General features: G+C 44.7%; 6 protein-coding genes and 1 pseudogene across 7 annotated transcripts; 3 read left to right on the top strand and 4 right to left on the bottom strand.

The window, feature by feature from the left end:
• Positions 1 to 189: 189 nt before the first annotated feature.
• On the bottom strand, positions 190 to 5,832 carry LOC140126039 (estradiol 17 beta-dehydrogenase 5-like). Its single transcript, XM_072145097.1, has 9 exons — positions 5,411 to 5,832; positions 4,738 to 4,905; positions 4,517 to 4,633; positions 4,281 to 4,358; positions 3,176 to 3,298; positions 2,909 to 3,018; positions 2,648 to 2,813; positions 1,091 to 1,173; positions 190 to 847 (listed from the first exon to the last, which is right to left on the bottom strand). The coding sequence occupies exons 1-9, from the start codon at positions 5,495 to 5,497 to the stop codon at positions 805 to 807; spliced, it is 975 nt and encodes a 324-aa protein (XP_072001198.1). The 5' UTR covers positions 5,498 to 5,832; the 3' UTR covers positions 190 to 804.
• A 1,616-nt stretch (positions 5,833 to 7,448) lies between these two features.
• On the bottom strand, positions 7,449 to 19,136 carry LOC140126043 (dihydrodiol dehydrogenase 3-like). The gene is made up of 10 exons (XM_072145103.1): positions 18,978 to 19,136; positions 18,310 to 18,477; positions 18,091 to 18,207; positions 16,257 to 16,334; positions 15,637 to 15,759; positions 15,004 to 15,113; positions 14,642 to 14,807; positions 13,650 to 13,732; positions 10,280 to 10,362; positions 7,449 to 7,553 (listed from the first exon to the last, which is right to left on the bottom strand). Exons 1-9 carry the CDS (start codon positions 19,062 to 19,064, stop codon positions 10,344 to 10,346), a joined length of 951 nt encoding a protein of 316 aa, XP_072001204.1. The 5' UTR covers positions 19,065 to 19,136; the 3' UTR covers positions 7,449 to 7,553; positions 10,280 to 10,343.
• Positions 19,137 to 21,698: 2,562 nt separating this feature from the next.
• Positions 21,699 to 32,868, bottom strand: LOC140126038 (dihydrodiol dehydrogenase 3-like). 2 transcript variants are annotated; one of them, XM_072145096.1, is made up of 9 exons: positions 32,719 to 32,868; positions 24,761 to 24,928; positions 24,542 to 24,658; positions 24,310 to 24,387; positions 23,752 to 23,874; positions 23,461 to 23,570; positions 23,170 to 23,335; positions 22,896 to 22,978; positions 21,699 to 21,834 (listed from the first exon to the last, which is right to left on the bottom strand). In XM_072145096.1, exons 1-9 carry the CDS (start codon positions 32,851 to 32,853, stop codon positions 21,792 to 21,794), a joined length of 1,023 nt encoding a protein of 340 aa, XP_072001197.1. In that variant the 5' UTR covers positions 32,854 to 32,868; the 3' UTR covers positions 21,699 to 21,791. The 2 variants fall into 2 exon arrangements, with proteins under 2 accessions (XP_072001197.1, XP_072001196.1); XM_072145095.1 differs by lacking the exon at positions 32,719 to 32,868 and adding an exon at positions 26,073 to 26,335.
• A 9,800-nt stretch (positions 32,869 to 42,668) lies between these two features.
• On the top strand, positions 42,669 to 48,105 carry LOC140125869 (E3 ubiquitin/ISG15 ligase TRIM25-like). The gene is made up of 2 exons (XM_072144745.1): positions 42,669 to 44,232; positions 47,897 to 48,105. Exons 1-2 carry the CDS (start codon positions 42,669 to 42,671, stop codon positions 48,103 to 48,105), a joined length of 1,773 nt encoding a protein of 590 aa, XP_072000846.1.
• Positions 48,106 to 51,395: 3,290 nt separating this feature from the next.
• Positions 51,396 to 53,513, top strand: LOC140125870 (E3 ubiquitin-protein ligase TRIM11-like). The gene is made up of 3 exons (XM_072144746.1): positions 51,396 to 52,275; positions 52,411 to 52,990; positions 53,414 to 53,513. The coding sequence occupies exons 1-3, from the start codon at positions 51,396 to 51,398 to the stop codon at positions 53,511 to 53,513; spliced, it is 1,560 nt and encodes a 519-aa protein (XP_072000847.1).
• A 1,958-nt stretch (positions 53,514 to 55,471) lies between these two features.
• Positions 55,472 to 57,598, top strand: LOC140125871 (zinc finger protein RFP-like; annotated as a pseudogene).
• Positions 57,599 to 62,787: 5,189 nt separating this feature from the next.
• Positions 62,788 to 67,357, bottom strand: LOC140126037 (aldo-keto reductase family 1 member C1-like). Its single transcript, XM_072145094.1, has 9 exons — positions 67,198 to 67,357; positions 65,982 to 66,149; positions 65,784 to 65,900; positions 64,789 to 64,866; positions 64,533 to 64,655; positions 64,288 to 64,397; positions 63,842 to 64,010; positions 63,675 to 63,757; positions 62,788 to 63,590 (listed from the first exon to the last, which is right to left on the bottom strand). The coding sequence occupies exons 1-9, from the start codon at positions 67,282 to 67,284 to the stop codon at positions 63,551 to 63,553; spliced, it is 975 nt and encodes a 324-aa protein (XP_072001195.1). The 5' UTR covers positions 67,285 to 67,357; the 3' UTR covers positions 62,788 to 63,550.
• Between the last annotated feature and the right edge of the window lie 2,747 nt (positions 67,358 to 70,104).

A 70,104-nucleotide genomic window follows, 5' to 3' on the forward strand; every position in this document is an offset into this window, starting at 1 on the left:
ACAGAGATGATCAGAGTCAGTCAATGACAGGGACGGTCAGTACCAGAGACAATCGGAGACGGAGACAGACAGAGACAGTCAGAGATACTCAGACACAAAATTGTTCAGAGACATTCAGAGAAAAAGATAGATACAACTTTTTTGAAAGAATTTGTTAACCCATTCTATTTTGTTATAGCTAAGAGCAGTTATTTACTAACCCGGGTAATGTTGGGAGCTCTGGTTAGTAGGGAAATAAAACATAAAAAGGCATGTAATAAAATACAAAGAAATAAAAACATGATGTGACACCACTCACATCACACCGGGTTTTAGAGATCTGTCCTCTTGCAGGCTTCCTCAGGAGGAGATCCCTGCAGATGCTACCCAGAGAGTTGTAAGCAAGTGGATGAGGTTTCATAAATGCTGTAGAAATTCTCTTGAATCCAACCAACAGGTTTTGAACTTCGTTTGGGGATTGCAAATTTTCTCGTTGACTTTAATGGCAACAAAAAAAATCGGCAATATAATCCACAATTTTTCTAGGTTAATCTAGAAATCTGGAGAGAGAAATCCATGGCAAAATCCAGATGATTCGACCCTGAATTTTTAGCAAATAAATTTAACCTGGGTGCTTTGTAGTATATATACCGAAAAAAAAAAAACTTATCTGTGCCATATTCAGGTAGGATTTATTCAGATTTTTTTGTATTTATTCTTACTTTATTGTGTTTGCAAGAAATCGAGGTGTTTAGTAACTTCTTCATACTTTGTGAGAACTTATCGGTGCCCAATGTTATGGTTGGGGCTCAGCAATAGATCGATTTAGTATTCTTCATGGAACGGATATTTCGGGTGATCTTTCCACCTGGAAAAAAAAAAATCAGAAAAAATTATGTTAAATTGGGGAAGTATTAGACTGGAGTTCATCCGTGCCAAGAATCAGCCGGTTTATGCTTCAAGTATTTTCATGGATCCCCTTTATGGGTCACTTTATTGGGTGAGTTGTCCCTGAAATTCTTAGATTTTTTTTATTGTGTATCGTAGGAGTTTATAGTTAATTCGTAATTCTGTAATATTTGCAAAGATTTGGGGAAAGTCCTTTACTTACTGAGAGTAATCTACAAAGCGCCTGTTCTGGTTCAGCCCATTCAGAGTTTCCATTTCGTCTTCACTCAACTCAAATTCAAAGACCTTCAATTTGGAATCAGATAAGAAAGAAGTCAAGTTTGGCAATTATTAATAGCCCATTGACACTGGCGAAACTCTCAAAACATGAAGTCATTTCGTACCTTATGTGAGGGAAACCGCAACGTTTCGGACCCCTGAAGGGTATGCAAGATCACTTAGTTATCCTTTTATAGACACTCCCAGAATGCACGGGTTCTGAGAGGCGCAGGAAGTGATTTAAAGTTGTCCACACAACTTCCGGATATGGCACAGCAATAAATCACAACCCTGAAGCCAAGGAGCTGCCACCAGTTCTCCTTTAATATAAACCCGATCTGCTCACACCTCTGCTCACCCAACAGGAGGAGTCATGGGTCCCTCCTACCTGGTACTACAACCAGAGCCCTGGAGAAGCCATAGCTTCTCAAGGGGAAGTCGTAGGGTCATGGTTCTGGTGTCATTGGATCTGGGTGAATCCCTGGATTGCATTGATACCAAACCTGACCCATTTGCTATGGTCCTATCCAGAGATATTGATATCTCTGGAACCAAGTGTGCTAGAGCCCCGGAAATTGGACTATTCTGATCTCCTGAAAATAACTTTCCAAAAATGTGTTCGTTCTTCTGGTGAGATGGACCATAACTCTATAACTGTTCCTATTCAACCTAATGGTTTAAGAGTTTTATGGCTTTGCCTGTTTGAGAGTAGGGGGGATGAATGTAGATGATGAGGCTGCAGAGGCCCTTTGAAGTTCGGAAACATGCTGTGTTCATAAACAACCTAGCTCAATTAGGCCAATTAAGCTGAGGCTGGAGGAAATTGGGGTAGGAAAAGACTCCCCTCCCCCTGGTCACATTTATCTAACCTTACTTGTAGATCACATTGTGAATTTTAATTATCATTGAAATGTATTGATGAGCCTTTAAACCAGACCTTCTTCATCTGCTCTCTCAGACTTATTCCCTGACTACACATAAACTCTGACTGCTTTGACCTTGGATTGCTCTCTGACCACTTCCTTACCTCTGCAACCATGCTCTAGTTCCATCAGTCCCAGCTAAGATAGCTATCGCTAGGAAAAATGAAAGAGGTAGCTACCTTGAGATCATGTCTAAGCAAACTAGTGATTGGCGCATGGGGATTAATGCATGAAAACCAATAGGGTCACATAGAGACTGGTGGCACATGGGGTCCACAACTGTCTACAGTTTGCTTCACAGCCTATACAGTTTTAGGTTTCTCAAAAATTGCTAACACAGACCAAGTTGGTTTCACCTGGAAAGGCCTAGAAAGAAGGTGGTGGAAACAATCACCAGGCTCCACTACAATGGCTCCTAACTTCATGCATTATTGGTTTACATGACGTAGACAATACTACAATGCTATGGAGAAGTGTGAGCCGGGACATAGTGGAGTCACAAGCACCAAGTAAACAGGGCATGTTGATGTTGTTCTTCACTGGACCTTCTTTTATGTAAATTGTTACCTTCCCATTACCTCAAGATTCTGCTTGATCCTCTCGGCTTTGAAACTCTTAGCAAGGACCACTATCCCCTTCTGTAGCATGTGTCTCATTGCCACTTGCGCAGGAGTTCGACCACGTTTCTTAGCAATGGCATTGAGCACAGGGTCTTCCAGTAGGATCGGAGCCGTCTGGTCATACCTAGAAGAATAAGGATACAACAGTAGACAATAGTAGACAATTGCTAGAGAGAGTGAGTGAAAGTTTCCACCTGGAAGTAATACACCATTTCATACCAGTTGACATCACGAGTAGAGCCCAGCACCCCATATGCCTCCAGTATTATGTCATGTGACTTGCAGAACTCCAAAAGTTTAGACTGATTCAAGAAGAGATGACACTCAACCTGAAGATGGACAAAACGTCTCACGTCTTATCATGGTTTGGGAAAAAAAACTTTATGTTATTGAGAAATATGGACAAATTTAGGGTCACCACCTGACAATGGTCAAGTTAGTATATTAAGTACCAAAATTTAAGCCACTATGGATATTTTGGGTTACCTGGTTGCACACAGGTTTGTATCTCAGTCCCGGCATGTTGAGGATGAGCTCCAGTTGTTTGTGGTTGAAGTTGGAGACACCTATAGATTTGACCAGCCCGGCTTCTTTACAGTCCTCCATGGCCTAAACAAAAATAATATTCTCAAAAATAAAACAATAAAAACTGAGCTATTTTGGTCATTTTCACTGATATACTTTCTGTAAATTAGGTAGGTAACATTTTCGTTACAAAATTTATTAGAAATAAGTACATTTCCCAACATTTGTTGGGAATTTGCAGTCAGGTGCCATCAGGTTCATATTTGAAAATACACTGATAGACCTTAGTGATATATGATATCCTTTAATTGATACCATCCCAGATTTTCTTGGCTAGGAAATATTAGGGATCCTATAAGAGAATGTATTCTGGGACTCTGAGTTCAAGGACAGCAACCTTGAACCGATGATCATGGACCTAATGGGCTTGGTCAGATAGTCTCCAAAGCTGCATCCTTGAACTTTCCATAGATCCGAAAATACAAGGGTCCCTGACTGGTGTCATAGTTTCAAGGGCCTGAATAGGAGGACTTGGACCTTGTACTGCTGGCCATTACTAGAAATCTTGGAGGGGTGAGAGGCGACATCCCATAGTCTTTTTGGGAAATCAGGGGTTCCACCAAGTCACAGTTCCGTGACCTTAACAGACTAGGCACACTAGCAAGCCCTCCAACTATCCCTCCAAAGTTCATGACCACAAGCTGAGCCTTATACAGGCTCTGTGGTCAGTGTCCAACTGGAGTTCCTTGAGCCCACCAGATAAATTATGCATGAACTTCTCGAAAACAGACTCTAGAATCCTCCTCCAAATTGGGTTGTCTTCTGCAGTCTCTCCCTGGGTCCCGTACTGGGTTACAGCCTGGGATCACCGGAGGATCCTCTGGTACTCTGGTGGGCCAGCCCAACATTGTGGTCCTATTTTTTTTCTGGTCTATGGTGACTATGTAGGACAAATCATTGAAATTAGATGCCCTGAGGTATACACAGCAGGAGAACCAGGCAGCTTTAAATATTAGTAAATACGTCTAGAGGGTCCCTGTACAGCTTTTGGTGTTATCCTTCATACCTTCCAGGTGTCTCGAATATCAGTATTATGATAAATCTCTTTTCCATTTTCATCTGTTGCTGGTAGATCCTGACCGGGCTTAAAAACACAAGAGGAAACCATCAGCATACAAACTAAAAATTACATTTAAAAAAAGGGAGACCATGGGACAAGCTGGACCTGTCCAAGAGCCTCTATTTTAACTTAAGTTTTGAGTTATTTATAAAAGCTAAAACAAAATTGTGTATTTTCCTGACCTTAAACTCAATGGGAATGTGAATTAGATAGAGATCGACGTAATCCAGCTGTAAATTCTTCAAGGACTTCACAAGACAGGAATGGACCAACTCAGGAGTATGATAAGTGCTCCACAGCTAGAGAGGGAAAAGCAAATGTAAAATTTTTTGACATACCAAGGTCTCCATTTAAGAGGACAAGCAATAGCTGCCTAGTCAGATTTGCCCCCACCAAGATGTACCTTGCTGGTGTAGAACACATCTTCTCTCTTGACCGTTCCATCAGTGATCTTGGCGTTGATAGCTCGGCCAACCTCAACTTCATTGCCATATATGAATGCCGAGTCAATATGTTGATAACCAACCTCAAGAGCAACTTTCACGGCCTCTTCCGCTTGAGACTTGGGAACCTATTAGTAATAATAAGAGATAATTGATGCCAGTACCACATTACCTTTCCACTCATAAATTCACTCAAAAAACTCAAAATCCTCCATGAAATGTCTACTTTCAGCAAGAGGTCTTTTCACATTGTCTCATGTCAGGACACATAACCCAGGAGCTGCACACAATACATAGGCAAAAGGCCAACAACAGTTTTGTGTCAACATCTGATATGATCCTGCCCACTTAACCCTTTTAGGCAATGTTCCTGTATCTCCATATTCCTAGATGTCATGGCACTGGTCTTCAAAGCGTTGGACCTGCCACACAAAGAACTATCAGAGGAATGGAGATCCGGTTCTGTTAAACATAGTAGAATATCCATTGCCCGGGTAATCTCTTTGCCAATGGCTTCAATGCCGAACTGACTCGCCACCTTGACCACCTTGACCAACTCGTCACCTTGACCAACGTCACCTTGACCAAGTTCTTGCTACACTTATTGTGCCTTTGAAAGCAATGACAACTCACCTCGTCGGGGGCGTAGGTGCCCAGTCCCACCACCGGAATCTTGTGTCCATCATTCAGGGTAATTCGGGAGTGTTTTGTCAGTGCCATACTCCTGCTGATAGCTCAAGCCTCCAATTTCTTTCAGAAACCTCAAGGCCCCAGAAGAACTGCTACACCTTTAGGCTACTTTATGGGCCACTGACCAAACTCTTAATGTCTAGATTACACTGGGTCACTATTAGTTCTTAGCTGAGACCACTATGACATGTTGTAATGCAATTCCAAACATTAAGTCACAGAGCAGGCCCTGGAAAAGCTGGGAAGATGCCCAAGTCCCCTTTCCTGTATGGAGGGAGGAGGGAGGAGGACTTTGCTCTTAGCAGAGTTACTGAGACTCTTCAGCGTGTGCAAAACATGATCCTACGTACAGGGCCGGCCTCACTCACACAGGAAACAATCAGCAGAGGAGGCAGTCACAACCGGAGACAACAGCTGACATCACAAGCCTCCTGAATATGTGAGATCAGGGTCTTCGTCCACTGCACTGTATTATATATTGATCTATCATGAGGGACATAGCATTGGATATGGAAAGATGTCATATTCTGTGAGGAGGTTAAGATCTGCAATATACCAATAGTCTTCACATGATATTTGGGAAGGAAGAACTTGCGTAGATGGAACACGTTAGCAGAACAATGTAGAGTTTAAGTCCTTCTTACAATTTTGCCAAGAAGAAGCTTGAGAAGATATTGTTTCAGGCATTGTCAGGTTTTAAGTCAAGATAAGTCCTTGATGTCACGAAAGTCCATGAGACAGCTATGACTAGATTAACTGGAAAGGCCATGGTGTAAAAGAAAAGTTTACACTGATCAATGGATCTCAGTTAAAGTAGACCTTTAAGCTTCACCACTACAATTTCCCTATAGTGTGTTTGCTTGAAGGACCTGAAGGAGATGGTTCTGAGTGACATCTCTAGACGGGAAGATCATGTGTCATTGTCAATCTCACATCTGATCCAGACACTGGAGATAAAGAAGGACGAGTTGTCCAGGGACATGAGGCACATTGAGGAGCTGTGTAACATGGCCTATATCAGTGATGGCGAACCTATGGCACTGGTGCCAGAGGTGGCACTCAGAGCCCTTTCTGTGGGCACTCAGGCCATCAGCCCAGGACAGAGTTCACCAAATTGGAACAAATCCATGAAATCTTCCTGCAGTCCCAGGCAACTTATATGATGCTGCGCACAGCACTATTTTACAGCAACACTTCATTGACTGTTTGGAACTGCTTGAAAAGTGAGAAGGTGTTGAAAGAAGTGCATCATCTTTGGAGGTCCTCATGCTGGACCCACCATTCTTTCTAAACAGAGAGATCCTGGAGAGAAGCTACAATGATAGTCTGAATTTGCCCTCCTTCTTTCAACTGTATTGGTGTCCTCAGGCGGCTGTTACAATTAAAGAAGTGGAAGAACAGGTAGCAATAAGTTACTGCTTAAAATGGCACGTTGGCACATCAGGTTAAATAAGTGGGTTTTGGTTGTAGTTTGGGCACTCGTTCTCTAAAAGGTTCGCCATCACTGGCCTATATGATCCAGACAAAGGAAAGATCCCTACTGAGATATTATCTGAAGTCCTAGTGAACTGAATAAATCACGTAAACTGATTCCCACCAGGGATCTGGAGGGTTCCTCATTGAAAAAACTGGGGGTGGTTCTAGGGGAAGGACCTGCATTTGGAGAAAGGGAAATATTGAGGGAAATATTTTTCCAATTAGAGGGGGTTGACCAGAATTTAGCATTGATGGTCTATCCTAGGGAACCCAATAAAAACGGGATATGTGAGGTAGGACGCCGATCTGCTATTTCACATCCTTTAGCACCTGCTGTGGTCACAGGGGCAAACAGTTGATCGTTGCGGTACTAAGCAACTGAGGGCCTCTTCAGAAAAGCTGGCCAAGCCCTTTAAAGGAGGTCTATCCCCCCCGACCCCCAATGAAGACAATGATTTATATTCTCAGACTTCTGTATTGACTGTCATCATACTTTATTGCATTTGTACAGTAATAAAAAATATTCAGTGATGTCATGTAGACCAGTTCCGACTCAGCGTGGCACATTCAATATTCTTCATGGAACGGAGATTTCGGGTGATCGTTAAATCTAAAGAAGCAAAAAAAATTGTGTTAAAATTGTGGAATACTGGAGAAGTGTTACTCTAGGCTACATTAGACTCGCCGGAGAAGACTGGAGAAGTGTTACTCTAGGCTACATTAGACTCGCCGGAGAAGACTGGAGAAGTGTTACTCTAGGCTACATTAGACTCGCCGGAGAAGACTGGAGAAGTGTTACTCTAGGCTACATTAGACTCGCCGGAGAAGACTGGAGAAGTGTTACTCTAGGCTACATTAGACTCGCCGGAGAAGACTGGAGAAGTGTTACTCTAGGCTACATTAGACTCGCCGGAGAAGACTGGAGAAGTGTTACTCTAGGCTACATTAGACTCGCCGGAGAAGACTGGAGAAGTGTTACTCTAGGGTACATTAGACTCGCCAGAGAAGACTGGAGAAGTGTTACTCTAGGCTACATTAGACTCGCCGGAGAAGACTGGAGAAGTGTTACTCTAGGCTACATTAGACTCGCCGGAGAAGACTGGAGAAGTGTTACTCTAGGCTACATTAGACTCGCCGGAGAAGACTGGAGAAGTGTTACTCTAGGCTACATTAGACTCGCCGGAGAAGACTGGAGAAGTGTTACTCTAGGCTACATTAGACTCGCCGGAGAAGACTGGAGAAGTGTTACTCTAGGCTTCATTAGACTCGCCGGAGAAGACTGGAGAAGTGTTACTCTAGGGTACATTAGACTCGCCAGAGAAGACTGGAGAAGTGTTACTCTAGGCTACATTAGACTCGCCGGAGAAGACTGGAGAAGTGTTACTCTAGGCTACATTAGACTCGCCGGAGAAGACTGGAGAAGTGTTACTCTAGGCTACATTAGACTCGCCGGAGAAGACTGGAGAAGTGTTACTCTAGGCTACATTAGACTCGCCGGAGAAGACTGGAGAAGTGTTACTCTAGGCTACATTAGACTCGCCGGAGAAGACTGGAGAAGTGTTACTCTAGGCTACATTAGACTCGCCGGAGAAGACTGGAGAAGTGTTACTCTAGGCTACATTAGACTCGCCAGAGAAGACTGGAGAAGTGTTACTCTAGGCTACATTAGACTCGCCGGAGAAGACTGGAGAAGTGTTACTCTAGGCTACATTAGACTCGCCGGAGAAGACTGGAGAAGTGTTACTCTAGGCTACATTAGACTCGCCGGAGAAGACTCGAGAAGTGTTACTCTAGGCTACATTAGACTCGCCGGAGAAGACTGGAGAAGTGTTACTCTAGGCTACATTAGACTCGCCGGAGAAGACTGGAGAAGTATTACTCTAGGCTACATTAGACTCGCCGGAGAAGACTGGAGAAGTGTTACTCTAGGCTACATTAGACTCGCCGGAGAAGACTGGAGAAGTGTTACTCTAGGCTACATTAGACTCGCCGGAGAAGACTGGAGAAGTGTTACTCTAGGCTACATTAGACTCGCCGGAGAAGACTGGAGAAGTGATTTATCCTTCATTTTTTAATTTCCATATGATATCAATTATGTTTTAATAATTTAAACACATTAAACACACACACATTACACACTTATACCTACACATTACACACATATACCTACACATCGGACACATACACACACAGATACACATTACACACATATACCCACACAGATACACACAGATACACATTACACACATATACCCACACAGATACCCACAGATACACATTACACACAGATACATATTACACACATATACCTACACAGATACACACAGATACACATTACACACATATAGCCACACAGATACACATTACACACATATACCCACACAGATATACACAGATACACATTACACACATATACCCACACAGATACACATTACACACATATACCCACACAGATACACATTACACACATATAGCCACACAGATACACACAGATACACATTACACATTTACCTACACATTTCACATCTATGTAAATATATATTACATACATAACACATATGTACATATTGTACACACATGCACATTACACGCACAGACCTACACCTTACATAAGGTAAAATACACAAATACACATTGCACTCATGAAATTATACATGAGACACATTCACAAACACATACACATTACACACATACATAGAATGGTGGAGACATCATTAGAGCAGCTCCTTGGGACATTAATGCGGCTTTGGCCCTTTAATAAAAGTTCTTATGGTCTACCTTCAGTCTGGGATTTTTTTTTTTCAAAAAGTCCCGGAAACGTCTCAAAATGCATAAAAAGTTCTAAAACATAGACCAACAGGGGACTGGAGCAATTTTTTTTCAAATATCCCAAGTCATGAATGTGGCTTTGCACAGTGTTGCACTAGCAGTAGTTCTAGGTTTACTCCAGATTAACGAAGAGGTAGAAATAGTCCTGTGAGACTTTTTGAACAGTGAAAAGTCCCAAAAAACTTCAATGCATCTTTTTGGAGACTTTTTTTACGCCCAGGAAAACCAATAATAAATAACCCCCAGAAGAAAGCAGGTATGGGCCTACTGATTCCCAAATATCCCTTATGTCCCGGTCCAAACCTTAGTAGAGGAGCAGGGACGACTTTCCATAATTACTCGTGAGCGGAATCATGGAACTAGAATCCAGCTCTGGAGCTTCATCACAAACTAACCTTCTTTGGCCCACATATACATGTGTGTGCACCACGTACATGAATGGTTCATGTCTACCGTACACTTTGATATAGGATATATCTTTGGTTTTCTAAAAAGAGTTTTCCTTACTTAGAGGTATCTACAAAACGTCTGTTCTGGTTCAGTCCATTTAGGGCCTTCATTTCCCCCTCACTCAACTCAAATTCGAAAACCTGAAATTGGAAAAAAACAAACAGTAGTAACATCAGCACTTCTGAAAGAACCGTCGAGTAAACCTTGAGTCATGGAATTTAGACCAAATGGGTATTTGACCACTCTATGATCTCTGTATAGTGATATCTTTCGTTTAGTGATAGTTTGTGGTTGGTCCACTTTGGTGGTCATAGTGTAGAGATATGATTTCACTCTCGAGGGCCACACTTATCTCTTGAGGCTTATGCCCCTTATGTTTTAAGACCTGAGCAATGGCCATGTGGGAACTGCCTTCCTTTGGTTTTCATTTTGTTGGCCCCATGGAATGATAATCAAGAAGAACTGAGAACGTTGGGTTGAGATGTTCTTTGAGGTTCTCAGAGAGTCTTACGCTATGGGGTTCATTTACTAAGGACCCGATTCACGTTTTCCCGACGTGTTACCCGAATATTTTCGATTTTCCCTGTATTGCCCCTGGTTTTTGGCACACGCCATCAGATTGTGGTGCATCAGCGGCGGCATGCACGCGATGGAAATCGGGGGGCGTGGCTGAACGAAAACCCGACAGATTCGGAGAAACCGCCGCATTTTTTTAAAAAAGTGTCGCGGGACACCCAGGATGGCTCGGTGAACTCCATGCGTACTGATGCTCTTCAGCGCAGCTGCAACACCTGGTGGACGTTGGAGGAACTGACTGGAGAAGTGTTACTCTAGGCTACATTAGACTCGCCGGAGAAGACTGGAGAAGTGTTACTCTAGGGTACATTAGACTCGCCAGAGAAGACTGGAGAAGTGTTACTCTAGGCTACATTAGACTCGCCGGAGAAGACTGGAGAAGTGTTACTCTAGGCTACATTAGACTCGCCGGAGAAGACTGGAGAAGTGTTACTCTAGGCTACATTAGACTCGCCGGAGAAGACTGGAGAAGTGTTACTCTAGGCTACATTAGACTCGCCGGAGAAGACTGGAGAAGTGTTACTCTAGGCTACATTAGACTCGCCGGAGAAGACTGGAGAAGTGTTACTCTAGGCTACATTAGACTCGCCGGAGAAGACTGGAGAAGTGTTACTCTAGGCTACATTAGACTCGCCAGAGAAGACTGGAGAAGTGTTACTCTAGGCTACATTAGACTCGCCGGAGAAGACTGGAGAAGTGTTACTCTAGGCTACATTAGACTCGCCGGAGAAGACTGGAGAAGTGTTACTCTAGGCTACATTAGACTCGCCGGAGAAGACTGGAGAAGGGTTACTCTAGGCTACATTAGACTCGCCGGAGAAGACTGGAGAAGTGTTACTCTAGGCTACATTAGACTCGCCGGAGAAGACTGGAGAAGTATTACTCTAGGCTACATTAGACTCGCCGGAGAAGACTGGAGAAGTGTTACTCTAGGCTACATTAGACTCGCCGGAGAAGACTGGAGAAGTGTTACTCTAGGCTACATTAGACTCGCCGGAGAAGACTGGAGAAGTGTTACTCTAGGCTACATTAGACTCGCCGGAGAAGACTGGAGAAGTGATTTATCCTTCATTTTTTAATTTCCATATGATATCAATTATGTTTTAATAATTTAAACACATTAAACACACACACATTACACACTTATACCTACACATTACACACATATACCTACACATCGGACACATACACACACAGATACACATTACACACATATACCCACACAGATACACACAGATACACATTACACACATATACCCACACAGATACCCACAGATACACATTACACACAGATACACATTACACACATATACCTACACAGATACACATTACACACATATAGCCACACAGATACACATTACACACATATACCCACACAGATACCCACAGATACACATTACACACATATACCCACACAGATACACACTGATACACATTACACACATATACCCACACAGATACCCACAGATACACATTACACACAGATACATATTACACACATATACCTACACAGATACACACAGATACACATTACACACATATAGCCACACAGATACACATTACACACATATACCCACACAGATGCACACAGATACACATTACACACATATAGCCACACAGATACACATTACACACATATACCCACACAGATACACACAGATACCCACAGATACACATTACACACATATACCCACACAGATACACACAGATACACATTACACACATATACCCACACAGATACCCACAGATACACATTACACACATATACCCACACAGATACCCACAGATACACATTACACACAGATACATATTACACACATATACCTACACAGATACACACAGATACACATTACACACATATAGCCACACAGATACACATTACACACATATACCCACACAGATATACACAGATACACATTACACACATATACCCACACAGATACACATTACACACATATACCCACACAGATACACATTACACACATATAGCCACACAGATACACACAGATACACATTACACATTTACCTACACATTTCACATCTATGTAAATATATATTACATACATAACACATATGTACATATTGTACACACATGCACATTACACGCACAGACCTACACCTTACATAAGGTAAAATACACAAATACACATTGCACTCATGAAATTATACATGAGACACATTCACAAACACATACACATTACACACATACATAGAATGGTGGAGACATCATTAGAGCAGCTCCTTGGGACATTAATGCGGCTTTGGCCCTTTAATAAAAGTTCTTATGGTCTACCTTCAGTCTGGGATTTTTTTTTTTCAAAAAGTCCCGGAAACGTCTCAAAATGCATAAAAAGTTCTAAAACATAGACCAACAGGGGACTGGAGCAATTTTTTTTCAAATATCCCAAGTCATGAATGTGGCTTTGCACAGTGTTGCACTAGCAGTAGTTCTAGGTTTACTCCAGATTAACGAAGAGGTAGAAATAGTCCTGTGAGACTTTTTGAACAGTGAAAAGTCCCAAAAAACTTCAATGCATCTTTTTGGAGACTTTTTTTACGCCCAGGAAAACCAATAATAAATAACCCCCAGAAGAAAGCAGGTATGGGCCTACTGATTCCCAAATATCCCTTATGTCCCGGTCCAAACCTTAGTAGAGGAGCAGGGACGACTTTCCATAATTACTCGTGAGCGGAATCATGGAACTAGAATCCAGCTCTGGAGCTTCATCACAAACTAACCTTCTTTGGCCCACATATACATGTGTGTGCACCACGTACATGAATGGTTCATGTCTACCGTACACTTTGATATAGGATATATCTTTGGTTTTCTAAAAAGAGTTTTCCTTACTTAGAGGTATCTACAAAACGTCTGTTCTGGTTCAGTCCATTTAGGGCCTTCATTTCCCCCTCACTCAACTCAAATTCGAAAACCTGAAATTGGAAAAAAACAAACAGTAGTAACATCAGCACTTCTGAAAGAACCGTCGAGTAAACCTTGAGTCATGGAATTTAGACCAAATGGGTATTTGACCACTCTATGATCTCTGTATAGTGATATCTTTCGTTTAGTGATAGTTTGTGGTTGGTCCACTTTGGTGGTCATAGTGTAGAGATATGATTTCACTCTCGAGGGCCACACTTATCTCTTGAGGCTTATGCCCCTTATGTTTTAAGACCTGAGCAATGGCCATGTGGGAACTGCCTTCCTTTGGTTTTCATTTTGTTGGCCCCATGGAATGATAATCAAGAAGAACTGAGAACGTTGGGTTGAGATGTTCTTTGAGGTTCTCAGAGAGTCTTACGCTATGGGGTTCATTTACTAAGGACCCGATTCACGTTTTCCCGACGTGTTACCCGAATATTTTCGATTTTCCCTGTATTGCCCCTGGTTTTTGGCACACGCCATCAGATTGTGGTGCATCAGCGGCGGCATGCACGCGATGGAAATCGGGGGGCGTGGCTGAACGAAAACCCGACAGATTCGGAGAAACCGCCGCATTTTTTTTAAAAAGTGTCGCGGGACACCCAGGATGGCTCGGTGAACTCCATGCGTACTGATGCTCTTCAGCGCAGCTGCAACACCTGGTGGACGTTGGAGGAACTGCCTTAGTGAATCGCCGGAAGACCTGAATCCACCGCAGAGAACGCGCCGCTGGATCGCGAATGGGCCGGGTAAGTAAATCTGCCCCTATGTGTTTTTGTTGGCTAAACAATTGTTTTGAGTGTGAAGGTCCTGATTACAAATGAGTCACCCAGAAATTAAAGAAAAGAATGAAGGTAAAAAAACGATGATATAATGGAAACAACTTAATTCAAGGTGTGACCTTCTCAGCCACCTACCTCAAGATTCTGCTTAATTCTCTCCGGCTTGTAACTCTTGGCAATAACCACTGTTCCCCTCTGTAGCATGTGTCTCATCGCCACTTGGGCAGGAGTTCGGCCATGTTTTTTAGCGATTGTGTTGAGGACAGGGTCCTCTAGCAGGATCGGAGCACTTGGGTCATACCTAGAAGAGTAAGTTGTGGTTACTAAGATTTACTAATTAAGACAAGACAAAATAAAAGAACACCAACAGGTTAAAGTAAAGGCAACATGGCTCCACCTGGTTCTACACTTGGAGACAAGGATCATATTTTGGTATGTAGTATAAGTTTTTACAGTTTTTTTGGATAGAATGGTCTTGAATGGCTTTCAATACTTACCAGTTGACATCACGAGTAGAGCCCAGCACCCCATACGCTTCCAGAACAATGTTGTGTGATTTGCAGAACTCCAGTAGCTTAGACTGATTCAAGTAGAGGTGGCACTCCACCTGAAGAGGGACAAAATGTATCACACCTAAAGGAATCACCATCAGGGCACAAAAACCTAGTGCACATGACGTTTTGGTTCCTGTAGGTCCTCAATCAGGAGGCCAACGACAATAAAAAGCATCTGGTCTAGTTGAACATGTAAGACAGTGGGGCACATTTACTAGGGGTCCGCAGAAGCCAATCCGTCGGGGTTTTCCTGAATATTTCCGATTTGCACCGATTTGCCTGGGTTTTTCAGGGGTGTGGCCATCGGACAACCCGATGGATTCAGAAAAAAAACGCTGAATTTAAAAAAAGAAAAGTGTCGCAGAATCCGGCGTACCTCGGCGCACCAGCGACACCTGCAGGAAGTTGGACGCACGAGCTTCATGAAAGACCCGAATTCTCATCGGACAACGCACCGCGGGATCGCAATGGGACCGGGTAAGTAAATCAGCCCCAATATCTTTTTTTTCTCATAAAACTAATCAAAAATGCTAAATAGACAATAAATTATCACTAGACAATATATTTCAGTGTTACCTGGTTGCACACGGGTTTGTATCTCAGTCCCGGCATGTTGAGAATGAGCTCCAGTTGTTTGTGGTTGAAATTGGAGACGCCTATAGATTTGACCAGCCCGGCTTCTTTACAGTCCTCCATGCCCTAAAGTTCAACAATGTAAATAGAATCGAGTAAATTTGGTTTACATAATAAAAGTCCTGATCGTCCTGAAAAGATACTGTATAGGGTTGAGCCTTTCAAGGTTTTTTTTTTATATTGATCGTAGGATGGCAACTATGATGGGATATGTTTGGCCAATGACTTAGGTGTGGGGGTTGGAACGTAGTACCAATGGACAAGAGAGGAATAGATAGGTGGCCTCGTAGAGTTCTCCTACTGAGCCACTCAAAGGCAAAAGAAACCAAGGTCCTTGTCTGGGTCATACTTCCCAGAACCCGAATAAAGGAACCGTAACATGATACCACATGCCAAGCCAGACCTCGCAGAAGTAGACATAGACTTTCCCTTTAGACACCGACCCAGCCTGGAGATCCACATTTTCTAGCTCTATTCATGTGGGAGAAATCCCCAATGTTTTGCACCAAAATCTGAAAAGTTGGGGACTCTTCAACAACTGTTTCTTGGTTCAGTCTTCATACCTTCCATGTGTCTCGGATGTCAGTATTGTGATATATCGGTTTTCCGTTTTCATCCATTGGTAATAGATCATCACCGGGCTTGAAAGAAAGAGAGAAGGCCAATGAAATACGAGCAATGAGCTTACCCGAACCCTACAGCTACTGCCAGGTTAACCTCCTCAATAAATCGGCAACCCTACTAGCTCTTGCACAGGACAATCTCTATTTCTCCTTAGAGAGAGCCCTCTTCCCACTACCTGATATCCTGGACCGGTGCGAAATTGAAATCCCCCCCCCCAAAAGACTCGCAAAGCTCAAAGTTTACTTATTAAGGGAATAATATATAATTGGTGCTCTCTACATCTGAAAAATGTCCTGATCACACAACCTCCCCCTTGACTCCAGTTAGTCTCTTCCTATACATTTTATACCCCAACAAAAACCCTTAAAAATCCTATTCAGGACAAGTTCAGCAATAACAATTCCTATGACCTCTTCGACTGCCTCGAGACCACAACATCCCCATCTGCTCAATTACTGTCTCCATGTGGCAGCACAAATTTCCTCCGCCCACTATCTATTGAGTAAGCCCACTTCTCTGTGCTCCCCAATGTCACCTCTATCAACCTTTTACCAAACTAGAAACACTATTATCCTCACCTTGTTCCTCAAAAAGAGCTCTGTTCAGGATGTACCGCTCACTTAACTCAGATGCATCCTTGATCAAACGCTTGTACCTTCTCCATTGGGAAGAGGACCTAGAGGAAACACTGTCCGACTCAGATACTCTTACCAAACTATCTATTGAGAAAGCCTGCTCCTCTGTATGAACTCTATCAACCTCTTACCAAACTAGAAACACTATTGTCTTCACCATCCCTGGCAAAGTGAGCTCTGTCCAGGATGTACCACTCACTTATCTCTGATGCTTCCTTGAACAAACCCTTGTACCTCCTCCGTTGGGAAGAGGACATAGGTGAAACACTCTCTGACTCAGTACTGTGTGACACCATGGGCTTCTCCTTAATAATCATTATATAGGAGAATTATATAGGAGAATTAATGTGGTATAGAAATCCCTCTTTCCTTCACCTATTTGACCCTGGTATCTCTGGTGCAAGCTGGAGGTGCTCAACTGGCGACGGCACTATCCTCCATATATGGTGAACATGCCCTCTAATTAAGTCCATCTGGGAACCAGAATTACCAGAGTTTAATAAAGTCTGCTCTAGCAACGTCACCTAATACCCCCTGGTATTACCCTCTAATACCCCTCTTATGAAGAGCTACACCTGTCTTCTCCCCCAAAAACAATGACCCACCAACCCAACTTCTAATGGCATCTAGATCTTCTCCTTTGGAAACAATCTTGTACCCCATCACTTGTAAGATTGTCAATTTTTGACTATCTATGCCGCTTAGAAGAAGCAGTACAGGAGGGGTGCGCTCTTAAAGATTTGAGGAACCAGGAAGGAGCACTCTAAGAAGTCCAGTCAGTAATTGGGTGCTTTCTAGTCATTAACATCATCCTACTGCCATCGCTCTCTCTACTACCTCGGGGAGCATTCACCTATTCATCACCCACCAATGCGCCCCTCCAAGCCCCCAATTTATCTTTGCATATTCGCTGTCCTAATCATGCATTATCATCCCTGCTTCTATAGGCACTTGTTCTTACTATAGCCCTGCACGACTGTGACCACTGTAAATGCAGTGTTTTTCAAGAAAACAATAAAAACAAGCAATGACGTTTCATATTATAAGAAGGAGACCATTGGACAAGCAGGACTTGTCCTACAGCCTCTTCTCCAATCCAAGCCTTGCGTAATATTGGGCAAATTTTAGGTGTCCAGACCTTAAACTCAATGGGATTGTGAATAAGATAGAGGTCAACGTAATCCAACTGTAGATCCTTCAAGGACTTCTCAAGACAAGAACGGACCAACTGCTGGGGATGATAGGTGCTCCAGAGCTAGGGGGTGGGAAAAGCAAAAGCAAAACGTGTCTGAGATATTAAGATAACCATGAAGGAGGACAAGTAATAGCTGACTAGGTAGATATGTCCCCGCGTTACCTTACTGGTGTAGAAGACGTCTTCTCTCTTGACCGTTCCATCAGAGATCTTCTCTCTTATAGCTTGACCGACCTCAACCTCATTGCCGTATATTAATGCACAGTCAATGTGTCGATACCCGACCTCAAGAGCGACTTTCACAGCCTCTGCCGCCATAGACTTGGGGAACTGCATGCAATGGTAGGAAATAATATTCACCAGTAAAGATAACTATAGGTCTTCATTTTATTAAGGGCCACTAATATTCTAGTCATTTCCTCTACCACTAGACCCTATGGCACAACCATACTCCAAGACGCCATCACACTGGGCTCCAAAGTAAAGGACCTACACTCTTATCGAACTAATAGCCAGGCCTGTAGTTCCCTCTTGCCTCCTATCTGTGCCCTCAACTGTTTCCCAGGTAAACCCTTAGCCCATGGCCAACTTAGCACTGACAACATGGGGTCACGCTACTGTAAAATAAAAAAATAGTTGCATGCAACATTTTTGTCATTTGGAACAGTGAGAAATCTGGTATCACATCCAATGTCACATAGGATCATGATCAGGATCGGTTCTGGCATCTGTTCTCCAATACATTAGTACCTAACCTAACCTTTTACCCTCTTCTTGAGCTTAGTGGATCATAAGACTTGTCACTATTGCTAATAGCTGTGTTGACCTACCTCCTGAGGGGCGTAGGTGCCCAGTCCCACCACTGGTATCTTGTGACCGTCATTCAGGGTAATTCGGGAATGTTTCGTCAGTGCCATTATACTGCTGGTAGCTCCGATCTGTCCTCCAGTTCCTTCAGTGAGCCTGTGTGTTCTTGGCAGGTTCTCGATGGCATGGCTCCACCTCTTAACTACTTCGTGGCTCTTCCTCAAACATTAAACTGGGTTATTACGAGGTCTGTGTCAGTTCATACCAAGATCACATTCTGCTATATGGTTTAAGAGTTTCATAACTGGCTGGGAGGGTGCCTGATGTCGGGGAAGCTTGGCAGATGCCCAAGTCTAAGTCAATAGACTCAGTACAATAGACCTTCCTGTCGATGCCCTTTTTAATTTTTGTTTCTCCATTTTTTTGCTCCCCACCTTCTTAGATCCATAACTATTTTTCTGTTTACAGGGATGTAGGGATGAGGGATTATTACCTGAGGGACAAATTGTACTTCCTACCGTCTATGTACCATGCTATGTCCCGGGAAAACTGGTAAAAAATGCAGACAGCCACAGTGTACGGAAAGACATCAGCCCATGATTAGTGTTCAGTGGACCCGATCTACAAAGTTCAGGTTCATAGAAACGTCTGTAAGTTTGGGTCCTCCGTACCCGAACTTCATTAAAAGATCAACTGCTCAAGTCCCGTGATGGGAACTGGCACAACCTTCCCAAACATCTTCACACACACAGTAATAGGAAGAAGAGGATAATAGTAGAGACCACATCGTAGAGGTTCTCTACCGGATCCTACATACATTTTCTTTGAGTAATGTACATAAAGCTTCTCCGCTACTAGGTTCAGAAGAAACCCATATGAGCAGCCACCAGTAGAAACTTGAGTAGAAAAATGGATCCATGTAGTATTGGGGCATTTTATACATAGTGGGGGTCATTTACTAAGGGCCCGATTCGCGTTTTCCCGACGTGTTACCCGAATATTTCCGATTTGCGCCGATTTTCCCTGAATTGCCCCGGGATTTTGGCGCACGCGATCGGATTGTGGCGCATCGGCGCCGGCATGCACGCGACAGAAATCGGGGGGCGTGGCCGAACAAAAACCAGACGGATTCGGAAAATCCGCTGCATTTAAAACAAAAAATGTGTCGCGAAAATTACACTTACCTTCACCAGGTATAGGCCGGTGAATTTCAGGGCATTCCAGCGCGCCTCCGGGGAACTTCAGCGCAGCAGCACCACCTGGTGGACGGCGGAGGAACTGCCTTAGTGAATCCCGGCCGGACCCGAATCCACCGCAGAGAACGCGCCACTGGATCGCGAATGGACCGGGTAAGTAAATCTGCCCCGATGTCTCAGATCTTCTGATGTGTGGAGCTCGCAGAGAGGTGACCATAGGAAACTTCTCCAGATATCAACACTTGAGGCAGAGTTCACACATTGCATTTGAATTGCGTTAAAATACCCAACTGAAACTAGCTGGACCAATTGTAGCTAGTATTCAGACTTGCCCACCAGTGACACCGACGATCGATGCAAGGAATGAACATGGGAGTTAACTGTATAACTCATTCTGCCTGGGTGGGCACTAACATGCCGGCAGCACTGTGGGCCACCATTTTGAAGAGGATCAGGGCTCCCGATGACATCATGGGGGAGCAAACATTAAAGGCGGGGGGGATTCAGCCGCACCCATAGCCGATCCCGAGCTTTTAACTTTGCGACTTAGGTCCGCTCATCACTACTAGCTAGTGGTGTTCTTTTTTTGTCTGCCACAGTGGTCTACCTGGAAACCTTTGGGTCAATCTCCTGTACCTCTGGGGTTCGCAAGGCAGATTCTTGCACGGGAAGGTTCCCAGTTTGATTAATCTCATGAAGGTATGTAGTCATCAATGACCACGGCTTGTTCTTAACTGCGATCATGTTCTTGATGTCCTGACCAGTAGCCATGATTGCTGACTTTGCACAGACTTTACCTGATATGTACTCAGCCATGCACTGGCCTTAAAGGGGTTTTCCAACAAACTAAAGTTAGGCCCTAAAGTTAGGCCCTGATCAGTGGGGGTCTCCATCAGATTAATGGAGCAGATGGACGCATGACCATTGTGCTCCATTAATCTCTGGAGATTAATGGAGCAGAAAGGTCATACGCGGCAATCTGCTCCATTAATCTGACGGAGCGACGAGGGGTCCCACGGAACCCTTGTTCTTGCGAGTAGCAGTTCGTGGGAAAACCACTTTAAAGGTACAACAATGGGGGTCATTTACTAAGGGCCCGATTCGCGTTTTCCCGACGTGTTACCCGAATATTTCCGATTTCCGCCGATTTCCCCTGAATTGCACCGGGATTTTGGCGCACGCGATCGGATTGTGGCGCATCGGCCCTGGCATGCACGCAATGGAAATCAGGGGGCGTGGCCGAACGAAAACCCGACGGATTCGGAAAAACCGCCGCATTTAAAACAAAAAATGTGTCGCGGAGCTTGCACTTACCTTCACTCAGCCCAGCTCGGTGTATTCCAGTGCGTTCCAGGGAACTTCAGCGCAGCAGCGACATCTGGTGGACATCGGAGGAACTGCCTTAATAAATCCCGGCCGGACCCGAATCCACCGCAGAGAACGCGCCGCTGGATCGCGAATGGACCGGGTAAGTAAATCTGCCCCAATGTCTCCCCTATTATCAGGGAGATTAGATATATATACTCAGACTCTTATGTATTTACATTCATTATACTTTATTGTTTTTGCACAGAAATAGAAAATGTTGTGATGTCATGTGAACTGGAGAGCGACTCTTGTGGCTTTGGGTAAATGGAGAATTTAATATTCTTCATGCAACGGATATTTTGGGTGATCTTTCCATCTTAAAAATAAGGAAAAATGAGGTTACAGTTGTGAAAGTATTAGACTCATCTACATTAGACTCACCAGACGAGTCAATTTGTGTGGAGCCACCTACTGTACAATCCCAAATCCCATAGATTTTTAAAGTTTTTTTTTTTCCCTCAATAATATCAAATACCTACACATTGCAAACATGTAAAAATACAATTACACATAATTTCCTATACATGCCACAGATATACATATTGGGGGGAATTTATCATGACACTAGTGTAGAAGACCTGTAATAATTGCAAATCCTAGCTTATTGCTAGCCCTTGTGGTTATATTCTCCTTTACGTGCTCCCTACGCTCCCTATGCTTGATCTCCCCATGGGGCTACATGGAGGACTGTCGCCTAGCAGGGGTATAACTACAGGTGTAACAGCCACTATGGGGCCCGCAGTGTGAGGGGGCGATGGCATCTGGGGTATTGGGTGTGTACAGTGTCGGACTGGGATACCTTGGGCCCACCAGTAAAATCTGATCTTGTGGCCCACCACAGCTATAAGTTTGTTACATAATCTATTAATATAATAATATAATACATAGTTGAGATGCTCTATGCTAAATATATGTATAAATTTCAGAGAGGGTTCCTTGTTCAGCACTACTTATGCTGGGCCTGGGGGCCCACTGGTGGATCCACCTGTTCACCTGTGGGCCAGTCCGAGCCTGGGTGTGTTTATGCTCTATGTCCATATATGTGTGTGTGTGTGTGTGTGTGTGTGTGTGTGTATAGGAGTGTATAAATGTTTGTGATTGTTACTCACGAGTACACAAATATATATGTATATTTTTTTAAGGGGGAAGGGGGCCCCATTAAAAAACCTGCTATGGGGTGGTGCTTTGCCTAGTTCCGCCCTATGTCCCCAGACTACCCCCAGCTATGACCGGAGTCATATGGATGCCTGCCCAACAGGCTTTTCTAAGGAAAATGAGTCTACGAGCATGTACGTGTATATAGTATAGTATATAATATAGACACTATAACATTTGCTATAATTTTGGAAAAAAAATCTAAAAAGTTGCTTAGCTTACCTAGAGATATCCACAAAACGTTGGTCCAGGTTCTGTCCATTTAGTATTTTCATTTCCTCCTCACTCAACTCAAATTTGAAAACCTGAAATTGGGATCCACAAAGAGAAACATCAACTTTCTCAATCCCTGAAGAACCCTTAATACATTTATGAATCCACCAGAAGCAATTTTTTGGGTTGGTTGAAGGATTGTTTTGAGCTATGGATTTCCATCTTAAAACGGAGGTAGCAGATATCGTAAGTTGTGACCTTCTTAGGACTCTCCGTCACCTACCTCAAGATTCTGCTTGATTCTTTCCGGCTTGAAACTCTTAGCAAGAACCACTATCCCCCTCTGGAGCATTTGTCTCATTGCCACTTGGGCAGGCGTTCGGCCATGTTTTTTAGCAATGGCGTTGAGCACAGGGTCATCGAGCAGGATCGGTAAACTCTGGTCAACCCTGAAAGAGTGAAGTCATTGGTACTAAGATTTACTCATGAAGAGACAACATTGGGAACATAAGGTACATCATCAGAAGGTTAAAGTAGAGACGAGATGGTCCCATTTGGTGGAGTTGGTAATTACCACTTGACATCACGAGTAGATCCCAGCACCCCATACGCTTCCAGGACAATGTCATGTGACTTGCAGAACTCCAGTAGCTTTGACTGATTCAAGTAGAGATGACACTCCACCTGAGGATGGACAAAATGTACAATAATCACCTTTAGGGCACAGATTTCTCGGAATCAGAAGAAAGAAGTATCTGGTGAAGTTGAGCTTTTACAACCATCTTTTTTTCTATTACAAAACTCCCACCATCAAAGGCTAAATATATACCATAAATTATCACCGGACAAGATATTACTGCATTACCTGGTTACACACGGGTTTGTATCTCAGTCCCGGCATGTTTAGGATGAGCTCCAGTTGTTTGTGGTTGAAGTTGGAGACCCCTATGGATTTGACCAGCCCGGCTTCTTTAAGGTCCTCCATAGCCTCATGTACAAAAAAAAAATTCAAGTTAATTTGGTCTGAATCGAAACTGACGTGATTGCCTTGAAAATTTGTTGAAAGAGGTCAACCTCTCTCCAGATTTTTTTATACCAAGGTAGCATGTTGTATGACCAGACGTCTATACTTCTGACCAAAAGCACCTGAACATGTTAAAGTTGAACCTCAGAAGAGTGGAAGGATGGCTTCCCAAAGTGGTCCCGATGAGCACCTCCAATGAAAGTAAAAACAAAGTCCCTGTCTTGGTCATAGTTCCCGTAACCCAAGTAGACAACCCATAACATGATACCAAAGGTCATGCCCAGACCTCCCACTCTGGCCTAGCCTATGCCCATGTCAATTTGTTTAGTTTTGCACCAAAATCTGAAAAGTTGGGGAGTTTACAATTATTTTTAACAGTTTTAGGTGTAGTCTTTATACCTTCCATGTGTCTCGAATGTCAGTATTGTGATAGATCGGTTTTCCGCTTTCATCCGTTGGGAAAAGATCGTCACCGGGCTTAACAGAAAGAGAGAAGGCCAATGAGATCCAACCAGTGAGATGCCATATTATAATACAGGAGACCATTGGACAAGCAGGACTTGTCCTACAGCCTCTTCACCAATTCAAGCTTAGATTAACATTGGGAAAATTTTAATTGTAATGTTCAGACCTTAAATTCAATTGGAATGTGAATAAGATAGAGATCAATGTAATCCAACTGTAGATCCTTCAAGGACTTCTCAAGACATGTACGGACCAACTGTGGGGTATGATAGGTGCTCCAGAGCTAGGGGGTGGGAAAGCAAACACAAAAATTGTCTGAGATATTAAGATAACCATGAAGGAGGACAAGTAATAGCTGACTAGTTAGATGTGTCCCCACCGTTACCTTACTGGTGTAGAAGACGTCTTCTCTCTTGACCGTTCCATCAGCGATCTTCTCTCTGATAGCTTGACCGACCTCAACCTCATTGCCGTATATAAATGCAGAGTCAATGTGTCGATACCCGACCTCAAGAGCAACTTTTACAGCTTCTCCTGCCAGAGACTTGGGGCACTACATGAAATGATTGGAAATATTAGTTATTAGTAACAAATAAATATAGGTTTCCGTTTCAACTTCATGGTGGGTTTCTTTCCAAATTCCATATTTTACCTCTACATCTTGACCCTCATAAGAACTTTATCTACAAATCAACAGCTACTATATCTGATATTATCCTGCTCTGTTATCTCAGTGGTCCCTCTTGGAACAGCTTTAATTTATGATCATGGTCTCCAAAAGTATGGAGGTCAAGCAACTATCCTCGTTTTCTTGGTAGTGGAATGCTGTTCCTCTAGTAACGTCATAGAACATCAAAGTGCTTGTCCCAGTGGTCGTTCTCATGGGAGATCCTACCTCCAACCACACTGAGCGAGTAGGACACTTACTGTGATTGCACTCTCTCCCCATAGCTCTTGGTCCTTAATGCCCCTTCAGAGCCCAGAATAAACTTACTTTCTTCTAGAGTCTACAATAGACATCACGTCCCTTAGATATTCACCTCCAGGAACTAAACTTCTAACTCTACATCATGCAAGAAGACCTGACCTGGTAGGTGCACACAATATACAAGCAAAAGACTCAAACTTTTTGGTGGCTTCCTAAACCCAATGGCTCAACGTCCATCCCTAAGTGAAGAACCTGGACATGATGAAATTACAGTAGAATGGTGGTCAGGACTGTAATCCCCACTGACCTTCTATATAACAGAACGAGAAGGTCTGTGCCTTCACCCACTTCTTAGGTAAACCCTTAACCGATGGGTCAAATGCCATACTAAACATTGACAAGATGGGGGTCCAGTATTAGGATGGGGTCAAATATATCACTTGTGTCCAGTGTCCTGTAGTTCTATGTGGGCTTGACCCATCTGATGAAATTTTTGAACACTCGTCTGAACTGAACATAGTTTCCCATTCTTTGATATGATAAGTTCCCCGCTCCCATATTGACTATTAAAAGTTACAGCGCTAACTTTATCCCATGACATAATCCAAAAATCTCTTCATATATCACCCTGATGACCTTGTGGGGTCATATTGTGATACTATTATTGACATGATTCTCATATTTGAGATTTTATCAAACATAAAAGGTTGTAGGACCATGCATAGCAATCCTAGACTTGTCACTATTGCTAAAAGCTAGGACAACCTACCTCCTGGGGGGCGTAGGTGCCCAGTCCCACCACTGGTATCTTGTGTCCGTCATTCAGGGTAATTCGGGAATGTTTTGTCAGTGCCATTATACTGCTGGTAGTTTAGATTTGTCCTCCAGTTCCTTCGGTGAAGCTTTGTTTACTTGGCTGGAGACCAGTGGGACGGCTCCACCTCTCAGCTACTTCATAGATCAAAGATTAAACTGGGTCAATGCGAAGTCTTTGCCAGTTTAACCCTAGATAACATTCTGCTATACGACCGCAATAATCCTGAGCTACAAGAGTAAAAGTTCCATAAAAACAAGTACGATCATGGCCCGATGCCAGCTGCCGGGAAAGCTTGGCAGATGCCCAGGACTACAGTATTGAGTGAAGACTCTTTCACATGGACGTGGACTTCCCTCTCCTCCCTTCTCTATAGCAAGGCACGACATATTGCAGCAAACACCCACCGGCAACACCCGTGATTGGTGCTGTGGCAGTCTGGTGGTGCATGGGCACTGCCTTTGTTCGTCCACCCCTGCGAGGTCATCGGGAAGCAATGACCAGTTTATATGACAGCTTGGAGTCTTTATAAGACTCCGGGGCCTGTCATTGCTGCAGATTTGTAACAGTGTGCTAGTGGAACACTGTAGTATGGCAGTATATGTCAGGATCGATCAGGCAACCTAGGGTTAAAGTACCATATACTCATAATTACATATACACACATCTACTACACATAAATACTCCCACATACCGGACAGTACACTCCTCTTTAGATGATAGTAGTGTGGATCGGCTACTAGTGCTGGATTTTCTGCACTGCTCCCTGACAGCAGCACGGTCACATTACACAGCGCGGAGCTGGTGAATGGAAACCCTTCCTCCATTAGGTCTCCATTGCTGCTCGGAATAACATGGACGATTCGGGGCTGGGAGAGGGGCCTCTGTTTTGAGCAGAGGGAAAAGCTTCCTGTTTAACAGTAAGGTGCACTGAGTGTTAGACAGGAGCCCGTGGCTGCCACAGCGCGTGTGCGTGTAAATTGTGTACTACACTTTCTTTTTGAGGGGTGGAGCACATGGAGGAACTACGGACCCTCCTCCACCACTGGGCCCGGTTGGAGTCGCACCCTGTGATTGTTACGCCCCTAGCTGTCATGACAACTGATCAATGCTTCCCGATGACTTCATGGGTAGCAATGACCAAACATGGCGGGGCTCGCGTGTTGGTGTCACTTGAGGGTTAACACCTTCAATTGGTGTCAGCATTAACTGTGGGTGTTGCTAGTGGGTGTTTTCTGCATGCAAACACCAGGCTTCTTTGGAGAGGGATCAGCATATATACATAAAACAATGCTCTACTGTATCAAATCCTTTATTTGAAAAGTATTGTGTAGCTGCTCATATGGCTTTCTTCTGAGTGTAGTAGCAGAGAAACTTGAGAAGTTGTTCTTCTTCTTGACATTTACCACAATCTACCCACAAGTATAGATGCTCGCCGTAGCTCCATCTGGTAGTAGCCATTATTGTCCTTCTGCACTCTTCTTCCAGGCAATGGCCACTTGTGTCAGCACCTTGCAGTCTACTACCAGTCAATTTTTTGCACCTCAAGGTTTTTTAATTCATCTTCTCTCCAAGGAAGGTTTCGAAAGATTCTCATCTTCCTTGATCCCTTGAAAATGCGTCCATATCTTTGACCCTGGCATGTTCTTGACTCTGATCCTGTTTTGGATGTCATGACCTGTAGCCTCCACTATTGACATTGTACAAACTCCACCTAATGTGGCCTTGGTCTTCCACTTGATGTGGCATGGTCTTCCACTTGATGTGGCCTTGGGCTTCCACTTGATGTGGCCTTGGGCTTCCACTTGATGTGGCCTTGGTCTTCCACTTGATGTGGCCTTGGTCTTCCACTTGATGTGGCCTTGGTCTTCCACTTGATGTGGCCTTGGTCTTCCACTTGATGTGGCCTTGGTCTTCCACTTGATGTGGCTTTGGTCTTCAACTTAATGTGGCCTTGTTCTTCCATTTGATGTGGCTTTGGTTTTCCACTTGATGTGGCCTTGGTCTTCCACTTGATGTGGCTTTGGTCTTCAACTTGATGTGGCCTTGTTCTTCCATTTGATGTGGCTTTGGTTTTCCACTTGATGTGGCCTTGGGCTTCCACTTGATGTGGCCTTGATCTTCCACTTGATGTGGCCTTGGGCTTCCACTTGATGTGGCCTTGATCTTCCACTTGATGTGGCCTTGGTCTTCCACTTGATGTGGCCTTGGGCTTCCACTTGATGTGTACTTGGGCTTCCACCTGGTGTGTCCTTGGGCTTCCACCTGATGTGGCATTGTCTTTCATCTGATGTGGCCTTGGCTTGTACCTTTGACTATACTTCTGTCTGTTCCTGCTATTCCACTCATTGGTTTCTTTTGACCACTCATTGGTTTTGCTGGGTCACCTGTCAACTCTTGAAATACTACAAGAAGTAGTGACCTGGGGGTTTCCCTATGATTATATTATTAAAGGAACGAACACCAAGGAGCCACAGGCGAGACAAGGCTCTTCACGCTGTTTTACATGTGGTGTAATTGTGTTTAGATACACAAGCCAACTCTATGGGGCACATTTACTAAGGGTCTGAACGCCGCACTTTCATCAGGTTTCCTGAATATTTCTCTTTTGCCCTGAATTGTCCCGGGTTTTTGGCGCACGGGATCAGATTTTAGCACATTGGCGCCGGCTTGCACGTGACAGAAATGGGGGGGGGGGCGTCGGACAACCAGACGGATTCGGACAAACCTCGGAATTTTACAAAGGATTTGTGTCACAAGATCAAGCACTTACATGCACCGGGAAGAAGCAGGTGAACTCCAGCGGACCTCGGCACAGAAGCGACACATGCAGGAACTCGGACGCAAGATGTTAGTGAATCTCGCCGGTAAGTAAATCTGCCCCAATATGTCAGGATATGGCTGTAGTAACAAATGTTCCTCTTTGCCAATTGTATCTATTTTATGCTGCGATATTACAAGTCTGATCTCATCTGATTTGGTCAGGCTCAAGAAGTTTAGGGGACAGTGAGATCTCTTTAGGGGTAGAACCTAAATATCCAAAGCAAGAAGAGCAGATTTCAATGTAAGCCTCATATTCTAATCCAGAAGCTGGAAATACACTGAAGATGAGGAGCTCTGTAACGTGACTGACCCACTTGTGAGAGTCGATGAGACAACTCCCTCATGAGACAACTTCCTTATTCATAGTGTAAGTGGACACTTGAGAACTATGGACACAGCACTTAAAATGCAAATCCACCTGGAACTTTGTCTAGCCAAAGACAGACTGAATAAAGAATTAGACAGAACGTTATCCATGCAGAAGATCTGGATCTGGATCTTGACTTATCAGAAATCGTAAAAGTGTCATATATTTTACATTTTGGAGTCACTTTATTGTGTCTACATAGTAATAGTATGTCAAAGAAATTTTCCTGGAACCCTGAAAAATCCCTGGGAGCCCTGTTCTGTCTGCTGGTTCAAGGATCTCTGGCTCTTCGCCATTGTTGACTCAACCAGAATTGACAATTGGTCACAAGACCTGCCCCAGCACTTCTGACCATTGCCCACTACCATGAGAAACAGAGACCATCGCAAGGCTTAAACCACCAGTCAGAGCAGGGTAGGTACAAATTTTTATTTTTGTGCCACCCGCCCCAGTTGCTAGGGGCTTTACCACGATTCCTGGAAAGTCCTTAAAGGAATTTCTCCATACCTCACGTACACAGGTCATCCACCAATCTTACGATTGTGGGTCAGTAAATCAAGGGCTGTTAATATTCTTCATGGAATTGATATTTGGGGTGGTCTTACCATCTGCAAAATCATGTAGATATGGAGAAATTATGTTAAAATTGTAGACTTTCGAGAACATAAGGGATTCAGTTATTATAATCTAAACCCAATTGCAGTTGTTGTTGTCAATTACCAAAAACAATACAGAGCACTTTAGATTTTGGTCTCTGCTAGCCTCCTCCTTCCTTCCTTTCTCCACCTCATACTAAAACTCTATGGTTGCTGAAAAGGTGTAAAAAAACAAAATAAGCCACATCCACCGACTCCTGTAACCCCCCCCCCCCTCCATTAGCATTGTAGGCCCCATTCTCTCCACTTTCAGTCCTAGACACATCAGTAGGGTGGGACTATGACCACGGTGGGCCAATTACAGACCACTGCAGTGACATTGTGACCATGTGACAGCTGACGTCAACGGTTGACCACAAGTGGACAAGAGAGCATCACCCCCTTCGGAGTAGGTAGGTGTGGAATGGGAAGGAACATGGGTAACATTCTTAGGGGTAGATGCAAATGCCTTACTTTTCATCTTTCACCTACCATGGCCAGCAGTGGCTTTTCCAGTTGATGCCAACGAACACTTGAATTGATCTATTGTCAAAGGCCAACATTGGATATTAGACCATTTTGAATCTAGTTTTTCACTTACTTTGTCACAATGATGAAGTGTCTGTTCTGGTTCAGTGCATTCAGACTTTTTATTTCCTCCTCGGTCAGCTCAAGTTCAAAAACCTAAAGCTGCAAACAACATAAATAGTAGAGAACTTTTTTTAGTGTCATAAGACCTATTTACATGTCACAATTGTCAAAATACCATGGCGAACCCCTGAGTGCTTTCATTTTTCGACGCCTAATATCAGAGGGGAAAGATACCTGAACCTTACACGAAACTGTTCAGCCTGGTGTATATGCAGGACATGGAGCCACCAGCAGTTACATACATGTTCTTGGCTATGTTCTGGGATTTCCCATGTAACATATACCACACCATAACTATGGAGTGGCCAGGGGGGTGTCGGCTCATCTCTAGGCATTTCACTTGAAGGCTATAAGCTACTTTTTAGCTGTTGACTGGGAAACTAGACTGGAGCCCGTTGAAGGTGATCTAAGAGCCTAGATTTATGAACGCTGGAAAGTGATTGGCTTTGGGATTGTACAATCTGTAACTTTACATGTTGGGTACAGTTTCGGTTGAATGACATGATTGTTTTAGACCATGAAGGTACCAAAAAAACATATGACATGGAATTGTGTTATGGACAATTGTCTACGAGGAAGGTGGCTAAAGGCAGAAGAAGTCATATGATGAAATGGTTTGGCCAGATAATGTTCCTGTTAAGGTTTCTTTGAGTCTCCTACCTCAAGATTCTCCTTGATTTTATCCAGTCTAAAACCAGTTAGTACCACTATCCCCCTCTGTAGCATGCGTCTCATTGCTACTTGGGCAGGTGTTTGTTTTGCGCTGAATTGCCCCGGGAATTTGGACTGTGGTGCATGGGCGTGCAAAAATCGCGGGGGCGTAGCCATCGGGCAACCAAACTGATTCGGAAAAAACGCACTTACATGCATCAGGAGGAAGAAGGTGAACTCCGGCGGACCTCGGCGCAGCAGTGCCACCTGCAGGAACTCAGGCGCGGGATCTTAGTGAATCCCGGCAGTCCCAAATCCTCGTTGGACAATGCACCGCGGGATCGCGAGGGGACCAGGTAAGTAGATGTGCCCCACTATGTTAACACTTTTTTAATGCTATGTAAATGCAATGCAATCAGGCTAAGCTCCACCCCAGCCTTTTAATTACATGCTAAAACACAACTCAAACACGCCAGGGGAACGTCTGGAAACGTGTGTCTAGTTTTTGGGTGTTTTGTAAGGTTTTAGTCTTGCCTGATTCGTGGTTGATAAAAAAAAAACATGCAAGTTTTATGGTTTTTGAGACTTTTGACTGGAAAGTCACACAAAAGTCTCAAATGTTTAAGCAACCTCTTGCCTACGCCTGCTCTGGACCAGAGGTAATTTGCATTTAAAAAATTGCTACTTTATATGACAATTGCGACAAAATTTGAGATTATTTCTAAAGTCCATATCTGGACTGTATAACAAATCAGGTGCTCCACTGAAAAACCCAACGTGAAGAACTGTGTGAAAACCGAAAAAAAAAAAATTAAAAAGTTTGATAAATTGAGATTAAGATAATTTGGGCAAATGTATCCTTCCTTGGACTGTATTCAAGTGAACAAATAAAGATCCATGATCTTTATTTCGGGAAGTTTTGGTGCGGAATAAATTTAGTAGACTAACAAAACCCTGACCCCTTCCCCATTAAACATATTTCAGATGAACTACAAAAGAAATCGAAAGCCAAACCCTCTAAGTGTCTACATAGTAATTAGTAAAGAGATATGAAAAGTTGGAAACGCTCACCCGGTATGAAATATCTTTAGGGGACTCCCAGGCAGGCAGCTCAGATCTCCACGTGACCAGCGTTCTTGATATGGTACAATCCAAAGAGACAACGATCCAGCGCATATGATTGGGAATCCTCCGTATTGTATTGACTCCAAACCACTGCGTCCATACTGTAGACTCCAAGTTTTAGTTCTTTGGATTTTGTGATTTTGCACACTACACTCTGGAGTCAATAAAATATGGAGGATTCCCAATCATATGCGCTGGATCATTGTCTTTTTGGATTGTACCACTTCTAAATGATTAGTCTGACAATGAATTAGCTCCTTGTGAATAAATCGGTCAACATGCACCACATAGAACTCCAAAATTTCGTAATTTGTAGCAAGAAAGCTCCTGTAGTTGTAGGACAAATCACCTCCTCTGGGGCATAGGTGCCCAGTCCCACCACTGGTATCTTGTGCCCATCATTTAGCGTAATTTGGGAGTTTTTCATCAGAGCCATAATGCTGTTCCCAGCTCGGATCTCTTCTGAAGGACTTTCCGCAGACATCCCCTTATTTCAGTTCTGCATCACGACTCCACCTCTTGGCTCCCTTATAGGTTACCAAACAGATTGCACTTTCAGCGTAGCTGAGACCTGGTCTCGGGATACGGTGCCAACCACTGCCACGATAAAAGTCCAAAGTTGACCAAAGTTCAACAAACTAAAGTATAATGTTTATTTTCTTAAGTCTCTCACGTTCATTGCTGGAAAGGTTCATGGTTTTGATGTAGTGACGTTAATCTTTTTAAAGATTGTGAATAATATGAGAACCAGAAATCTGACTCTCTACCGGTAAGCCAATTTTGCAGGTCACTTTCGTATGAAGAGAGTGATAGGCACCTAGGTGACATTTATGACCAGGGGTGTGGACTAGAGATGAGCGAACACTAAAATGCTCGGGTACTCGTTATTCGAGACGAACTTTTCCCGATGCTCGAGTGCTCGTCTCGAATAACGAACCCCATTGAAGTCAATGGGAGACTCGAGCATTTTTCAAGGGGACCAAGGCTCTGCACAGGGAAGCTTGGCCAAACACCTGGGAACCTCAGAAAAGGATGGAAACACCACGGAAATGGACAGGAAACAGCAGGGGCAGCATGCATGGATGCCTCTGAGGCTGCATAATCGCACCATTATGCCAAAATTATGGGCAACAGCATGGCCATGACAGAGTGACAGAATGAAGCTAGATAGCATCTAAAACATCCAATAATTGACCCTGACACTATAGGGGACGGCATGCAGAGGCAGCGGCAGCAGGCTAGAGAGTGTCATGGCGACATACCCTAAATGGACTCAGGCTTCAAACCAATGGGTGGCAGAGAGGAACCAAAGGAGGTGAGCAAGAAGCGCTCAAATAATATCGGTACATGATAAAAGTTTGCCAGTATATTTTGTGGATTACACAGCAGGGTGGCGACAAAGTTAACATGGAAGCCATGAAAACAACCCAAAATTCTGCCTGACACAGCTCGTTTGATAAGGGGACCATGTATGGAGGCAGTGAACTAGTAGTAGATTAAAGGTGCTGCAGTTAAAACTATGTTAGTTGGATCTTGGCATGGAGCTGGCGCTCCGCTGCCAGGCGAGCTTTCGCCAATCCAAGCCCCTGTCTATAGGCTACTCCCCAAACAGCACTTCTAAGAACCTTTTGTATAAGATCAAGTGTAGTAGCGTTCTTATAAGTTTAGGATATGGCGGGTGAGGGGAATGTAAACAGATGCGCAAGAAGCGCTGAAATAATATCCCTAAATGGTAAAAGTTTGCAAGTATATTTTGGGGATTACACAGCAGGGTGGCGACAAAGTTAACAACTTTGATGTGGAATGCCCTGTAATAGCTCTTGGGCGGTGTGCCTTTTATCGCCTAGGCTCAGCAGTTTCAGCACCGCCTGCTGTCGCTTAGCGACGGCACTGCTGCTGTGCCTAGAGCTACCGACTGATGGCGCCATGCCCACGGATGGTAATTCGGAGGAGGAGGAGGTGGAGGAGGGGTGGGAGGAGGTATAGTAGGCCTTTGAGACCTGGACCGAGGTAGGCCCCGCAATTCTCTGCGTCGGCAGTATATGACCAGCCCCAGGGTCAGACTCGGTCCCAGCCTGCACCAAGTTAAGTGTAGTAGCGTTCTTATAAGTTTGGGATATGGCGGGTGAGGGGAATGTAAACAGATGCGCAAGAAGCGCATGATGCGCATGGAGCTGGCGTTCCGCTGCCAGGCGAGCTTTCGCCAATCCAAGCCCCTGTCTCTAGGCTACTCCCCAAACAGCACTTCTAAGAACCTTTTGTATAAGATCAAGTGTAGTAGCGTTCTTATAAGTTTAGGATATGCCGGGTGAGGGGAATGTAAACAGATGCGCAAGAAGCGCTGAAATAATATCCCTAAATGGTAAAAGTTTGCCAGTATATTTTGTGGATAACACAGCAGGGTGGCGACAAAGTTAACAACTTTGATGTGGAATCCATGAAAACAACCCAAATTTCGGCCTGACACACCTCGTTTGATAAAGGGACGATGTATGGAGGCAGCTATATGGACGACTTTTGGAGGTAGCAATGGAGACAACGTGTGGAGGCTGCTATGGAGACAATTTAATTTGGATAGTGCCTGTATGTGGCAGTCCCAAACATTTTTCAAACCAGAGGAGCAGGTAGGTGGCCCTCCAGTAAAATGGGATAGATTGAGTGCCTGTATGTGGCAGTCCCAAAAATGTTTCAAACCAGAGGAGCAGGTAGGTGGCCCTCCAGTAAAATGGAATAGATTGAGTGCCTGTATGTGGCAGTCCCAAAAATTGTTCAAACCAGAGGAGCAGGTAGGTGGCCCTGCAGTAAAATGGAATAGATTGAGTGCCTGTATGTGGCAGTCCCAAAAATTGTTCAAACCAGAGGAGCAGGTAGGTGGCCCTGCAGTAAAATGGAATAGATTGAGTGCCTGTATGTGGCAGTCCCAAAAATGTTTCAAACCAGAGGAGCAGGTAGGTGGCCCTCCAGTAAAATGGAATAGATTGAGTGCCTGTATGTGGCAGTCCCAAAAATTGTTCAAACCAGAGGAGCAGGTAGGTGGCCCTGCAGTAAAATGGAATAGATTGAGTGCCTGTATGTGGCAGTCCCAAAAATTGTTCAAACCAGAGGAGCAGGTAGGTGGCCCTCCAGTAAAATGGAATAGATTGAGTGCCTGTATGTGGCAGTCCCAAAAATTTTTTAAAACAGAGGACCGGGTAGGTGGCCCTCCAGAAAAATGGAATAGATTGAGTGCCTGTATGTGGCACTCACAAAAATTGTTTCAAACAGAGGACCGGGTAGGTGGCCCTCCAGAAAAATTAAATGCATGAAGTACTATAGCAAGAGCCAGTGGGCCCTGTCAAAAAATAGCCATTTTCCTCTGCTTTACTGTACAAAGAGGAGGAGAAGGAGGAAAATGAGGAGGAGGAGGAGGAGTGGATCAATTATTCAGGTTGAGCTTCCTTCACCTGGTGGAGATTGGAAATTCTGAGAAATCCAGCCTTTATTCATTTTAATAAGCGTCAGCCTGTCAGCGCTGTCAGTCGACAGGCGTGTACGCTTATCGGTGATGATGCCACCAGCTGCACTGAAAACCCGCTCGGACAAGACGCTAGCGGCAGGGCAGGCAAGAACCTCCAAGGCGTACAGCGCCAGTTCGTGCCACATGTCCAGCTTTGAAACCCAGTAGTTGTAGGGAGCTGTGTGATCATTTAGGACGATGGTATGGTCAGCTACGTACTCCCTCACCATCTTTCTGTAAAGATCAGCCCTACTCTGCCGAGACTGGGGACAGGTGACAGTGTCTTGCTGGGGTGACATAAAGCTGGCAAAAGCCTTGTAAAGCGTACCCTTGCCAGTGCTGGACAAGCTGCCTGCTCGCCTACTCTCCCTCGCTACTTGTCCCGCAGAACTACGCACTCTGCCGCTAGCGCTGTCAGAAGGGAAATACTGTTTCAGCTTGTGCACCAGGGCCTGCTGGTATTCATGCATTCTCACACTCCTTTCCTCTCCAGGGATGAGAGTGGGAAGATTTTGCTTGTACCGTGGGTCCAGGAGAGTGAACACCCAGTAATCGGTGCTGGAATAAATTCTTTGAACGCGAGGGTCATGGGATAGGCAGCCTAGCATGAAATCTGCCATATGCGCCAGAGTACCAACGCGTAAGAATTCACTCCCCTCACTGGCCTGACTGTCCATTTCCTCCTCCTCCAACTCCTCCAACTCCTCTTCTTCTGCCCATACACGCTGAACAGTGAAGGACTCAACAATGGTCCCCTCTTGTGTCTCGCCAACATTCTCCTCCTCTTCCTCCTCATCCTCCTCCACCTCCACCTCCTCCGATATGCGCTGAGAAACAGACCTCAGGGTGCTTTGGCTATCAACAAGGGAATCTTCTTCCCCCGTCTCTTGTGACGAGCGCAAAGCTTCCGACTTCATGCTGACCAGAGAGTTTTTCAACAGGCCAAGCAGCGGGATGGTGAGGCTGATGATGGCGGCATCGCCACTGACCATCTGTGTTGACTCCTCAAAGTTACTCAGCACCTGACAGATATCAGACATCCACGTCCACTCCTCATTGTAGACTTGAGGAAGCTGACTGACCTGACTACCAGTTCTGGTGGAAGTTGACATCTGGCAGTCTACAATCGCTCTGCGCTGCTGGTAAACTCTGGATAACATGGTCAGTGTTGAATTCCACCTCGTGGGCACGTCGCACAACAGTCGGTGAGCGGGCAGTTGGAGGCGGCGCTGCGCTGCCCTGAGAGTGGCAGCATCTGGGCTGGACTTCCTGAAATGCGCACAGATGCGGCGCACCTTCGTGAGCAAATCAGACAGATTGGGGTATGTCTTGAGGAAACGCTGCACTATCAGATTTAACACATGGGCCAGGCATGGCACATGTGTCAGTCTGCCGAGTTGCAGAGCCGCCACCAGGTTACGGCCGTTGTCACACACAACCATTCCCGGCTTGAGGTTCAGCGGTGCCAGCCACAGATCAGTCTGCGCCGTGATGCCCTGTAATAGCTCTTGGGCGGTGTGCCTTTTGTCGCCTAGGCTCAGCAGTTTGAGCACCGCCTGCTGTCGCTTAGCGACGGCACTGCTGCTGTGCCTAGAGCTACCGACTGATGGCGCCGTGCCCACGGATGGTAGTTCGGAGGAGGAGGTGGAGGAGGGGTGGGAGGAGGAGGAGGCATAGTAGGCCTGAAACACCTGGACCGAGGTAGGCCCCGCAATCCTCGGCGTCGGCAGTATATGAGCAGCCCCAGGGTCAGACTCGGTCCCAGCCTCCACCAAGTTAACCCAATGTGCCGTCAGCGATATATAGTGGCCCTGCCCGGCAGCACTCGTCCACGTGTCCGTGGTCAGGTGGACCTTGTCAGAAACGGCGTTGGTCAGGGCACGGATGATGTTGTCTGACACGTGCTGGTGCAGGGCTGGGACGGCACATCGGGAAAAGTAGTGGCGGCTGGGGACCGAATACCGAGGGGCGGCCGCCGCCATGAGGTTGCGAAAGGCCTCGGTCTCTACTAGCCTATAGGGCAGCATCTCCAGGCTAAGCAATCTGGAGATGTGCACATTAAGGGCTTGGGCGTGCGGGTGGGTTGCACTATATTTGCGTTTCCGCTCCAGCGTCTGGGGTATGGAGAGCTGAACGCTGGTGGATGCTGTGGAGGATCGTGGAGGCGACGATGGGGTTTTTGTGCCAGGGTCCTGGGCAGGGGGCTGACTAGCAGCTGACACAGGGGAAGGAGCAGTGGTGTGCACGGCCGGAGGTGAACGGGCTTGTTGCCACTGAGTGGGGTGCTTAGCATTCATATGCCTGCGCATACTGGTGGTAGTTAAGCTAGTAGTGGTGGAACCCCTGCTGAGCCTGGTTTGGCAAATGTTGCACACCACAGTCCGTCGGTCATCCGGTGTTTCCTTAAAGAACCTCCACACTTCTGAAGATCTAGCCCTCGCCGCAAGAGCCCTCGCCACGGGAGCTTCACTAGTTGACAGTGGCGCTGATGCACCAGCTCTGGCCCTGCCTCTCCGTCTGGCCCCACCACTGCCTCTTCCAACCTGTTCAGGTCGAGGACTCTCCTCCGTCTCAGAAGCACTGTGTTCACCCGGCCTCTCAACCCAGCTTGGGTCTGTCACCTCATCATCCTCCGATCCCTCAGTCTGCTCCCCCCTCGGACTTCCTGCCCTGACAACAACTTCCCCACTGTCTGACAACCGTGTCTCCTCATCGTCGGACACCTCTTTACACACTTCCACTACGTCAAGAAGGTCATCATCACCCACAGACTGTGACTGGTGGAAAACCTGGGCATCGGAAAATTGCTCAGCAGCAACCGGACAAGTGGTTTGTGACTGTGGGAAGGGTCCAGAAAACAGTTCCTCAGAGTATGCCGGTTCAAATGCCAAATTTTCCTGGGAGGGGGCAGACTGGGGGGGAGGAGGCTGAGGTGCAGGAGCTGGAGGAGTGGGGATTTCGGTGACATGGGTGGACTGCGTGGAAGACTGACTGGTGGTGGACAAATTGCTCGAAGCATTGTCAGCAATCCACGACATCACCTGTTCGCACTGTTCTGGCCTCAACAGTGCTCTACCACGAGTCCCAGTAACTTCAGACATGAACCTAGGGAGTGTAGCTCTGCGGCGTTCCCCTGCTCCCTCATCAGCAGGTGGTGTCTCACCCCGCCCAGGACCACGGCCTCTGACCCCTGCAGTAGTTGGACGCCCACGTCCCCGCCCTCGTCCTCTACCCCTAGCCCTCGGGTTAAACATTTTTAAAATGAGAGTTATAACTTTTTTTTTTTTTTTACTTCTTTTTGTTTTTTTTGGTGTTTTTTTGTGTTTTTTTTTTTTTTGTGTTTTTTGTTTTTTTTTGAGTTTTTAAAACCAAACAATCCTATCCTATTGCTATGGCTATTTTCTAGCCAAGTATCAAAGGAAGCACACTACTATGCCAGATGAGATGACACTGAGTTATTGCCTAATAGAAATCCAACCCCTACTGAATTTTCCCACTTCGGCCTTTGCTATGGATATGTGCGCCACTAAGCGCAGAACACAGCGGTCGCAAGTCTCACTACAAATTGCTCAGAATTGGCAAGTACATGCACTGCAGAAACTACAGCCACCAGCAGATCAACCAGAAATCAAATATATAGAACGCTACTGTAGGCTTCAAGAAGCTGTTTGTATTCTCCTATGGCTATTTTCTAGCCAAGTATCAAAGGAAGCACACTACTATGCCAGATGAGATGACACTGAGTTATTGCCTAATAGAAATCCAACCCCTACTGAATTTTCCCACTTCGGCCTTTGCTATGGATATGTGCGCCACTAAGCGCAGAACACAGCGGTCGCAAGTCTCACTACAAATTGCTCAGAATTGGCAAGTACATGCACTGCAGAAACTACAGCCACCAGCAGATCAACCAGAAATCAAATATATAGAACGCTACTGTAGGCTTCAAGAAGCTGTTTGTATTCTCCTATGGCTATTTTCTAGCCAAGTATCAAAGGAAGCACACTACTATGCCAGATGAGATGACACTGAGTTATTGCCTAATAGAAATCCAACCCCTACTGAATTTTCCCACTTCGGTCTTTGCTATGGATATGTGTGCCACTAAGAGCTAAACACAACGGTAGCAAGTCCCCCTGCTAATTCCTCACAAAATGGTAAAAGATGCAAATTAAAATAAAAAAAGTAGAACGTTATTGTAGCCCTAAGAAGGGCTGTTGGGTTCTTGTAGAATCACTCCTGCCTAACAGTAAGCTAATAGAACACCCTAACGCTTTCCCTGACCAGCAGCAGCTCTCTCCCTAGCGGCATCCAGACACAGAATGATCCGAGCAGCGCGGCCAGCGGCTAGTCTATCCCAGGGTCACCTGATCTGGCCAGCCAACCACTGCTATCGACGTGTAAGGGTACCACGTCATGCTGGGTGGAGTGCAGAGTCTCCTGGCTTGTGATTGGCTCTGTTTCTGGCCGCCAAAAAGCAAAACGGCGGGAGCTGCCATTTTCTCGAGCGGGCGAAGTATTCGTCCGAGTAACGAGCAGTTTCGAGTACCCTAATGCTCGACCGAGCATCAAGCTCGGACGAGCATGTTCGCTCATCTCTAGTGTGGACTATTCAGAAGGAGACACATTAGATCCAGAAGCATAACATTTGTGAATTGTATACATGTGACAGTAAATACGGGCAGAAGGAACCTGCTACTAGGAAACTGGGAGTCATGGAACGGTAACGCTAATATTGCGCTATTTTCATACGTAGGTCAAAAGAAAGTTGTAGCACTGCTGGAGGCTTAAAACTGGGTGAGGGACTGTCAGACTTTGCTACAAATGGGACAATATCAAAGAGAATTGCACGTGACAGATTATATACCACGGTAAAATGGATCGGTAGATGTTCTGCATCAGCAAGGCTTCATCTGAGCAAAGATTTTTAAAGCAGATTGGGGTTGTCAGATACCTGTCCAGCAAGCAGCATATCCATGCATGAGGCTTGGGTAAGTAGTGGCAAACTCACCCTGTGATGGCCCAGATGAACTGCCCTGGTAGGGGCAAAATTAAGAACCTGCTACCACACCCTTAGAGACCTGCAAGTGAATAGGGATAACTTACCTCGTCTGGCAACTGCAGGATGGTGGAGTGGATGGGTAAGATGAAGCCAGAAACACACAAGTGGAGTCAGAAGGAATCGGGTCAAAACCAAGATGACAAAGCACCAAATTAAATTACTAGAGAGAAGTTGAGTAAATGTAGCAGAGGTCAGATACACAGAATGACAAAGTAATAACTAGCAGTAATAGGGAAAGGTATAAGGAGACTAGTTGAACCAGCAATGTGTAATGGAACTGGGCAGGTATATATAAAGGAGTTCCTTGATGCCTCCCCCAACAGCTGACTGAACCAGCCATCCATCACATAAGTTAGCTTTGCTGGACAGGCCTGGGTTGCAGAAGAGCTGGGTGTAGTTCAATCAGTCCATCAGTTCATACAGCAGCAACCTATCCACAGTTCACACGCAAAACACTGAGGAGAATCATTATCTTCTAAGCCACCTTCTGCAGATAGAAGACAATGCTGGTATGGATGCTACAGGGGTTGTATGATGTGCAATTTTGAAGAAGCCTAAGCATCATGCAGAAGCATAGACACAGTAATCTACCAAGGCAACAGAAGGAGAGAAAACACAAATCGTACTTATTCCCCTTCAAATTATAAGAAGTCCAGCAGTTTTTCAGCTCAGAACTGGGAGACATTAGTGGAACCCAAGTACTTTCATCTACTGTTCAGATAAGTCTAGACAGAAGTGGTCTTATAGGAAGAACTGCCAAAAGTTGAGGAAACAAAACTAAGGACACTAAGAGCATAGGTCCCATAATACTACAGGGGCAAAATCACCACCCAAAAAAGTCCAGGTCCAGCTTTAACTAGTAGTGTAAAAAGGCTTTATCAAGTCACCGTGGTGGCATCCAAATTTACAACCACATAGTCAAAGAGGTCAACGTGCTTCTGGCACTTCGCATTGCCACCATGATTGAAAAAAGCCTTGTCACACTTCCACTTGGAGTTGATCAAGGACTTTTTTGAAAAAACGGGGACTATACATAAAGACATATGGACCAGGGTGCCAAAACAGCTAGAGTATGGTGCAATAGGTAGTTTCGGCAGCCTACCAGCCTACCGGTGGTTGGACTGAAGGTCCGTGAAAGTTTGCGTCTATATTTCAGTAATTGGAGTTGAAGATTTGGTAAGGATTAATGGTGTCCACTTGCACAATGCTATATATGAGTATTTGGATATCCTTCTTGATGTAACTATCATCAGAGGATTTCATCCTTCATCCTCCCATTCTAGCCAACACTACAGAAGAATCCAGGATTTTGCCAATTTTTTTTTCTCAACATTTTCAAGTGCCCATTCTAAAAGTCTATGCTACCTTTCTCATTGATAATGGTAAAAGTTGTAGAAAACTTTGGAGAAACTAAATATGTATTTATTAGAAGGTCCTACGACAGCATGGGATTTCAATGGGGACTTCAATGTCATTACTACAATAAGTTGACTGTTTTCTGTTGATGAATTTATGATGATTACTCTCTTCACCGATAAGTCAAAGATAAATGACCCCGTTGTACCAGGAAAGAAAATACGGGAACATGCCAAAAGTTACGACACTGGCCATAACGCCCTACAAAGCAGGAAGACATAAATAAAATGCTTATCTTAGTTGAAGACCAAAGATCATGTCTTAACTTCACGGACAGAAACACATAGCTCACATTTGGCTTCTCTGCTTCTCAGTTGGGTCGGCCATGGCGTCTGCTGATCTGAGAGACGAGCTGCTCTGCTCCATCTGTCTAAGCGTCTACACAGATCCGGTAACCATGAGATGTGGACACAACTTCTGCCGGGATTGTATAGATCAACACCTGACTTCACAGGGCGGGTCTGGAGGTTACTCCTGTCCTGAATGTAGAGAAAGGTTTCGTGATCGTCCTGTATTGAAGAGGAATATAGCTCTACATAATGTAGTACAACGCCTCACGTCTACTACTCAAAAGGAGGAGGTCGATGGGATCTGCTGCACTTATTGTATTGACTCCGCTGTACTCGCCGTTAAATCCTGTCTACTATGTGAGGCTTTTCTTTGTGATAAACACCTGAAGGTCCACAGCAAGTCACCAGAACACGTCCTGACCGAAATGACCACTTTTCTGGAGAACAACAAATGCTCTGTCCATGAGGAACCTTTACAGTTCTATTGTAACGAGGATGCCATGTGTATCTGCGTGTCCTGCCTTGTTACTGGACAACATCGGGGACACCAAGCGGAGATGCTGGATGAGGCCTTTGAGAAGAAGAAGACGGAGCTTAAAAAGGTTTTTTCCAAACTGAAAAACCAAATAATGGAAACTGAAGAAAGAGAACAAAATCTGGAGGAGCAATTGAGAAAAGTTCAAGCAGAAGCATCCGGACAAGCCTCGAGAACCTCTGCCCTTCTCACACAATTCAGAGGAGGCCTGGAGGATCAGGAGAAGAAAAGACGTCTGGAGAACCTAGAGAAGAGGGTCGTCAATGAGATCTCCAGGCAGGAGAGGCAGGTATCCCTCTCACTGTCTGCTCTGATCCAGAACCTGGGAATAAGAAAAGATGAACTGTCCAGGAAGATGAAGGACATTGAGGAGCTGTGTAACATGACCGATCCACTGACTCTATTACAGGAACCAGAGACAGGTGACTTGTGTGATCCTGAGGGAGGTGAGGAAGACACAGGGGGACATGATAAGAAATATGATTTAGATATTGATGTAATCAAAGAGATGTTACGCGCAGGTGTCAGTGATATCATATCGTATCTACAGACCATTTCACTCACAACACCTGAAGAAGTTAGGCCACAACCTCTCAGCCCCACATCTCCATCCAGTAACACACAAGGGTCAGGTACAAAACATGGGGGTGACGATGTCAAGACTGGGGCAGTACGAGAAAAGGTAACAGCGGCAGGAAGAGGAGAAATGTATGGGAAGGGTCCTGCAGACATATTACTGGATGAAAACACTGCCCATAGAGATGTCCAAATACTTGACAGGAATAAAGTTGCCGCTTGGCATGGTGGAATACCACCAAAACGTCCACACACAGCGTTTCAGTGTCTTCAGGTGAGAAGTAGGGAGAGCTTTTCCTCAGGGCGACATTACTGGTGTGTGGAGGTCAGTAAAACTGGGGAATGGAGGGTGGGAATTTGTTATCCCAGTATGGAGAGGGCGGGAGAACAGTCAATCATTGGAAATAACAACAAGTCCTGGAGTTTGGGGAGATGGTTCTATAAAGATTGTTTAGCGAGACATGACAATAATAAGATCCAGTTAACTGGTAAGATCTCCAGTGATATAATCAGGATCTGTCTAGATTACGAGGCGGGGGAGTTGTCCTTCTATGAGATGTGTGACCCCATCAGACACTTACACACCTTCACCACCACCTTCACCGAGCCGGTCTATGCTGCGTTCTATGTAAACAGAGCTCGGGTGAGGATAGTAAAATATTAGCAGTCGTGGGAAGGACGGTGGAGCTGCTCAGCCAAAGTTCTGACTCTTTGGCCGACACCAAATTGTCGTGGTTTGGGGGCTTGGTTTCGGTCAACCACCAATCAAGTATTGATGTCTTAGGAAGTTGACCACAAATGAAACTAAATCCCAGTCCACAAGTCCAACTCAACAGTTGGTGGTGGAAAACATTGTCATAGAAGATATCTCCACAGACGTCGGAAGGAATAGAGTCTTCTGACTGATGGAGCATTCTTAATTTTCTCTTCAAAATGGCTTTTTACTGGATAGAAAGATGGAACGTTCTACGGGTGATCACGTAGATTCTTCTTCACAATGATATTTTTGAATGGTTGTTCCAAAGATTTTCTTAACGTTATATAAAATGTATGTAAAAATTGCAGATCAAATTCACTTTACATAGAAGGTTGTTCCCGAGTTTTGACTCCATAAGACTCTGAAATAAAAAAAAATCATCTCATATCAATCCAATGTTTTAGGTTTTTTTTTACCACATTGACGCCCCCCCCCCCCCTCTACATCACCAAGTACAACCCCATTCCTCACCCGATTGCTGTTGTCTCCCTTATTGCTTGTGTTTTTGTAAAATCTCTCCATGTCCTTGTCCTCTGTATAAGAATTAGAGGTTACGGTCCCTTTAAAATTTTTGAATTTCTGCTCACAATAGTCCAACATGAGAACTTTTCATACAGTAAATTTATGAACGTCATTCGGGCAAGAATAATAAGATGTCGAAAGAAAAATGTTATGGAAATGAATTCACTTGGCATTCTCTACCAGTCTTATAATAACGGAACGGGACCAGCCTTCCATCAGGAAGAGGAATCCTTTACGATTTCTTCCAGCCATGGATTTCCTCTTCTGAATTCGCAATCAAATGTCTTCAACTGCAGCACAAATCCACACTGTGCCCCTAAAAATACCATAGTGTTTCCAATACATATTATACTCACAACATGACTGCACAAACTATTCTCAGCATAAAACATCCTTTATATAGTCACCCAAATTATAGTATACACACAATTCACAACACACAATTTATTAGGTGCCCTAATTTAGCCTTTCCCAGCAGCACACAGCCTCCTCCAGTAATGAACAGCCCCCCCCCCATATTCACAGCCTCCCCCCCCCTCTGTATGCATAGCCACTCCTCTACCCCCCAGATACACAGCCTCTCCCCCCCCCCACAGATACACAGCCTCCCTCCGTATACACAGCCTCCCTGAAAGATACACAGCCTCTCCCCCCAGATACACCCTACCCCTAAATACGCAGCCCCCCCCCCAAAGATACCAAGCTTCCGGCCCGATACACAGCCTCTCTGCCCCCAGATACACAGCCTCTCCTCCCTTTATTGCCTCCAAATATAGATTTCTCAAAATCAGTTTTATTATATTAAATTTATTTAATATACAGAGGCCCCCCAGTATAAATAGTATACGTCCCCCATATGTATACACAGTGTAAAATATATATATATTCCTCTCTTTTTTCATCAATAGTTGACCAGCAAAAATAATAAAACTTATACTTACATACAGTCTCGTCAGCGGTGGTCCTCTTCTCCTTCCGGCTCGTCAGCGGCGGCTCTCTACTCTTCCCGGCTCTCCAGCGGCGGCTCTCTTCTCCTCCCGACTCCTCAGCACGCGGCTCTCTTCTCCGCCCGGCTCATCAGTGGTGGCTCTCTTCTCCTCCCGAACTCATCAGCGGTGGCTCTCTTCTTCTCCCGACACCTATGCGGCGGCTCTCTTCTCTTCCCGGCTCGTCAGCGGTGGCTCTCTTCTCCTCCCGAACTCATCAGCGGTGGCTCTCTTCTTCTCCCGACACCTATGCGGCGGCTCTCTTCTCTTCCCGGCTCGTCAGCGGTGGCTCTCTTCTCCTCCCAACTCATCAGCGGCGACTCTCTTCTACTTCCGGCTCGTCAGCGGCGGCTCTCTTCTCCTCCCGGCTCGTCAGCAGTGGCTCTCTTCAGAGACACCGGCGGTGTGACGTCATCACATGCCGTCTGTGACCCTACATAGTACAGAGCGATGCAGGCAGCCGGATAGGTGCTGCATCGCTCCATATATGAATAGCACCTGTGTCTTAAAGAGACAGGTGCGATTTATTTATCTGATGGGCGATTCGGGCTACAATAGGAGCTTGAATTGTCCGCATTAGTAGCACACTCTGCCGCTCCTCAAAGGGCTCTGGATTCTGCTGCCTGAGGTGAGATTTTCATGGCAGATGTGACCCTGTTTATATAGCACCATCATATTCCATAGCTTTACAGATCATATGGGACATATAAAAATACAATATTACATTACTGAGTACAAACAGTCATATGGAACATTAGGAGTGAGGGCCCTGATCACAAGAGCTTACAGTCTATGAGAATGAGGGGGTGACACAAGAGCTTTCAGTCTATGGGGATGAGGGGGGACACAAGAGCTTACAGTCTATGAGGATGAGGGGGACACAAGAGCTTACAGTCTATGAGGATGAGGGGGACACAAGAGCTTACAGTCTATGAGGATGAGGGGGACACAAGAGCTTACAATCTATGAGGATGAGGGGTGACACAATAGCTTACAGTCTATGAAGATGAGGGGGTGACACAAGAGCTTACAGTCTATGAGGATGAGTGGGTGAAACAAGAGCTTACAGTCTATGAGGATGAGGGGGGTCACAAGAGCTTACAGTCTATGAGGATGAGAGGGTGACACAAGAGCTTACAGTCTATGAGGATGAGGGGGTGACACAAGAGCTTACAGTCTATGAGGATGAGGAGGGGGGGACACAAGAGCTTACAGCCTATGAGGATGAAGGGGTGACACAAGAGCTTGCAGTCTATGAGGATGAGGGAAGGACACAAGAGCTTACAGGCTATGAGGATGAGGTGGTGACACAAGAACTTACAGTCTATGAGGATGAGGGGGTGACACAAGAGCTTACAGTCTATGAGGATGAGGAGGGTGACACAAGAGCTTACAGTCTATGAGCATAAGAGAGTGACACAAGAGCTTGCAGTCTATGAGGATGAGTAAGTGACCCAAGAGCTTACAGTCTATGAGGATGAGGGGGTGACACAAGAGCTTACAGTCTATGAGGATGAGGGGGTGACACAAGAGCTTGCAGTCTATGAGGATGAGTAAGTGACCCAAGAGCTTACAGTCTATGAGGATGAGGGGGTGACACAAGAGCTTACAGTCTATGAGGATGAGGGGGTGACACAAGAGCTTACAGTCTATGAGGATGAGGAGCTTACACTCAGAACAAAATGTATGCTAAAACATGTCTTGAGGGATCACAAGATGTACAGAAGCTCATACTGCAGCAGCTTCATAGAAGCCACAAACTATACCCGGCATATGTTAATTACAAGAATTATACTTCCTCATATAGTTGTCTATATGTCGTAGTGTAACAAAGGTCATAATTACTTTCTCTACTTCTAATCATTGTCATCGCCTTGGCTCCTGCAGAACTAGATGATCTAGACTTCTCTATCAATGAGACTTTCTGCACTTTCAGTGTGGACTCTTCTGTACCTGCTGTGAACTGTAAGAACCAGAACACGTCCGGACTGATCCCAGAACTTCCCTGGAGACCAGGAAATGTCCTGTCCATGAGAAGATCCTGGAATATTCCTGCACTGAGGATGCGGCTTGTATCTGTGTGTCCTGCAGACTAGATGGAGAACATCGGGGACACCGGGTGGAGACTCTGGATGAGGCCTCAGAGAAGAACATAACAATGGAAGGAATTGACCTTGTGTCACTGTATTGAGCAGAAGCTTTAATTGGATACAAGGACAAGTATCCAACCACTTTTCATTGCTTGTCCCTGTGTTTACAGGATGGCAAACGACTGATTGTTTTGTGGCCTCCACCAATCAAGTATCAAATATGATTGCAGTCTAAACTAGATCCCACTGCGTTACTCCTCCTCCACCGCTGATTGGAAGAAACTATCATCGTAGAAGATAACTGGACAGCGACTAATGACATCACAAAGAATATAAACCATTAAAGGGAACATTTAGACTGTTCTCTTCCGCTCAGGGCATATACAGGACAATGAGCCTACTTGCCTCATGTATCCTAAGGTGATACGGAACAACCGTGAAGACGGTACTTTCCTAAGCTGCATTGCACACACAAAACAATAATACAAAAATCAAGGTCAGGGGTCCAGTTCACAACGAGGATAGTACCTATGGTACAAAATCGAAATCCAAAAACGGTATAATCAAAGATACAATAGCAGAAAACCAGGATAAACAGCAGTAAAGCGATTAAGTTAGAGTATAACCAGCAAAATACTGCGAATGTGAATGTAGCAAAAATTCAGCAAATAGAAAACACCAGCGCAGATGTTACAGCTAAAAAGGTTTAACCAGAAATCGAAAGATAGATATCAGGTTATACAGTAATCATGATGATACTTTGGAATTGCTGTTGTAAAAGTTTTCTTTCTGTTATGAACAATCTTTGTAAAAGTTTTTTATGAAATTCACTTCCTGCCCTCAAATACATGGAACGGTAACAGCAGGACTACGGCAGTCTCGCCTCCCGGCAATAGGTTACACAGGTGCTGTGCCTATTTTACAGAACCAGTGTCATGGGTGCCCCTGCGACCTATATCCCGGGTCAAAGGTGCACCCGTGTGCCTTACTGTGCCCCCGGAGCCTGCCTGCACGTTGACTCACCTCTTCCAGCTCCAGCAGTGGTCTCCTCGCTCCACATGGTCCAGTGTGCGTTCCCATCCCCTAGGATGCGTCCGCCAGCTCTGTAAGTTTTAAAGGGCCAGCGTGCCGATAATTGCCGTTGGCTGGCCGCCTGCCAAGATAAGTTCCTGCCCCTTCCGGTGTCCCCTGCCGGATCTTCCTGCCTTGTGCCTTAGAGAAAGCTTTGTTCCATTGCCCTTGTGATTTCCCGTTGTGACCCGTTATTCCGTTATTGACTCTGATCCTGTACTGCCTGTCCTGACCTTCTGCCTGTCCCCGACCACGAGTTTGCTTTACGATTCTGTACTTCGCCTTGGTTGACACCGTGGACAAAGTCGTGCTTATGGAACCTCCCGGTGGTGCCACGCTGCAACAAGTCCACCCTGCTTTGAGGCGGGCTCTGGAGAGGAGGGAGTGATTCTATTAATTTCTTGCAGCCCAGACCCCTCGCGCATCCAATACCCATCACCCCCTCACCCCCCACATGAACAGGAGGAGGGCGCGTGGTGTCTTTCCCTGCTACTGCAACCAGTCATCGATGTCCACCCCCGCCCAACTCGTTCGCCCGCCGTCTGGTCACCTAACCCAACCCTGTGTCTGAAGAAAACCCTGAAGCCCAGCAGAGGTTCAATGCACGTTCATGGCTGCATTTCAGCTAATGTCCTTTAAGTCAGGGCTGTCCTCACTGCTGAGAAAGACAGACAAGGTTCAGAGATGTTTGGAGCATCTTCTTGATGAGTGCCTTTTGCATATATGATTGTTGCGATATCTTTCTCTTACAAGGCCAATCCACCCATCACATTGTCCCATTCACAAGGATTGATTAGATCAGGTTCCCCGATGAAATATGGCAGAAATTTCTTAGACAATTGTAAGTAATTATACTGAAAGGCAATGTCACTTTACCAACGATCATTTTCACTGATAAGTTACAGACATAGAACTTTATAATCACAAACAGGAACAAAGATACATAAACATACAATAGATGACCCTGTCCACCTAAACATCAGGAAGACATAAAGAATTTTGTTATCTTGGTTGAAGACCAAAGATCAAACTGTCTTTGATAAAGAGGAATATGGAAAAATACTAGGAACACGTAGCTCACATTTGGCTTCACTGCTTCTCAGTAGTGTCAGCCATGGCGTCTGCCGACCTGAGAGAGGAGCTGGACTGCTCCATCTGTCTGACCACTTATACAGATCCTGTAATGCTGAGATGTGGACACAACTTCTGCCGGGTCTGTATTGATCGTGTGCTGGATACACAGGACGGGTCTGGAGGTTACTCCTGTCCTGAATGTAGAGAAGAGTTTCAAGATCGGCCTGTATTGACGAGGAATATAGCTCTACATAATGTAGCAGAACGCCTCAAGTCTACAGAAACAAAGGCCACCATTTTCTTAATGAACCATCCCTGATATCTAATTATATCTAATTATATCTAATTAAAGTTGACCCCTGATGTTTTTACACATGCTATTTGCATGGGGTATGTGCAATATATAGCCATATGGCAGGCACGTTGGAGGTTCTTGAGATGTTCCACTTTGAAGAAGACCAGAAGACATTGAGCGACATTGAGAAGCTAAGGCGTAGTGATCGACCAAGATAACAGTGGCAAATCAAAGACCCATCATACTCACTTACCCTCAATTATTGGAACATGTCCGTAGTGCCATCAACTCAGAACTGCCAGAAATGTACGCTCATTGATTGGCTGGAGAAACCGAACCAGAAATGGTCTTTTGGGAAGAATTTGGTCAAAAAAGATTTACCTTCTCGTTGTCACAGAAGGGAGTTTGTTCAAGGAAAACTACGACTCAAGTTCATGACTGTACATCACCCATTGTAGTTGTGTAGGGTTAAATGTTTCCTTACTTCTAAGAAGGAGACAACATTATAGTACAAGGATTTACCAGGTTCTCCTTCACCGTTCCCCGATAAAAAATGGCAGAAATTCTTACATAAATTTTAGTAACAGTACTAAAAGGCGATGTCACCTTTCCATGGATAATCTTCACTGATAAGTTGAAGATATCAAACCTTGTAATAAGAAACAGGAAGGAGGATACATAGATGATGACCCTGCCCTACAACCACCTCTACAGAGCAGGAAGATAGAAGTGGAATGTATCTCTACGTTGAAGACCAAAGATCAAACTGTCTATAATAAGGAAGAACATGTGAAAATACACCCTTGTGCCAGGAACACATAGCTCGGATTTGGCTTCACTGCTTCTATGTAGAGCCATGGCGTCTTCTGATCTGAGAGAGGAGCTGAACTGCTCCATCTGTCTGAGCCTCTACACAGATCCTGTAACCCTGAGATGTGGACACAACTTCTGCCGGGACTGTATTGATCAGCATCTGACCACACAGGACTGGTCTGGAGGTTATTCCTGTCCTGATTGTAGAGAAAACTTTCAAGATCGTCCTGAATTGAGGAGGAATATAGCTCTACATAATGTAGCAGAACGTCTCAAGTCTACTGAGCCACATCAGGAGGAGGTCACCGGGATCTGCTGCACTTACTGTGTGGACTCAAGTGTACCTGTTGTGAAGTCTTGTCTGAACTGTGAGGTTTTCCTTTGTAATAATCATCTGAGAGTTCACAGTGAAGGACCGGAACATATTTTGATTGAGATCTCAACTTTTCTGGAGCACTATAAATGTTCTGTCCACGGGGAATGGCTCAAATACTATTGTACTATGGACGCCACCTGCATTTGCATGTCCTGTCATATGTTTGGAGAACATCGGGGACATCAGGCGGAGTTACTGAATATGGTCTTTGAGAGGAAGAAGACGAAACTGATAAATGTTCTACCGAAATTAAAAAACAGAATAAAGAAGACTGAGGAGAGAATCCAGAGGCTGGAGGAACAATGGAGAAAAGCTCAAGAAAAAGCATCTGAAGAATCTGCAAGAGTCTCTGCCCTTCTTAAGGACTCGAAAGGAGGTCTGGACGGTTTACGGTTAAGGATGAAGCTGTTGGACTTGGAGAAGAACATCCACAGTGAAATCGACAGGCAGGAGATGGAGGTGTCATTGTCAGTGTCTGCTCTGATCCAGAAGCTGGAGACACAGAAGGACGAGCTGTCTAGGAAGATGAGGCACATTGAGGAGCTGTGTAACATGACTGATCCACTGACTGTGTTACAGGAACCAGACACAGGTGACTTGTGTGATCCTGAGGAGGGGGGAGGTGAGGAGGACATATTGGGAGATGATGAGACACATAAAATAGATGTGGATGTAATTGCAGGGATGTTAGATGCAGGTTTGTCTGATATACATGCAATGAGGAGACCAAAGTGTCCACCAAAACCACCGCCTTTAAGACAATCTCTATCAGCAGGGTATGTGGTCGATGATTCCATGCTTGAAGTGATTGGGGGAAAGGTAACAGCAGGAGGAAATAGAAGGATAGCTCAGGTTGACACATTACGGGATGTAAACCCAGCCAATAGATGTATCCAGAAATTTGGCAACAATGAAGTTGCAGCCCGGCATGCCCGAGTACAGCCGCAACTTCCACAAATAGCAGCCCGGAGTCCTCAGGAGATAAGTAGCAAGATATTTTCCTCAGGACGACATTACTGGGAAGTGGAGATCAGTGACATAGGAGAATGGAGGGTGGGGATGTGTTACCCCAGTATGGAAAGGACTGGACGATATTCACGCATTGGAGACAATAACAAGTCCTGGAGTTGGGGGAGATCGTTACGTAGAATTTGCTTAGCGAGACATGATAGTAAAGTGATCCGGTTACCTCACCAGATCTCCAGTAATAGATTCCGGATCTGTCTGGATTATGAGGCGGGGGAGTTGTCCTTCTATGAGCTGTGTGACCCCATCAGACTCTTACACACCTTCACCACCACCTTCACCGAGCCCCTTCATGCTGCATTCTATTCTTCGAGAGAAGCTTGTGTAAAGATATTAGACTAGAAGCCAAAGTTCTGACTCCGGTTCTGGAAACCTTTGTCATGCCCTTTGTTATAAAGGGGTGGGTCAGGGTTAGTATTGATCTAGATCTTTCATCTAGATAGACCGTCAATACCTTAACCGGAACGTGTGTGTGTGGGGGGGGGGGGGGGAGAATCAACACCTATTCCCTAAACTGATCAATTTTTTAAACCCGCTCCATCATGGCCATCAAAGGGTTTTATTATACCCTTGGACAACCTTTTTAAGTGGAGTATAGCTTATTGGTCCGGGGGGTTGTGGGGTCACGTATTGAAGACCCAGTTTGGTCTGGGTACCAGACCTGAACCTGAAGATCACCCCTCACCAGTAATACCCTCGGTGCTGGCACTGATCGTGGCTTTAAAGGGTCAACACAAGCCGCCATTTTCCCAAGGATAATCACTTCCTGTGATGTCATCAGGGAGCGACGATCCCAAGTGCCACCACCATTTAGGCTGCTTTGCCAGCACCGATCATGGGTGTTACCGGCGACGGGGTGAGCCGAATGCCGGACCCGAACTTCTTGCTGAAGTCAGGATTCGGAGACCCCAAATCCCCAATGTTCGGCACAGACAGCGTTGTGATCCGGGTCCGCTCATCACTACCGGCTAGAAAATATTTTACCAGACATAAAAAGCTAGATGTAGAGTTGTTGATAATGTACAATTACTATGATGATATTTTGGAATTACTCACTGTTATGTAGAATAATTGTGAAAATTGCTGATCCACCTCCTGCCCTCTAATGTCTCCTACATAGAAGGTCTTTAGTTTGGACTCCACGTGACTCTTCAATTAAATTAAAAAAAACATCTTATATTAATAAATATTGTGATTTTCTTTACCACATTTACCTCTCCATTAATAAATATATTATAGGGGACCTCTAACCATATACAGAATGCTGGGATATATATATATATATATATACCTCATCTAATCCATGGATGACCTACCTTTATCTGATTCATGCATGACTTACCTCATGTGATGCATAGGTGACCTACCTCATCTGATACATGGGTGACCTACCGTATCTGATGCATGGGCGACTTAGCTCTTCTGATTCATGGGTGACTTACCTCATCTGATGCATGGTTGACTTACCTCTTCTGATGCATTGGTGACTTACCTCTTCTGATGCATGGGTAACTTAGCTCTTCTGATGCATGGGTGACCTACCTTCTCTGATTGCTGCTGAGATTCTGATTAGTTTGGTGTTTTTACACTACTTTTCCAAAAATATGGATTTTTTTATGTATAAGCTTATATTAGCCAAGGGGGTGGAAACCTTTAATCGACTCTGGGCAGGGCCGGTGTCAGCACCAAGCTTACCCAGGCAAGCCTGGTTTGCAGACTTACCTCATCTGATGCTGGGTGACTTATCTTATCTGATGTATGGGTGTCTTACATCATATGATGCATGGGTGACTTACCTCTTCTGATGCATGGGTGACCTACCTTCTCTGATTGATGCTGAGCTCCTGATTCGTTTGGTGTTTTTCCACTACTTTTCCAAAAATAGAGGTTTATTTATGTATAAGCTTATATTAGCCAAGGGGGTGGAAACCAGGGCCGGCGTCAGCACCAGGCTTACCCGGGCAAGTGCCGGGGCCCCCGAGCTCCCAGAGGGCCCACCAGCCTCAATTATCCAAAAATCTCAGTTACATTGGTGATGGCATCCTTGTGTCACCGATGTAATTGAGAGAAACCATCTCTCTTGCGGCGTCCTCATGTGACGGGGGGCGGCGCCGCAAATGGATCCTAGGAATAGGACAATTTGTCCTGGACAAAGATACTTCTGCGGCAGAGCGTCTCACCATATACAGGACGCATGCCGGCCTGCAAGCTGGCGGGATGATTTCACGGCGCATCCGTCCGTGCTGAAGATTAGAAGAGGAGAGCGTGATGGACTTGCGTTCTTGAGGTAAGTTAGAGTTTTGGGGGTTTTTTTTACTGGCCAAGGTGCTTACTTCTTTGTAGTATTTTAATATACATAGTTAATCCTTCCCTGCTCAAATTGCTGCAGCCTTCTCCACAAGTTCACTGTTAAGGGGCCCACTGAGGCTCTGTCGCCCAGGGGCCTACTGAAACCTGGATCCGTCCCTGACTCTGGGGGTGTATCCTAGTCAGCTGTAGGAAAATGAAGGGTTATCACCCCCTTTTAGAAACACTCATACAGTAATTAAAGTTAATTCAAACTTCGTTCCGGCAGCATAAATTGATGTTGAAAAAAATTCAAACTTTATTCACAAAACATGTTTACAATTGTAGTATGAGAAAATGGCCAAAAGGTGGCGACAGCACGGGGGAGTTCACAACGAGTCTAATAATATCGTAAAATCGAGAGATCACAACAGACAGAAGATTATATTATAACTGATTCACAGCAGCAGGAATCTGTATACTGTATACAACAACTATAAAGATTATGGTTATAGGAAGATTTCCCGAATGTTGTAAGGAAAAGATCTGCTGGAACACGGCCAAAGGTCACATGTGGTGTCACCGCTTCTAGTTATTGCCTACCATGACGTCTGCAGATCTGAGAGGCGAGGACTTCTCTATCAATGAGACCTTCTGCTATTACTATTTGGACTCCTGCGGTGAAGTCCTGTCTACACTGTGAGGCTTCTCTGTGTGATGATCATCTGAGAGTCCACAGCAAGGGACCAGAACACGTCCTGACTGATCCCAGCACTTCCCTGGAGAACCGGAAATGTTCTGTCCATAAGAAGATCCTGGAATATTACTGCACGGAGGACGCAGCTTGTATCTGTGTGTCCTGTCGTTTGGCTGGAGAACATCGGGGACACCAGGTGGAGACGCTGGATGAGGCCTCAGAGAAGAAGAAACTAAGAAATGTTCTTCAGAAACTGATCACAAAGAGGAATAAGACTGAGGGAAGACTCCAGAATCTGGAGGAGCGCAGGAGATAAGCTCAAGAAAAAGCATCTGGAGAAGCTGAGAGAGTCACTGCCCTGTTTATAGACATCAGGAGACGTCTGGATGATCTGGAGAAGAGGGTCCTGAGTGACATCTCCAGGCAGGAGAAGGAAAAGTCCCTCTCACTGTCTGCTCTGATCCAGAAGCTGGAGATACAGAAGGACGAGCTGTCCAGGAAGATGAAGGACATTGAGGAGCTGTGTAACATGACTGATCCACTGACTGTGTTACAGGAACCAGACACAGGTGAATATTAGGCCAAAACCTCCTAGTCCCCGATCTCTTCCCAGTCACACACAAGATATACCTGTGTCCATAAATGGGAGCGATGATGTAATTTTCGGACGTTGGGGAGAAGGTAATGGCTGCAAGAGACAGAGGAATCTATGGGGAGGGTCCTACAAATATATTACTGGATGTAAAGACAGCTGCTAATGATCTCCTCATATCTGATGATGTCCAAACAATAACCTGGACAGTAATGCACCAGGGTCATCCCGAAACCTCAGAGAGGTTCCAGTCTCGTCAGGTGCTGAGCTGCCGGAGATTCACCTCAGGACGACATTACTGGGATGTGGAGGGCAGCAGAACCGGGGAGTGGATGGTGGGGATGTGTTACCCCAGTATGGACAGGACTGGAGATGGATCATACCTCGGAGAAAATGACAAATCTTGGGGTTTAAGTCGACGTCTGTGGTATGACAATCCATATTCAGCCATTCATGACAGGAAAGAGATCCCGTTACCTAACGTTATCTCCAGTGATAGATTCCGGATCTGTCTGGATTATGAGGCGGGAAAATTGTCCTTCTATGAGCTGTGTGACCCCATCAGACACTTACACACCTTCACCACCACCTTCACCGAGCCCCTTCATGCTGTGTTATATGTATATGGAAGTTCTGTAAAGATATTAGGTGGAAAGTAGAAGTTGTGAAGAACCAGAAAAAATCTACCCAGAGACTGATGACATCACTAGAAGGAGAATTTTTATTGGTGGAACACTTGACCTATAGAATTCAATAGTCTTTCTTATCGACTTACACCCATTTTGGGTGTAAATGATTGAGGACTGAAAAACAATCGTCAAGGTATATTTTTGATATTACTGAAATTACCGTATTTTTCAGACTATAAGGCGCACAAAAAATCCTTTGATTTTCTCAGAAACCAAAGGTGCGCCTTATAGTCCAGTGCGCCTTATAATGAACTGTACTTACAGATAACAGCTGCCCTGAACTGTGCACAGGCCTGCCACCTGCTGGTCATTCATACTTATAATCAGGTGCGCCTTATAATCCGGTGCTCCTTATATATGAACCTAGAGGTTTTAGCAGGCATTTATTGATGGTTCGCCTTATAATCCGGTGCGCCTTATAGTAAGAAAAATACGGTAATAGCCCTAAACTAATGAAGCCAATTTTGTATTTCATAGAACTGGGTTAAATTAGGATGGCTGCCTTTAAAGGACATCTATCACCAGATCAAGGATTTTAAGCCAAGCACACTGACATACCGGTGTGCGCCCCCTCTGTCAGGATCTGCTCTTCCTTTAGCTTCTTATGTCCTCGTTTTTAAGAAAAAAAGGGCTATTAAAATTACGCAAATGAGCCTGAGGGGCTCCAAGCTCCATGCATAATTTTTAAAGCCCCTTTTTCTTAAAAACGAGGGCATAAGAAGCTAAAAGAGCAGCAGATCCTGCCAGAGGGGGCGCACACCGGTATGTCAGTGTGCTTGGCTTACAATCCTTGATCTGGTGATAGATGTCCTGTAATTCCTCCCCATGCCTTATGACTCCTTACTATTTTGCAGTTCATGTCATTTGACCAGGGTTATGTCATCAAAGGTCATGTACCCTTTACATTTGCAAAATGTACCCCATGTGTGTATCTGATCACATGGAATAACAGCAGCCTCCATGGATTCCTCTCTTTCCTTTATGGAGGTTTCTGTGATTTCATGCGATCAGAAACATACAGTACAGTGCAGTATGGGAACAGTTTGCTTATGTAAGGAGGCTAAAGGACCTGAGATGATGTCGCTCTGGTCACATGATATGAATGTAACACAAGGCAGAGCTGTCAGTCAAAATAAGGGAGTGTGGTTTACTGGCAGCCGAGGAGAGAGAAGAGTCAGATCCACCAGACATGATTCAGAATAGCTCATTTACATATCAGAAAAATTACTGTAATTAAAGTACAGAGCCTCACTGGCAGCTAATTTTAGGAGATATGGGGATCTCTTGTAACCCCTTCAGCAGGCATTGTTAGTCAGGGTGGTAAAATTCTGGTGACAGGTCTTCTTTATCAACTTATCTCCTTGAGGGTGTAGGTGGCCAATCCCAGGGGTTTAAATGTGACAGGAGATGTCAGGGTTACGCCAATGCATTGGCAGGGTGCAACAGGTTGAGGTGATATATTTGGCAATAGTAATGGTACTCATCACGCACCACAGTTTTGTACCTTTAGACTGAAGAACATATAATTGTACCTTTCGTCTTCGAACCTTTCTGTGACCTAGTGACCACCTTTGTTCAGTCCAAGAAGATCAAATCCTTGTACTTACCACAATTCCAAAATTGGACCATGGCCATGTTAGCTGAAATTTATTCATCATAGTAAGTTATGACGCACCAAGCTCCACAATGCTATCACACCCACCATGTATGGTCGGCTAAGTAGCTCTCCAGTGTGGATTATCCAGATATGGTTGGAATAGGAATTGTGGCCAAGACAAGGACATGTTACTGGGGCCACACATAATCCTTGTAAGTTATATTCCTCCCGTTTGGTTGTTTCTCATGCATAGGTCTTCTTCCTCTGCCTGTCATAGGTGCTAGAAGACTGATTTTATTCATCTCATTTGTACCTGTCGGTATATTGCTTCATTTTGGTGGGAAATTGTGTCCCTGGATGTCCTATGACACTGTTTTGTTGAGGGAAGTGATGTTTTAAGCTTGAAGAAGTATAGTTCTCCTTTGGATGGTTGATCGCCCTTCCTCAGTATCCCAATGGAAGACGTTGTTGAACCTGAATCTTCCTTATGAAAATATAGTCTACAAACACAGGGACAAGATTTAGAAAAGTGTTGGGACCCTGATGCCCTTCTTCTGTGACCCTATCTAATGCCAAAAGCCTGTCATGGGTGCTCCTGTGACCCACATCTCAGGTTGCAGGCGCACCCGTCCCCCTCTCTGCGGTGCGGCCCCCTCTCCGGTGCCAGCCCTGACCTCCTGCAATGTCTCTGACCCTGAACCTTTGCCGCCTGTCTTGACCTCCAGCCACGAGCTTGCCTGATGACTTTATACCTCTATCTTCACGCCTGTGGAACGACCTGGTGTTACCACGCTGCAGCAAGTCCAACCTGCTTTGCGGCGGGCTTTGGTGAAAACAGGGTGCCACTGAGATTCCAGTCCCAGGTGTCGGCGTGTGTCATCGTTCCCGGTGGTCCAGGGGGTTCACTACCCCAGCAGCCTGACAAAGCCCATGTGAGGTCCTCCCGGAACAATTTTTCTTTTAGCTAATACTATGTACTTTCTGTGAATGCCACCATTGCTTGACTGTTTGGCTGGGTTTGTGGAGGGTTTTGCGAGGATTATTTTATTATACGTTGCTGACAATTTTCTTACCCTAATCAGTGTCAATATTTATAGCCCTCTACTTTCAGATAGGCAGTGCCAAGGCTTTTGTTCCCGGCCTGGACCACACCTCGGACTGTAGAGAGCTTAAGTGGAAATGGTTCAGTGTAGGTTCAGTAGGCTACTTTGGCTTCCTAATGTCAGATGGTGGTTTTGTACTGGAGTAGACAACATGTCTCTACCAATCCCAACTACACCCGAATCAGTGGAGTTCTATTGATTAAAGTGTTGGATTTAGTAATGAGTGGACCTGAACTGCAATGTTTGGGTCCATACTGAACATTGTAAGTTTGTGTTCCAAAACTCCAGCAAGAAGTTTGAGCTTGGCCTTCAACTCAACCACCTCCAATAACATATGCAATTGGTGCTGGCATCGATCATGGGTGTCAGTATGAGTGCACCTCCATCTACATACTGTGAGCGCATCAACACTTACTCTATAATCATCACAGGGGCAGCAATTTTTGTAAAAACGTTGGTTAGCACCAATCACAGGTTTTACCGATTCGGGTTTAGGTATTTTCCATGCTTTTCAACAAAGAGATCCCTACAGAATTGGTGACCAAAGCACACAACCATGTCAGGTATTGTCAGCTGCCTAAAATCTCAGTGTGTCACTCCCAAACCGGTGGGTCAGTGACATGGTCGAAGAACACTTGAACAAATATTGGTACATTGAGACTGCCCATTATATTTGATATGTGCCAAACAATCCTCCATTATAAAACTTTCAATCCAGTTTTATCATACACAGACATCATCTGCTCAGCCGGAAGTCAGAACTTCAAACTTTGGGGAAGAGTTGTCCACAGTGAATTCATAGTAAAATGCTAGGACTCCTATGAAATAGTCGAGGAACGGAAGACTGAACAAGTTTGTCATGTGAACTTGATCAACACTTGGAAGACATGGGGGGTCATTTACTAAGGGCCCGATTCGCGTTTTCCCGACGTGTTACCCGAATATTTCCGTTTTGCACCGATTGTACCTGAATTGCCCCGGGATTTTGGCGCACGCGATCGGATTGTGGCGCAACGGCACCGGCATGCGCGCGAAGGAAATCGGGGGGGCATGGTCGAACGAAAAACCTGACGTATTCGGAAAAACCGCCACATTTAAAAACGGAAAATGTGTCGCTTGGGACGCCTTTACCTTCACTCAGCCCGAGCCGGTGAACTCCAGCGCGTTCAGATGCTTTTCAGCGCAGCAGAGCCACCTGGTGGACGGCGGAGGAACTACCTTATTAAATCCCGGATCCAGCGCAGAGAACTTGCCGCTGGATCGCGAATGGACCGGGTAAGTAAATCTGCCCCATGGAGTCATTGATGGCCTCAAAACATGATAATTTGACACGATTGTTCCTTTAGGGTCACATTCTCTCAGCATCACGGAACAAAAGGATTTCTGCACAAAACCAACACATAATATTTGTATTACACATGTATTAACCTGCATTACTTATATATTTGCTCTGCTTATTTTTTGGGCCTGATCCAATAACATCAACTAATGAAAGTTCATCTACCATAAATAAAACCAATTCAATTTGGAAAAACACACGCAGTGTAGGACTGGCCCACCAGAGCATCAGAGAATCCTCCGGTGGGCCCCAGGTTCTAACACTTTATAATGGGCCCAAAAGATCTTCAATTGGAAGTTAATGGAGTAATCATTGGAAATGATGATCTATTTCATATAGGATGATTCCGATATTATAGATTATTCGATCTTTTTGATGATACATCCTATGTAATATGATTTTTTTGTGGTCGAAGGGTGGGCCCTCAAGATCACCACCTCTGGTAGGCCCAACACATGCCAGTCCGACACTGAACACACGTATTATGTTCCTACAATGGACAAAGTTAGTCAGCACCTCCAGTAGATGAGCCGATGTCTTATCACCCACAGCACCCCCAGTATCTTGATTCATGTTTAGCAATATTTCAGAAGATACCTTTAGGTTATTCTTGAATAATACTAATAATTATAGCATATCAATGAATCCATAAGAGTAACTGGTAATTTTCCGTAGGTGGGCTGATCTGGGGAACTTGTTGTTACATGCACTAACAGCATCAGAAAAGCAACAAATTGTAGAAGGAATTAAAACAAAATAATAAAATGTACGTCACATTTATAGATTGATATAAACTTCTGGTACCGCCATGGGTGCGTAACCAATGCCTCCAAAATAACTTACCTAACTAACAGTGATAACAAATCCAAATCATGAACTTATTAAGTAATTGGAGAGAGCCGTCTCTCCCACGGTGGGCCTTTGCTGGTACCATGTCTTCCTCTGCCATGTCTTGGCAGGGGCTAGCACTGTAATCGTTTGCCACTGGAAATCTACTGTCTATCCTCCCCATTAATGAGTTTCTGAGATGGACTATCTTTTAAGGATGGAAGAACCCCTGGCCCTTGACTCCGAAGGACTTCTTAAAACTTGGTCAATGTTTAAGATGGGTCGCAACTTCCATAACTGTCGGAGGACCTGTGACCGGCCCTCTCATTGAATTTGCTTTTTGGAAACCTTACTACTATATTGAGCGTTTTTTTGCCTTTCATGATTTTGTATATTGTATATTCCTAAAAATTGATATATTTGATATTAAAAGCTATCGATCAATTCATATTGGCTATTTATTTCTACTGTCCCATGTATGTACTCTCACTGGACTATTACTTGCCTGATTTTCTGCATTGATTCATTACCATGGTACATTTTGTATATGTAAACTTGTATTATTGCTTTATGTCTCTAATAAGACACCTAATGAATTAAAAAAACAGTACCTAGACAAGGGCAGAACATTAGAAAAGCAACAGAAAAATGTGGCTTTATACTAACTTTTTCATACATTATAAGATGTGGTACCGTAACGGGCACACAACTGAGGCCATCAACATAACTAACGCAGATAAGATTGATGGACATTGAATAAGGAAAAAATTATGGATTCGGATTGAAAGTGAAGTTTAGTTTCTTCTTGCATACAAATAATTGCCAGAAGCATGAAAACGAATGCTTTCTCACAACTAGGCAAGTGCAGAATGAAAAGGAAGAAACAGAATCAAGCCGTTAAACCTAACTAAAAAAATGCAAGTTTATTCCATTGAAATAGGTATGAAAAATTATGGAACTGCTATGGGTACGTAGCCAATACCAGTAACACAACTAATAACATAACTAAAATTACCGTATATACTCGAGTATAAGCTGACCCAAGTATAAGCCGAGGCCCCTAATTTTACCACAAAACCTGGGAAAACCTATTGACTCGAGTATAAGCCGAGGGTGGGAAATGCATTGGTCACAGCCTCCCCAGTATATAGCCTGCTGGACCTTGCCCCATAGTATATAGCCAGCACCTGCCCCCCAGTATATAGCCTGCCAGCCCATATCCCCCAGTATATAGCCTGCCCCCTGCCCCAGTATATAGCCAGCAGCGGGCGAAGCCACAAAGGGGAGTTTTGATATTTTTTTTACTCGAGTATAAGCTGAGTTTGGGGTTTTCAGCATATTTTTGTGCTGAAAAACTAGGCTTATACTCGAGTATATATGGTAATATTACATTTGATAAAATGTTTAAAATGACTTATCAATTCAAAGTTTGGAGGGGTTTTTAAAAGTTTCTTTTATGTTTCTACTACCTTTTATTTCAAAATATTGTGCATTCAACAAAAGAATAATTATAGAACAAAACGTGCAATGTTAAAATCTCTGTGAAAAACCATTGTGAAGATTGCGGAAATGTGACTTTAAAACTTTTCTGATTTGAATCTGTCAGACACGGGACCTAAAAAATCTGTGTATATAGGATATATCCAGAGCAAATTTGTAATGTTCTTAACAATCATGAAAGGGGAACTTAGGGCTTCCTTCCCAGCTGAAATACAAAAACATAAAATACAATAAATCCATTAAAAAAAATAAACGATGTAATTTTAGTTTTACGAAATTGAACACTTACATCTTGAGACTCAGGTAACGCATGTTTTTGTTCACTCCATCAAGATCCTTCATGTCTTTTTCGCTTAATTCAAAGTCGAAAATCTGTCGAGAAAAGCGCAAATTAGCAAAAGAGGCTGAAACTTTCGACTTTATGTTAAGTTTTTTTTTTTGTCTGTTTTTATTTACATTGAAGTTCTCTTTAATCCTCGCAGGGGTGAAGCTTTTTGCAATGGGAACAACACCGTTTTGTAGAAGAAATCGCTGCGCCACCTGCGCGGGGGTGCGTTTCAGTCTCTTAGCAATTTTATTCAGGACGGGATCTTCAAGTAATTTGGGAGCATTTTGATCCTCAAGCCTGTCCATCAAAAAACAAAAAATAGTCAACATTTATCTATTAAACTTTTTCGAATTTCACTAATTCTCTCCATCCTAGATCTTGCATATAGTGAAGAAAGCCGTGTACTTCCACCAGTGGTGTATGTTGAAGTTGATGGACTTGGCGCAAAGTCTGTACCAGGCCCCGACTATAATGTATGGTTTATAGTACTAGCCTTCGTTGACACCTTATGGGCTACCCTAAGCCTATTGGCCAATTTGCAACAACACAATCCACACCTCCGACTTTCACTTACCAGCCCGGTGCTCTTCCAGACCCCAGGACAGAGAATCCAACTGGTACAATGTTATGACACTTGAGGAACTTCAGTAATTTGTTCTGATTGAGATATATGTGGCACTCCATCTGTAGAAAGATAAGAACATTCTCTCGTTAACCTGAAAATTCATAAACAAAATGGCCACCATTACATCTGGTACAAAAGATGTCAACAAGCCTTCGAAAAGGACAAATAGAACTCCTCATGGTCGTAATGGTTACCTCAATGCATGCCGGCTTGTGCTTGAGCCCTGGCATTTTGAGAATCAGCTCCACTTGCTTTTCGTTGAAGTTCGAGACACCAATGGATTTGACAAGACCGGCATCTTTGCACGCTTCCAAGGCCTACAAAAACCAATTTTGTCATCATATGGCTGTGTCACCAGAATCACCCACCAGCTGATTCTATGGAATCACATCATAACCTAAATTGCCAAAATTGCCAATTGACTTTACAAATCAAATCCTCTGAATTTACCTTCCATGTCTCCCGGATGTCTGTGTTATGAAAAATCACTTTACCATTTGCATCCTGCGGAAAGAGGTCATCTCCAGGCTGAAGAAGAAAACACAACAAAATTTGGTCAATTTTCATATGCATAGCTGAGCAACAAAGTTTAATGTGGTCATATATTGTGTATGGAGATGTTTGATTTTACATTACACAAGAATCACATTTTTGATCTCCTTTACTTTCCCAATCCCTGGCAGAATGCTTCTGGACCATTGGCAGGGGCGTAACTTGAGGGTGTGCAGAGGATGTGGTTGCAACCGGGCACAAGAGGCTTTGGGGGTCCATGGACTATTGGCAGGGGCGTAACGTGAGGGGGTGCAGAGGATGTGGTCGCAATCGGGCCCAAGAGGCTTTGGGGGCCCATAAGGTCTCACTTTCCCATATGAGAAGACTAGTACTATGAACCATACATTATAGTCGGGGGGGAAGCTGGCATAGACTTTGCACTGGGGCCCATCAGCGTCAAGTTACGCCACTGACTATTGGATTTACCACACCCAGTATTGGTGTTGGACAAGTAGTTCCATGGATTCACTTGATAAAATGGATGGGTGCCCACCCTCCTTCAACCTTTAGGAAGTGGAAATTTTTAACTAGAAGCTTTCATAATAGTGGATCTACTAATGGATCTCTGTGGTCCAGACTTAGCCCCATCAAGACTCAGGTGGACCTGTCAGACCCTTCCTAGTTCCTCCTGCTTCTCGCCGGTGGTTTTGATGTTCATTTTGCTCTAAATGTGACTAGAACTTGATCGAAATGACAACATAACTTATATTTGGAATAGAAGTCACAAAATCGCAACATATCTATTCTGCCCTATCAGGTTATGACAGAGACCAACAGTCACTGATGGTCAGGATTCTTCTAAAGCTTCCTTGGTTAAAATTAGCAAATGTGTCTTACCAATGAAAAGGACACAAAACATTACTACATACTACAAAATTCATAGTTTGAGAAACCTTAAATTCCACAGGGGAATGAATAAGGTAGAGGTCTATGTATTCTAACTTCAGATCCTTCAGAGATTTTTCCACGGCAGGTCGGACCCTCTCAGGACAGTGGTTATTATTCCAAAGCTGCAGAAATAAATAAGTGGGAATTTACCTACAACATAAGACAATGGGTAGATCTCGAGAATTTTGAATGGTCTCTGTTACCTTCCCAATGTAGAAAATGTTTTCCCTCTTCACCGTCCCATCGGCAATTTTGGATCTGATGGCTTCACCGACCTCAACTTCATTTTCATATATGGAGGCGCTGTCAATGAGGCGATATCCGATGTCAATGGCCGCCATGACGGCCTCCTTCGCCTGTTCTTTGGAGTACTGTGTGGAATGGGATACAATTGTGATTTCTATCTTTTGTAAGGCCACAGTAAACCTTCTGTCCTAAACAACGCTTTCCCCATTGTAGACTTTAATTTATGTGGCTACACAGAGCATCAACCTCTCTGGAAGATCCAACATGGCCATGAGACAATTGACTAGGGGTCGGCATAAGAAGTCCATTATAATGTGTGGTGGGGAATCCAGTAAGAGGGAAAATATACTTTAGAGGGACCTGAGTGGAATTGTATATTTGTGGGGAACCTAAAAAGTTTTTTATTGTGTGGGGACCTTAGTGCTATGGGGGAGGTGGGCAATGAGGGGGCATGTTACTGTGTTTGGGCCCACTAAAGATGTAGTACACTATAGTAGTGGGGAATTAATGGGCATTACTCTGTATGGAAGCTCCACTGTAGATCTATTATACTATATTATTATACTATATTATACCTAATGATTGCTTCGGGACCCTTGTACCGAAAAACATTGTGTTCAAAATCTTATAAATTAGGATTTAAATATATTTTGTGTCTGATGTTCTGTGTTGCATGCTGATCCACATGGTGACCCCCTCCCAGAGTTTGAGTAATTTCCCAACACAGTCCCCTATAGCACCATTGCTAGAGATGAGTGAAACCAATGGTTGGGTTAGGTTTAGGTTCAGCACCAGACCCAGTCATTGGGCAGATTGGCGGCCAAAGAAAGCCAATCCTGTAAATTGATGCCTCGCACAATTAGCCATGGCTAGTTGGCCAGGTTATGTTCCTCAGGTCTGACGGCCATACCCAAACCTGAAACCCAAACCCGAACCATGGGTTATGCTCATCGCCAATCATTGCTATCGTTATAAAGATCAAGAAAGACCAGGGAATGGAGATGGGGCATGAACAATGTAGGTGATGCTACTGTCCTGTCCATGGTGAGTACCAACCCCAGGGCTAGAGAGCCCACCATCAACTAACAGTTATTTTGATATATGGCTGTTCAATCACTTCTGAACGTACTACAGCAAGGAGGCCCACCATTTGCCTAACCTAAGGATACTCACTGATGGTGGGGCATAGGTGCCAAATCCATTCACAGGTATCTTATGCCCATCGTTTAGTTCAATACGAGAGTCTGCCTTGAGAGCCATAGTGCGATGTCCTCTGCTGTCCTGTGCTGTGCAACTCCTATCCACATACAGTGTGTGCTGTATTTATCCAGTCCAAGCACAACCCCCTTGATCATGCGACAATGGGTGTGAGGAGTCTCCTCTGCCAACTCCATTTTTTAAGCAGTCAATTCTGCATTGTCATTGTAATGAATAGATCTGGCAGCCGTAGGGACCTAAATGTTGTAGACGATATTCTGGTCACTAGATGCTCTGATCCCCTGAGTGTGCTCTTCTGCCAAAAAAAGAAGCATGAGCTTACAGCCCGCAGAAAAAAAAGAGAAAAAATAAACCTCAACGTAAACATTGAATTTTGTCGCTACGTTACGACGGTTTTTCGAGCGGGTTGCAACAACATTCAGCCTCAACCTTGAAGCTCTAAGCACGGAAATTTTTCCAGTGTGGCAAAGGAAAAACTCTCGGCACAAGAAATGTTATCACCCAAAAACACCAGAGAAAACTCAACAACTCCAACCAGAACGTATAAAAAACCTTCCAGTTAAGTTAAGTGTCAATGTTCCCATGTAGATCCAGGTTGGACCTGTTCCATGAAGGGGTTGTTTGGTAGTTCTGGGTGACGGCCTTCAATGTCCAAAAAAGTTTGCATCAGATCCTTGTAGAAATTCTTAACAATTCTATAGTAGTCAAGACTGTAGTTACAGCTTCTGACCACTATACTATGTGGAGCCACCTGGTTTTGTACCCTAGTCTTGTGATGGCCTCAGACACAGCCCTGTAACATCCTGTAGAAAGGACACCAATTAGAATTCCATGACAGCCCTTTTAAAGGGGGTTTCCATGTTTATCATGGCAGTCAACCTGTGGAGTCACTGATTGGCCACAGAGGTCAAATGACACCCCCAGGGCTTCGGCTCCTGTCAAAGTTCACCCAAAGAGACCACTGAAACAAGGAACCAGAGTTTGTTGGCATGTTCCATTTTCCCCCAGCTTTGGCCCTCCGGGACTCCCCATCCACCTTTTCTGATACCCATCAAGGTAGCATTTACTACAACTGTTTATCTTTCTTGCTTAGGCTGCATTCACACTGTTGTTGCCCACCGTACCGTATTGTAGCGGGCAATGGCAGCGCACGGGGAAAGGAGAAGGAGGTGAGCGCAGCTCATCCCCGCCCCTCTCCATAGGAAGATATGGCGCACGGCGCCATACTACGGAGAAAGATAGGACATGTACTATCTTTTTCCGGGGTACGGAGCGGTACAGTGCCACACGTGTGCTGCACCGTACCGGTCCCGTTGGGCACCGTGTGCCCGTTGCCGTCTATAGGGGACGCATATCGGCTGTATATACGTCGGCCATATATACGTCCCCCATACGGCAGTGTGAATGTAGCCTTACTGTTACATCCCTGTTGTGCAATTCTTCTGCTATTGTGACTATATGTGACTTTTATTATGGAGAATGATTAAGGCCCCATGTGACTATGTATTTATGGCCTGTGCAGGTAGCTGGAGGGGTGGGCCGCTCCCTGCTGTTAACATGAATATGTAACTTTATCTATGTAAGTTGTACCTTTCAGTGCCTGGGCTGCAGGGTTGGGTTCTTCCGCCTTATATTAACCTTTTAGAAGGAAAGCTTTCAAAGAAAGTAGATTGATAGTAGAAGTTGGGTGCAAGTTGCACATGGATTGTAGTGAGAGATTACAAAGGTTAAGACTAGAGATGAGCGAACACTAAAATGCTCGGGTACTCGTTATTCGAGACGAACTTTTCCCGATGCTCGAGTGCTCGTCTCGAATAACGAACCCCATTGAAGTCAATGGGAGACTCGAGCATTTTTCAAGGGGACCAAGGCTCTGCACAGGGAAGCTTGGCCAAACACCTGGGAACCTCAGAAAAGGATGGAAACACCACGGAAATGGACAGGAAACAGCAGGGGCAGCATGCATGGATGCCTCTGAGGCTGCATAATCGCACCATTATGCCAAAATTATGGGCAACAGCATGGCCATGACAGAGTGACAGAATGAAGCTAGATAGCATCTAAAACATCCAATAATTGACCCTGACACTATAGGGGACGGCATGCAGAGGCAGCGGCAGCAGGCTAGAGAGTGTCATGGCGACATACCCTAAATGGACTCAGGCTTCAAACCAATGGGTGGCAGAGAGGAACCAAAGGAGGTGAGCAAGAAGCGCTCAAATAATATCGGTACATGATAAAAGTTTGCCAGTATATTTTGTGGATTACACAGCAGGGTGGCGACAAAGTTAACATGGAAGCCATGAAAACAACCCAAAATTCTGCCTGACACAGCTCGTTTGATAAGGGGACGATGTATGGAGGCAGTGAACTAGTAGTAGATTAAAGGTGCTGCAGTTAAAACTATGTTAGTTGGATCTTGGCATGGAGCTGGCGCTCCGCTGCCAGGCGAGCTTTCGCCAATCCAAGCCCCTGTCTCTAGGCTACTCCCCAAACAGCACTTCTAAGAACCTTTTGTATAAGATCAAGTGTAGTAGCGTTCTTATAAGTTTAGGATATGCCGGGTGAGGGGAATGTAAACAGATGCGCAAGAAGCGCTGAAATAATATCCCTAAATGGTAAAAGTTTGCAAGTATATTTTGGGGATTACACAGCAGGGTGGCGACAAAGTTAACAACTTTGATGTGGAATGCCCTGTAATAGCTCTTGGGCGGTGTGCCTTTTATCGCCTAGGCTCAGCAGTTTCAGCACCGCCTGCTGTCGCTTAGCGACGGCACTGCTGCTGTGCCTAGAGCTACCGACTGATGGCGCCATGCCCACGGATGGTAATTCGGAGGAGGAGGAGGTGGAGGAGGGGTGGGA

The sequence above is a fragment of the Engystomops pustulosus genome, chromosome 4 (genome assembly GCF_040894005.1).
Source record: "Engystomops pustulosus chromosome 4, aEngPut4.maternal, whole genome shotgun sequence".
NCBI classification, from domain to species: Eukaryota; Metazoa; Chordata; class Amphibia; order Anura; family Leptodactylidae; genus Engystomops; species Engystomops pustulosus.

What these genes read in the sequence shown, in the direction of transcription:
- LOC140126039 (XM_072145097.1), bottom strand. Translation starts at nt 5,497, where the DNA reads ATGGCACTGACAAAACACTCCCGAATTACCCTGAATGATGGACACAAG. An exon ending in ACATTCCCATTGAGTTTAAG is followed by an intron (nt 4,359 to 4,516) that starts GTCAGGAAAATA and finishes TGTGTTTTTAAG; the next exon opens with CCCGGTCAGGATCTACCAGC. An exon ending in TCTACTCGTGATGTCAACTG is followed by an intron (nt 2,814 to 2,908) that starts GTATGAAATGGT and finishes TTATTCTTCTAG; the next exon opens with GTATGACCAGACGGCTCCGA.
- LOC140126043 (XM_072145103.1), bottom strand. Translation starts at nt 19,064, where the DNA reads ATGGCACTGACGAAACATTCCCGAATTACCCTGAATGACGGTCACAAG. An exon ending in ACAAACCCGTGTGCAACCAG is followed by an intron (nt 15,114 to 15,636) that starts GTAACACTGAAA and finishes GTCCCTCTTCAG; the next exon opens with GTGGAGTGCCACCTCTACTT. An exon ending in GAATTAAGCAGAATCTTGAG is followed by an intron (nt 13,733 to 14,641) that starts GTAGGTGGCTGA and finishes TTCCAATTTCAG; the next exon opens with GTTTTCGAATTTGAGTTGAG.
- LOC140126038 (XM_072145096.1), bottom strand. Translation starts at nt 32,853, where the DNA reads ATGTCTGCGGAAAGTCCTTCAGAAGAGATCCGAGCTGGGAACAGCATT. An exon ending in ACAAACCCGTGTGTAACCAG is followed by an intron (nt 23,571 to 23,751) that starts GTAATGCAGTAA and finishes GTCCATCCTCAG; the next exon opens with GTGGAGTGTCATCTCTACTT. An exon ending in TCTACTCGTGATGTCAAGTG is followed by an intron (nt 23,336 to 23,460) that starts GTAATTACCAAC and finishes TCACTCTTTCAG; the next exon opens with GGTTGACCAGAGTTTACCGA.
- LOC140125869 (XM_072144745.1), top strand. Translation starts at nt 42,669, where the DNA reads ATGGCGTCTGCTGATCTGAGAGACGAGCTGCTCTGCTCCATCTGTCTA. An exon ending in TAATAAGATCCAGTTAACTG is followed by an intron (nt 44,233 to 47,896) that starts GTAAGATCTCCA and finishes TGGCTCCTGCAG; the next exon opens with AACTAGATGATCTAGACTTC.
- LOC140125870 (XM_072144746.1), top strand. Translation starts at nt 51,396, where the DNA reads ATGGCGTCTTCTGATCTGAGAGAGGAGCTGAACTGCTCCATCTGTCTG. An exon ending in GAGGCACATTGAGGAGCTGT is followed by an intron (nt 52,276 to 52,410) that starts GTAACATGACTG and finishes ATGTAATTGCAG; the next exon opens with GGATGTTAGATGCAGGTTTG. An exon ending in GAGTTGTCCTTCTATGAGCT is followed by an intron (nt 52,991 to 53,413) that starts GTGTGACCCCAT and finishes TCTGGGTACCAG; the next exon opens with ACCTGAACCTGAAGATCACC.
- LOC140126037 (XM_072145094.1), bottom strand. Translation starts at nt 67,284, where the DNA reads ATGGCTCTCAAGGCAGACTCTCGTATTGAACTAAACGATGGGCATAAG. An exon ending in ACATCCGGGAGACATGGAAG is followed by an intron (nt 64,656 to 64,788) that starts GTAAATTCAGAG and finishes TGGTTTTTGTAG; the next exon opens with GCCTTGGAAGCGTGCAAAGA. An exon ending in CGTTACCTGAGTCTCAAGAT is followed by an intron (nt 63,591 to 63,674) that starts GTAAGTGTTCAA and finishes TTTGTATTTCAG; the next exon opens with CTGGGAAGGAAGCCCTAAGT.